The 60,948-nt window shown below is 33.6% G+C and overlaps 4 protein-coding genes and 1 pseudogene across 4 annotated transcripts; 4 read left to right on the forward strand and 1 right to left on the reverse strand.

The window, feature by feature from the left end:
• LOC121234527 overlaps positions 1 to 4,903 on the reverse strand; it is a 6,977-nt pseudogene extending 2,074 nt beyond the window's left edge.
• Positions 4,904 to 13,879: 8,976 nt separating this feature from the next.
• LOC121235800 (F-box protein At5g50450-like) lies at positions 13,880 to 15,407 on the forward strand. The gene is made up of 3 exons (XM_041132217.1): positions 13,880 to 14,164; positions 14,252 to 14,414; positions 14,521 to 15,407. Exons 1-3 carry the CDS (start codon positions 14,007 to 14,009, stop codon positions 15,253 to 15,255), a joined length of 1,056 nt encoding a protein of 351 aa, XP_040988151.1. The 5' UTR covers positions 13,880 to 14,006; the 3' UTR covers positions 15,256 to 15,407.
• A 15,531-nt stretch (positions 15,408 to 30,938) lies between these two features.
• LOC121234918 (ATP synthase subunit delta, chloroplastic-like) lies at positions 30,939 to 31,884 on the forward strand. The gene has a single exon (XM_041131060.1). The coding sequence runs from the start codon at positions 31,079 to 31,081 to the stop codon at positions 31,808 to 31,810; it is 732 nt and encodes a 243-aa protein (XP_040986994.1). The 5' UTR covers positions 30,939 to 31,078; the 3' UTR covers positions 31,811 to 31,884.
• A 1,568-nt stretch (positions 31,885 to 33,452) lies between these two features.
• Positions 33,453 to 59,085, forward strand: LOC121234916 (probable inactive purple acid phosphatase 27). Its single transcript, XM_041131059.1, has 13 exons — positions 33,453 to 33,778; positions 34,118 to 34,209; positions 34,499 to 34,568; positions 34,670 to 34,792; positions 35,000 to 35,092; positions 35,431 to 35,560; positions 36,177 to 36,258; positions 36,342 to 36,474; positions 37,288 to 37,493; positions 37,583 to 37,708; positions 38,145 to 38,448; positions 38,613 to 38,936; positions 59,035 to 59,085. Exons 1-12 carry the CDS (start codon positions 33,569 to 33,571, stop codon positions 38,913 to 38,915), a joined length of 1,872 nt encoding a protein of 623 aa, XP_040986993.1. The 5' UTR covers positions 33,453 to 33,568; the 3' UTR covers positions 38,916 to 38,936; positions 59,035 to 59,085.
• LOC121234919 (probable inactive purple acid phosphatase 27) lies at positions 42,294 to 47,116 on the forward strand. The gene is made up of 12 exons (XM_041131061.1): positions 42,294 to 42,505; positions 43,009 to 43,100; positions 43,359 to 43,428; positions 43,532 to 43,654; positions 43,804 to 43,899; positions 44,042 to 44,171; positions 44,759 to 44,840; positions 44,927 to 45,059; positions 45,343 to 45,548; positions 45,653 to 45,778; positions 45,993 to 46,302; positions 46,713 to 47,116. Exons 1-12 carry the CDS (start codon positions 42,308 to 42,310, stop codon positions 47,016 to 47,018), a joined length of 1,872 nt encoding a protein of 623 aa, XP_040986995.1. The 5' UTR covers positions 42,294 to 42,307; the 3' UTR covers positions 47,019 to 47,116.
• Positions 59,086 to 60,948: the final 1,863 nt, after the last annotated feature.

A 60,948-nucleotide genomic window follows, 5' to 3' on the forward strand; every position in this document is an offset into this window, starting at 1 on the left:
CGGAAACATTTCCAAACTTCAGCAAGAATTTAAGCGTATTCTGGACAAGAAGCCCAGCAACAACTCCCTGCGAAACCAACGAAACTTGCCAATTAAGTCAATATAGTTATAACAACAACAACAACAATATGCTATAACATGTACATAGCAAAAACACTTATAGATAACTTGTACCATGGTGGTAGGTAAAGATGCAGCTCAAACCCCTTCATGCTTCAGTGTACGCTCATCTATGCCCAATGCTACAACCTACACCAAAAAATGAACATATAACTTCCATACTGCCATTTATAGTAGATGTAATATTATTCAGATTGATAGGTAGACAAAGTAAGATATTTATAAAGAATAAAAAAATATAACCCATTGTTGTTGAAATTGTCAATTCTATTGAAAAATATTTCATAAAAATTTAAAGAATTGCACATTTTTACCCACGAACTACAACCTGTTTTTTCACTTTACACCCCAAGTTACCAAAACTTTCAATTTCCACCCTTAGGTAAAATCTGACCCTTGAGAAGAATTGGGTCACAAAGTGAAAAACATGTTGTCTTTGTGGTGAGAAGTGTAGTTCCACCTAAAATAGTTTTTACACATCCACATGGAAGTGTACATAACAACATCAGACATAGTAAGAACCCTGACCAGTCATCCAAAGTTGGATAATTGGAAGTTCATACTAGAGGAGGTGCACAAGCAAAACAGGCAGTTTCTCCAGGTATCAACAATTGAATATGACCTGGAACAGCATCCTCAGACACACCTGTGAAAATTTATTTTTTTTCAAGTAAAGCTCCTTGTAAAGTGCATCAACGTACATCCACATATAAAAAAAGGTCCAATCGTGCAGTAGCCAGCCCATATTTCTTGAATTGAAATTCATAACCCACCACACACCCCCCCCCCCCCCCCCCCCCCCCCCCCCCCCCCCCCCCCCCCCCCCCAAAAAAAAAAGTTGATAAGACCAAAGATGTAGACACAAAGTTTTCACATCTAATATATGTGGGTAGGCTTGTCTGTAAATTTTACTTGGATAATTTACAGCAGCAAGTATCTGAAATGGAAATGCCTTCTGGAGAGTATTGAGCATTAACACATCCCTACCAAACACTTTCAGATTATGATTTTCACAAATATTTATGCGTACTAATACAAAATTTTTTAAAGTTCTGATGACCATTACAGACAGCTAAAAATACAGGAATCTCATGCTTACCAGACTCCATCCATGTCTGATTGAGTTCATTGTAAGCCTGTATAAAATTAGATATGAGGGGAGACAGAGAGAGACAGCCTTTGTATTTCAAAAGCTTTATACTTCAAACAATAACAAGGCTCCACTGTTAAAGTCTCATTACCTGGTTAACGGCCATCCTTGCTTCATAATTATCCACACAGCTTAAGACCAGATCCACTCCGCTACCTTCCTTACTTGGGCAGAATGACTTATTTCTCAAACTTGACATAAAAGTTTCAAAACCTTGCACTGTGGTGATGTTCAGTGTATAGCTCTAAACAAAAGATGCACCAATAAGCAGGAGGGAAGCGCTCATAGAACATGGTCAATGAGATTTAACCGCATTAAACCACTACAGCAGCCATACAAATACACACACGCACATTTCCAGCTCTTCAATTTCTCCAAAATTTGATCTATTCTTCCCATGTAATTCTTGGTACCAACTCATCAAGCTCCAAATTCTTATCGAAGCCAAACTCATCATTTTGTTATGGCATACATTATATACTCAAAACAGACTAACAACATATGCAAAACAATACCACCCAAACTGAATTTGGATTTACAAGCATGCCAGTATAATATGAATGGAAAAAAAAGTTGAGCCTATATTTGCAGCATACTCAAAGGACATCAGATTGTATCAAAATAAAAGAAAGGAAAATATTGAGGTATACTAATAAAAAAGTAATTTAAGTCGGTAGGGGTAAAACTATTCTGATAAAGGCTTTCCTCATATGAGCAATTAAGGCCACAAAACAAGGAGGTGGGTTACTGTAGTGGAAGGATCTCAATACATCAGGGGATGATGATAGGATGATGGTTAAGAAAGGATGATAGATAGAGCCTCTCTCTGAAAAGAAATAGCAGTGAACAATTCCTCAAAATCACACATAGAATTGAAGATGATATAAACCTCAATATGTAATGAAGTTATAAAACAAAAAATTTCTGTAAAGCATTTACCTCCAAGACAACATCAGGATTTATGTCTGAAAGGGTCTGTACAGCAGCATCTGTCTTTGTCATACTAACCTGAAAAGGTAAATAAAATCGCATCCATTATTGGCGCAGTTATGTGTTCCTTCACTAAAATAACGTTCTTATGCTTGTGAAAGACAATCATAGTCGGTCTGGACAACAGATAGGGAGATTGAAAACAGCCAATAAAGAGAAAAAAAGTACATTTTATTATAAAAAAAATCAGTAACACTTGATTGAGGAAACCATATGATAAAATTTTTAAATACGAATCAAGAACGAGAATAATGTGGATACCTGTTCTGGTCGAAAGAATAACCTATTCATGTTTGCTAACTCCACTTTGTCATAATCATATAACAAAAGACGACCTATCCCACACCTTGTCAGCATCTCATGCAACACTTCCTACACCGCCTATGCCCTGTGACCGATAAAAGAAAATTAGAACAACCCCACTATATGTGTTGAATTCTGTACGTTTGGATGATAAATTCATCTCAACTCATCATTACAATTTTTTCAAATTCTAACACAAAATATAATAAACAATTAACTTTTTCAAATCTAAAAATAATAATAATATTAAAAAATAATATTCTAATAATATTTTATCATTTCAACTCAACTCAACTCAATTCAGTTCAACATCCAAACGTATTGTATCGTGCATGTTACAAAGAAATATATATAAGTTGGGAAAATGGTGGAAGAGGGCCAAAAATAACTCGACTGAACCAGAACTATTTTTCTATTGCTGCCCAAAATAACCCCAAATAATATCAACCAGCGAGCCATGCTTAAGCATTTGGGCACGCTAGCATTACTAGAAGAAGATAAATGAATCTACTAATTCATCTTTCTACTGAATCACAAGTGATGGGTGTTTTGCAGCAACAGTTTTGGGATTTGGTTTTAAACACCAACTGAACCATATTTTGATGCCATATATTGCTTTAGTTTCATGGACAAAGTAAATTAATGGATAAACAGAACAAATTAATTGGAAAAGGATAATACATCACTTGTAGCTTCCCATTCTTTTCAGCAAGTCTGTAAAATCAATCAAGAAAATCCAACACTATTGCATTAAAACCAAAACAGCAATTGCAAATTTTGGGGCCTTGGGGGAGAGGGTCCTAGTCCCAATCTCGGAATTACTTATCTGAAACACCAAATAATGACTCAGATTCTTCACTGGGAAATACGACCAACATATGTACTTATCAATTCACACACAGAACCGTATGTGCATTACAAAAATGTGTTCTTGTGCACCAGAGTTCCATTCTATAGCAACAAAGAAAATACTCAAAGAGGAGATAAATACAGAAAACTATGGCAACTGAGAACTCCCGTATTCTCTCCTAGTCCTCCACAATTCCCATCCTCTGAAGTGCCATTAGCCTGCCATAAGGATTGCTATCCACCACCTCTGCACTCATATCCTGCCACCACGGCAATTAGTTATGATTTACTAGTATTACCATTGAAGATTAACGCTACTCATAACACCACAGGGACAACACCCACACAACACCGCTAAAGTGGCAGGCAAGTAGTAGCCATTAAAAGAAAAAGGGAAGAAAGAAATTCTGAAATTGAACTATAACCTTGAAATCATGTCTAGTGTGTCAGCGGTATTACATGGGAATTATACTTGTGGTGTTAATAGCATTACTCCAGCATTGATTAATAGTATACAAAACAGATTAAAGAAGAAGAAAATAGTGAATTGCACAAGACAAATACCTGGACTTTCAAAATAAATTTACAGAAATTAAAAAAAAAAAAAAAAGTGTTATCTTTCAAAATGAAACATTCTTAGTAGTACAATCAGATAAAAACAAAACATAACGTGCCAAAACTAAAATTTTTCTATCTTATGAGACAAAGGAAATCCAAAATAGAAAGTTGCCAATTTCTTCCTCAGCAACACAGTAATATGCATAAAACATTAACTTGTACCCTACCACTGCCGAATATTATCAGCGACTAAACATAATTACACCAAAAACAGGACAAGAAAAAAGAATGCGGCTTCAGTTATACATCAAGCAATTATGGTAAATCATACTGTAAAATTGGACTAAATTTTTAAAAACTAAGCTACACAAAGAAAGGCAAGTTTCTATTTTGAAATGTTTTTCCATTTTAGAACCAAAAAGTATTAATATAGATCAGAACATAGATTTCTACGTCAACAGAGCTACACCATCAATATATATTAGAACATAGATTTCGTTCTGATTCCATCTTATTCAAGTATGAAGTATTTCGTCTGAATACGTAAAATCCAGAATTCAAGCTAAGATCCGCAAATTTTAAATTCATGAATTGTTATATAGCTACATACAAAAATGCATATATGTACATATATGCCGCATGTGAATTGGATATACCTTATCGATTGAAGCAGGATGAGAAGGATCAGAGAGAGATTGTCTGAGAGATTCGAGATCATGCAGCAACTCTTTGAATTCTACCTCCATTACCTCTCCCTTTTCCCTCCCTCCTTCCCTCCCCCTCTCTCTCTCTCTCTCTCTCTCTCTCTCTAAATATATATAAATATAATATATCTCAGAGAATGCGTCCCCTTTTAGATTCGTTTCCCTGCTTGCAATAATCGTCGTGGAGGCAGAGGTCACAGAGACAGAGCTTCGTTTTGGAGACTTGGGAGTATCAGAGGCAGAGGTTTCTGTGCGCGCTCACTGTGTGCAGAAGCAGAGGTCACTGTGTGCACTGCAGACTGCTGAGGATCTACGTTAGCGTTTGTTGTGTTGGGCCATTGAATGGCCCAATACATTGTTTGCTACGCCCAAAGCTTAGAGCTGTTGAATAAAGTTTGTAGGCTTGGGCCCACTGATAATTGGGCTCTACATACTGTTATAATTGTGTTTTTTTTTTTTTTTTTCGGTCAGAAGTCCCATTGTAAAACCTAGCCAAATCTCTGAAGATTTGGTCTAATATGTTTTAAGGGGTAATGATATCTTTAGATTTCTTACACCTCCTTCCTACTGCTTTGTTAGCGAACTACTTTTTTTTTTTTTTTGCTCTTTGAATATGGATTGAAAATCTTAGAACATGATCTTCTTGTATAATCTAAATGAAAATAAATTCAATCAATTAACGTAATCATGTAATTTAATTAAAAATAAATTTAATTTTATAGAAACTGACATTATTTTATTCTTTGAATCAATTTTTATAAAATTAAATTAATTTTTAATTAATTTACATAATTATATTAGTTGATTGGATTTATTTTCTTTTAGATTATACAAAAAGATTATATTCTTGAATTTTTAATCTAGATTCAAATTATAAAAACAAAAAAAATTAAATAATAAAATAATAATAAATGAGATGAATTGTTGATTGTTAAAACCCAAAAGCTAATGATGAAATGGATAGTTATTTTCCTTTCCATAACGTTGAATGATTAACTTATCCCAATATTTTTGCGCTTTCTACGTCATGAGCGGTCTATTCTCCAAAATTGGGTGGATCCAACAAAAATAAAGTTAGTTCAGATCCCAAAAGCAAATATAATCACGATTAAGTTACTTGACGTCCAGGATTCTTTGCAATATTGTTAAGAGATCACAAAAGAGTTTGATAGCCCACCTACCACCAGTCCTCGGGCGGTCAATGTTACTGCCCTCGCATACTTCAAATCTGTCACCTCTACACACCCATCTCAATGCCTCATATCAACCTCTCTTTAAATAATGGAATAGATCCAGTTGCAGATAACTGCGCGTGACACATCAAATATATATACATGCAATTAGATAGAACATCTCGTTTTAGTTGCGCATGGCATGAACGGAATGAGAAGGCCCTGATCATGTACGTACCAAAATTTGATTGAATATATATATATATATATATATATATATATATATATATATACACCTTTTAGCAGCAGACCAAGGAATTAATGGTTATTTTGAGCTTTTGATCTGTTTATTCGCGCGACATCTTTATGCAGTACTTCACTATTTTCAGAACAGTCAGATTTAGTGAACAGTCAGCTAGTAAAGTAGTACGTACTGACGATACATTGGCTGTGCATGCAGCTTTCAGCATGAGAAGCAAGTGCGGCATGTTAATCATTACGTATGATGTTTGTCTGCAGCGATTCTCATGCATGGGGTCTATCTCCTATACTTTGATCATTAGGATCAGACTCACCATTTGTTCATATAAAAAGTGTCCCATGTATAAGTGGTTTTAGAGCTACTCCTCAGCCTCGTCAACATTATTCTTAAATAGTCCTGGTCTCTAATATTCATCTCCATCGGCAGCCACGAAAAGGCAGTGCTGGCTGCTTGCAGCATCTGTTTTGTTTGGTAAGCGCTATAAAACAGTCTTGACCGAAGCTTTATCCATTGAAATAATTACTGGGGTGGATGCTCCCGCGCTAGCTAGCTAGCTATCCTTCGACTTTTTACCGCTCCGATCAAGTTTTGATATTCAAGCATGCATCATGATGTGTGTATGCAATTAGTGCTGTAATATTAATGCCTCTGAGGGGTAATCACATGTTTATATATTCTGTAATTCAGATGCCTCTCTCTCTCTCTCTCTCTCTCTCTCTCTCTCTCTCTCTCTCATGCGCATAGATTGGATATATAACGACGATGTGGGGTTCATCGATCGATATTGATCAGTGGATGTAAACAAAAACATGAGACGTGCATGCGAACGTTTCGTCAAGCACTAGCATTTACATCAGTCATTTTCATGCTTTTCTAAGCAACAAGTTTGTGGCCCCTTAATTTGTGCATTATTAATTTGCGTAAGGTACTGACTATGAAATCGAGGAGATCAAAAACAAAAGAGTTGCAATAAATCATGCGTGTATTTCTTCTGGACTAGTTAGGTACGTACCGAACAATCTTTAATTAATTTTTTATGTATTTAAAAAGAGAAAACATTTTTTGACAAGCTTGTTTATTGACACGCTAAATACATTATTATATTATAGTTTATCATATCAGCTAGCATAAAAATATTAAAACTAGCGTGGTTCATTAATAATAAACAGTGTACTGTTTACACACACACATATATATATATATATATATATATATTTATATATATCAATTTGTAAATAAAACAACCCCGTTAGAAAAATAAAAGCATCTTGTGATTAAAGTACTTCTTTTGATTACCGAGGAAAAATAATATTTTGATATATCGTGGCAAATTATGTGCTTAATTTCTGCCTCTTCAAGTCCAAAAATAAGCAACAATATTTTTAGGATCGTTGTTCGTTGTATATTGTAGAACTTAACATGCATGCATGGCCGGTTGCCCCATGAGGAAGCGAGCCTGAGGCCGAAAGCGAACCAAGAAGAAATTAGAAGAAAGACCTCATCTGTTCTAAGCTCCTAAAGAAATAAGGGACATAATATATATATATATATATATATATATATATATATATATATATAGTTCATGTTATTATATAGTTCTATCTTGATCTTCTTCTTCTTCTTTTTTTATTTTTTTATTATTACTTGTGGGCGAGATTTTCCCCCGTTAGCGAGTCCTATATGTTTTTAATATTTTGCATATATAGTTCTTATAATCAAGTGTACATGTGAATTATCACCAATGTTGGATTAAACAGTTGAGATAAAAAATTTCGAATTCTGTGTAATATTACTTGGCATAAAAGTCAAGAATCAAGATCAAAATGTTTGCATATTTGTAATAAAGGTATATAATGCTACGAACCGTGTGCAGCATGGCGTACTCTTTTAAAAAGAAAATATATTTTTTTTTATGTGTGTTTAAATTTTATGTGCAATTTAGACAGTGAGATGGGATTAACTAGTTTTAAATTAAAGTTGAATAAAATTTTGTTATAATATTATTTTTTAATATTATTATTATTTTGAAATTTAAAAAAGTTAAATTATTTATTATATTTTGTGTAAAAATTTGAAAAAATTATAATGATGAGATGAGATAAGATGAACCATTTTCACTATCCAAACAAGGCATTACCCACTCTTTTCAAAAAAAAAAATAAAATGTGAAGACTGTACACTTCAAGACTGCAAATATCATTTTCATGATATCGTAAGATACAAATTAAAAGCTGAATAGCAATATATAGGTACTGTTGCTTGGGATTTATGACGTTAATTCAAACCGAGAAATAAGTCTAGTTTGGTTTCACAAATTATTCAAATCATCTCATCTGATCATATTATCTCATCTCATCTCAACATCAAAATATCATTCAAATACAAATATTTTTTAATTTCAAATTTTCAAATTTTTTATTTAATTATTACCTAATCATTATAACTTTTTCAAACTTTTAAACAAAACACAAAAAATAATTTAATTTTTTTAAATCAAAAAACAAAAATTATATTCTAAACCTTTTATAACTTTATAATTTTTTAATTCAATTTTTCTCTTTCTTTTCTTAAAATTACATAAAAATTTTAACTTAAACTATTTTATTATTATTTATAAATTATCTTATTACTATTCACAAATGGCTTATCTCATATCATTTATGCAATTTTCCACGAGTTAGCTGCTAGGTTTTTTTCCTACAACATTCACTCCTTTGATTGAGGCATAATATATATAGAATAATTTTCCCTTTTACCACGGGTCAATTGATAGAACTATATATACTCTATTCACAAAGTTCAAACTTGAAAGATTTTAGATCAGACATATCCCTTTCACATTAAATGCTGGACTACTTATTATCATGAACCGAGAAAATATGCTTTTGACATCAAATATCATAATTAAAAACCAACGAGATTGTTGAGTTGTCAAATCATACATATATATATATAATATATGTATGTAATATCAAATTCGTTCGTCATCGATTCATTTGAATTTGACGCGTGAAACACTGTTAATGTCACACTACTGCTCACAAATCACAACTTGCGATTGAATTGTTGCAGCTAAGAATCTTCGATGCCAAGATTTTAATGGGCTTTGAAATTCTTTCCAAGTGCTGAGGGGCTTTCTTCTTATAATTATTAATTCTAGTTATTTTTCTCTCTTTTAATTATTTGATCTCAGGCTTTTTTTCTTTTTAGGAAATTATTGTCATCCGGGTACAATTAGAATTGTCAATGATCAAATTGTGTTCTATATGTGACGTATTAAATAAAAAAATTGAGATAGCCGCCCTAGTTTTAGAGAGACTTATCATTCTCTCTAGAAACTACCACCAAATCAAAACCTGGAAAGATGGGGAGGAGTTTCGGCACTTCCCTCCCTCGGCCTCCTTCATTCCTCCTTCATCTCTTTTCTAGTTTTCTTCTTTCATTTTCTTTTTTTGATTGTTCTTACAGAATTAAGTAAGGCAGAAGGCCGATCTGCTACTTTCAGGCGTCCAACTACCACCACGCGCTACCACACGTTTTCCAAGTCGCTAATACTTCAAACTGGCGAAGAATTTCGCCAAATGACGCTGCGCATGAGCTACACGCGCGGTCCAAAATGGGCACGTGAAATCCGCACACAACCGCTAAGGGTGCTCTTTTGCCGCCATGCGCGACTTTTCTGAGTTCAGGACCATTGGTTAATTCAGAGCTAACTAACCACCATACTCCCAGGGTGGCGCACCACCACAGTCATTTTGTTTGTCTTTTTTTCCTCCAAGATTAAAAACACGATTCTACGTCTTTCCAAGATGTAATTTATTTTTTCTCATGTATCTTTAATTTTCGTTATGCCTTTTGTTATAGAAAAATAAAAACAAAAAACACAGTCTCTTAGACTTTTGTCAATAGAGTGTGTCATCTACTCCGTCTTAGACAGAGTATGAGGTTTGTATAAAACTTTGTCTTTGACAGAATTGTGTTATTTCTCATAAGGTAGTCTGTAGAAGTTTATAGTATGGACTAGACTATGTAAGTCACAGTTGTGTACTGGGGAACTATTAATGTTGTAGTTTGCTTGTTATATATAATATTTCAGGTCAAAGTTGTAATGTCTATTATTAATTAATGCAATATGTTTTATAAAATATATATATATGTGACGTATTGCATATATATATATATATATATATATATATATAGAGGTGGGATGGATTGGTAAATTTCTCGCTTTAATAGGGAAAACTCCAACTTACCATTTGTTCAAAATTTGAACCCAGCCCGGTGATCAGCTAGGTCTTTGCCAATTAACTCGACCCTTAATTTGATCATGTTTGTCACGCATCATGAGGAGTGCAAAGATAGCTGATCTCAACAAGATAACAACTACCTAGTACCCAAACATGCATGCATGTTGCAATTGATGTATCGGTTAAAATTGTTTTCTAGTTATTTTAAATCTTTACATCACTGATAATTTGTGATTAATTAATGCTTTCTACAAATTTTTATTTTTTATAGAGTTTTTGATCTAACACAAAAGCATAAAGTGAGAGAGGGATACACAAAAATGTGGATTATATAATATTTATAAGAAATATTTTAATCACAAAAATATTACACAAAAGTAAATTTACAAACTGACATGACTTAATGTAAGACGTATGTTAGATTGTAAAATTATTTTTATTGTAAAATAAATATCTAATGTATCATATGAAGTTATATCAGTTTGTAGAATAATCTTCTTGTGGCAGTAACACTTCTCAATAATCAATAATAATTAAGAAACTCACTGCATACATGTATGATCTATCTCTCTCACTAAGTCTCAGAGTTAGATAAGAAATTTTAAGGCATCTATATATGTTCTAAAGTTCATAATTAGGGTGTGTTATAATTTAGTGATCAGAGAAGAAAAAAAGGAATAATAATAAAAAAAGGTGAAGATTAATGAAAAAGGTTTAAGATCAGATGGGCGCAGCATATGGCAGTATTGATGCCGCAATCGTTTCCTACCTAACCGAGCTAGAGATTCATTGATGTTTAGCTTTTCGGTGTGATCAGTGGGAAAAAGATCATTTGTAATATTGTTCCACCAACTCAATCCACACATATTCTAATCCAAACCTGATCCAAACCTACACGTACAACATAATAAATATCATGTAACTTAATTAATTAGCTTGATTTACGTACACAATTATCTCTCTCGATCAACTCTCAATTGATTTGCACTAGAACTTCAACATATATAAGGCCTTATCCCCTTGTTTAAACCATCTTTATACATACAAAGTATATATACTCAGGTCGATCATCACCGATCGGTGCAAGCAACAATATATATTATGATCAGATAATCAATTAAGTACTATTGATCGATAATATTAATGCTTATTTACGTTATAATTGCTTCGATCGTTTGTCTTAAATATGTGTTAATTCAATCTTCCTTAATTTAGCGTTTCCGTCACTCTTGGAGACGGCACAAGATTAATATATTGTAGTCAAAGAGCTAGCACGTTTATATATCGATCGAGCTTGCAGTTTTGTGGGGGTTAATATATATATATATATATATATATATATATATATATATATAGTTCTCATGAGTTTAATATATAAAGATATATACACAGATCATCGATCGAGTAGGATGCAGTTTTGGTGGCTTTTCTTTATCCAAAGTAGCTAGCTAGCTAGCTAGCAGGGCATGCACTTAGCTAGGGTTAAGACGTTGGTGTCTGATATCTGATCTTAAGTTAAAACCAATTATATATATGGTGATCATTACATGGTACTTATCAACAAAAGTCATTAATTGGTTACGTTAATGAAACCTCATACTTATTAGCGGCTGTTGTCACTATTTGCATTTTGAAGGTAAATTAGTAATTAAGCAGTTGATTTTTGGGCCGGAATAGGATTTTATTTTTTTATTTTTTAAGGAAGAGTCGGAGGTCACATGTCTAATAATAATTCTGTCTTAATTTTATTAAAAGTCCTCACTTATAATCGAGGAATAGTTATGGCCATCCATGCAATCTCTCTCTCTCTATAAATATATATATATATATATACACACACACTTAGGGTCAACGAAAAAGCTATCCATAATTCAACTAGTTTCATCATTAATATTATGAGTTCGGTAGCAAATTTCAAAATCTGATACATGATATATATACTAGCTAGTTTATATCAATAGATTTACATATATTTAATTGCTAATTATTCAAATGGTTTATTTTTAATAGGTTATTAATGGGGTTGATCAAATACTAATAAATTAATTATAAGGGTCTAATTTACTCCTATTATATATAAATAACCACCAAATTAATATTCTACTATCTCTTATTTTACCCCCCCGCCCCCCCTTTTTTAAACAAAAATAGAGACAAATCCCAAACTTTGGCATGCATAGCATCATTTTTAATTTGTCCAACTACAACAATTAGCAATGTAGTCACTACATATAAATAGTAAAAAAAATTATATTCATCATTCTTATACTATACATATATTTTTTTTTCTTAACAGATGTGTGATGTAAGAATGATGAGTAGAAAAACTCTAAATATTATGAGTTCGCTTCGAGTCATTGACCAATCACTTGCTGTGATGCACACCACAAAGATTGATGAAATTAAACCAAACCAAAGTTGTTACCCGTTTCAATATTTATTCACTTTGTTAAATGAATACCAAACCAAAGCATTTGATTACAACTTCAAAGTTGTCAACAAATTGGCTGCGACAACAAACTTTTTCTTTATCTACAACAAAATTTCAACGAAAGATTAATGGGCACCGAACATTCGAGTACTTTTTTTTTTTTGGATTTAATATTCATTAGATTTTCAAAAGTTAATTAAATAAGTATTTTGATATGTTGAGTTTGGGTATTTATGATTCTATATATCTCTGAACACCCCCCCCCCCCCCCAACACACACACATAACTTAATAATAAGACGTATTTAATTACTTACCAGCTTCTTTTTCATTGTAATTAAATATGCATATAATTAACATATGCACATTTAATTACTAACCTAATTACTATTCCCCTCCCAACCCACAGATTTTTTATATTTTATGTTTTGAATTAGAGTTATTCTATTCTTAAATTGGTATGTAAAACAAGTCATTTACATCACTTAAATGATAAGATTTAATTTATAATATTCATATTTTAAAATTTATTTTTATAATTAAATAATATTATATAAATATTTTATTAAATATGCTATACATACTGACTTATAATAAAATTTTTATTTGAATTATGTTTTAGGATTGTATCTTTAGGCATGTTTTCAAAAAAAAAAAAATTAGAATTATTTTTTTTTTCTCGGCTACAAATAATATATGAGGAATGCTACAGTCACAAAAGAATTACACAAAAATAATTTTATAAACTGACGTGTCTTCATGTGATCTATCAGATCTGCTTTACAATAAAAATAACTTTACAATCTAATAAATTATATTAATTTGTAAGATTATTTTTATATAATCACTTTATAATTAGACTATTTTCCATAACATATGTATACGAATTTACTTGTGATACATAGAAAGAAGGCACAAAACTTGCAAAATGGGAAACTGAAATGGAAGGGAGCACTCGTGGTGAGGTTCGTGGAGTAATTAGGTTAAATAATTAATTAAGTCACACGTGGACCCAACCCACGTTACCTGTTGCAGACGTTGCTGACGCGGAGGTTCCACTCTCCATTTCCTCTCTGCCATATATAGCCACGATGCCCTTTACTCAGATACACTCCGCCCGAATATTTGAGATCAGGAACCCCACTCCGCCATTCCAATTTCTACCACTTCCTACGCTTGCAACATGCAGTATAGAGGCTAGAAACCAAGCCCGCCTCAGCCATGTTGTTCAGGAAGAAGCCAAGAACTCCAACCACGACCTCGCTCCCCGAGAATCTTGATCTCTTCGACGGCTTGCCGGACGATCTCGTCGTCTTCATCCTCTGCAAGCTCAGCTCCTCTGCTTCTTCCCCCTCTGATCTCATCAACATTCTCTTCACGTACGTACGCCTATGCATCATGCTCCTTTTCTTTTTCTTCTTCTTATTCTGTGTAAACTCTTTTCATGGGGCTAATTTCTGTAACAGATGCAAAAGACTGAACCGCTTAGGTCTTCATCCTCTGGTTTTATCCGAAGCGGGGCCAAAGGCTTTTGCAATCAAAGCCAAAAACTGGTCCGAATCCGTTCATCGTTTTCTCAAACTGTGTGCTAACGCCGGCAACGTCGAAGCCTCCTATACTCTAGGAATGGTCAGTAGTTTTATTTCTGAAAATTGTTAATTTATTATAGGTTAAATTTCGGTATTTCAGTATGTTGTTTTATTTTTCACTGATTCTTCGTTTTCTTCTGTTGTAGATCCGATTTTATTGTTTCCAAAAACGAGGAAGCGGCGCTTCGCTTATGGCTAAGGCGGCGATGAAGTCCCACGCGCCGGCTCTGTACTCGCTCGCAGTGATACAGTTCAACGGTAGCGGAGGATCCAAGAGCGATAAGAACCTTCAAGCTGGCGTGGCTCTTTGTGCCCGAGCCGGCTTCCTCGGTCACGTGGATGCGCTTCGCGAGCTTGGACATTGCCTCCAGGACGGCTACGGAGCCCGCCAAAACGTCGCCCAGGGACGCCGGCTCCTCGTCCAAGCCAACGCGCGCGAGCTCGCGTCCGTCGTACGCTCCCGCTCGTTGCTGACGTGGCAACGGCCCCACCAAAACGACAGCTTCCCGTGCTCAACCGATCCGTGTTGCGGAGGGCTGTTGAGCGACTTCGGGTGCAACGTGCCGGCGCCGGAGCCGCACCCCGTGAACCGGTTTTTAAAGGAGTGGTTCGAGTCGAGCCGGGGACGGCTAGATCAGGGACTGAGACTGTGCTCACACGGAGGGTGTGGTCGGGTTGAGACGCGGTCGCACGAGTTTCGGCGGTGCTCGGTCTGTGGCAAGGTGAACTACTGCTCGCGTGGGTGTCAAGCGCTTGATTGGAAGCTGCGGCACAAGCTGGAATGCATGCCGATGGAGCGGTGGTTGGACGAGGTAGGTGCAGCGGACAATGGCGCCGATGGTGTTGGAGGAATGGTTGAGGTTGAAGATGATACTGAATGATACAGAATTAAATGCTAAATGTTAATTAAAATCCCGTATTATATTAATGGGTGAGATCCAACTTTTCCCCTTTCCTTGACTTTATGTTTTTCTGTACATAGGTAGAAAAAATCATATATTTTTATTTAATTATTATTATGGTTTTCTTTCTACACCAGGTGAAGAAATTTATGATAGAACTTTATATTATCAATTATTGCCATTTAGTAATTACAAGATAGAAAAAAAAAGGGACGAGAGATTATCAATAATTGATGTTTCCTATAACATTTTGGAGAAATATTCGATTTATAGTATATTACAAAATAAATCTTAGATAAGATATAGCGGAAAGCTATGCTCCCTATTTATTTTTATACTTCACACCTATAGTTTTTCATAAGATGTAAGGGTATTTTTCATAAGATGTGGAGTGATGAATAGTTACTGATAATAAAATTTTTTTATAAAAAATATTAGATTGCAAACTTATTTTTATTATAAAATCAATTTGATATATAGTCAATTTGTAGATCTCTTCTTCTATACAATCTCTGTGTACATTTCTCAACATTTTATAGCTGTTTTAGTAAATGTTCAATAAATAAATATTTATTATGTTTTACTTTTACCTTAAATTTAAAAGCTTAGACAAAAAAAATTAAAGGATCTAAGAAAGGTGGGTAGGAAGATCCAGCGGAGTAAATGGACGTACAAAGGCTGGATTTGTGTACAAATTAAGCATGGACAAAGAAAGATCCACAAGGAAAGGGACATAAAGTGATTAATGATGCGTGTTTTGCTGGAGAGGATCGATATGACTATGAGAGCAGTAAAAACTTTGTACTGCTTCTATTCCCCCCTTCTCTCTTTTATGGAAAGAGTCGGGTTACGCCGCTCGGTTTGACCGCACTTTTTGAGATTTTATTTATTTTATTTATATTTTTTTAATATATTTAAATATGTTTAAAAAATAAAAAAATATATTAATATATTTAAAATCACTTGCTTAACTATTATATAAAAAAATAAAAAGTAAAAATTTTTCCAAACGGTACACTTAAGTGGTAATATAGAGACAATAAAGTAGGCTTTCTCTTATAAAAACATCAAATCGAATACCGATACTGATATTTAAGATATTTATTTAATAAAATAATACGAATTGAATAAAAATAATTTTTTTGAAATAGAAGATTTTTCTTTTTAATTTTTGTTTTTAATAAAAAAAATCTTGTCAATATGGTACATGATTAGTGTGCCAAACAGATTGTAAGTAAGATTCCTCTTTTATTGTTAACGTACGAGCATTGAACTCATCGAGGAGCAACTATTTCAAACCAAAGAAAAACCTTATCGTGGGTCGTGGTAAAGCTTCAACGCTTATGGTCCATTTCGTCTTTATCAATGTACCCTCGCAAGACTATGTTTTCAATGCTTTGGGTGGATGGATATCTGCTGGTCGTGAATTCTATCTTTTCATGACTTCCGCAATAATATTAATAACTATTCATTCTCAACAAAAAAATAAAAAATATTATGGTGTCAAAAAAAGAGATATAACTAAAACAAAAAATTCATAAAGTAAACTCACAATTTAATAAAGTTTAATACGATACGTTAGATTATAAAATAAATCTAACATATCATATAAAAACATGTCAGTCTATAAATTTATTTTTAAAAAATTTTATTGTGATTGTAATATTTATCTATTAAAATTGTATATGCATTTTATTTTTGTAGTTCAAGTTCCAAGGGAGAGTTTTTGGTGCTAATTCCAATTCATTATCAAGTTTGGAGAATGATGTTGTAACCTATATATAAAACATGATGATCCGAAAATCAATGAAGCCAGCCCAATACTTTTTGCATATTTGGCCGAGAAGAAGCCAATTTTGGTCCTTTCCTTTCGTTGCTCGGGCATAAGAGTTGTATTTGGGAAACTTCGATGAACTTTCACTTGGATTTAAGAACGTTTTCTAGACAAAGATCGACCTCTTCTCCCAGATTCAGCAGTACAACAACACAGTGAGTGGGGGCGGAAAAATCGACCACTCCAGGCACAAATCCCTCTATTAGATAAGTTCTAAGAGAGAAAAGAACAATTTTTCAAAAAAAAAAAAAAGAAAAGAACAAAACAAAGACTTGGATATGCGGCCCCATCAAATATTTTTTTAAGCAAATCATTAATAAAATAAGAGTGGTGCTAGCACCCCTCCATTTGACTGCTAGGTTATTTTAATCATTTTTTTAATATATTTAAATATTTTTAAAAAATAAAAAAATATATCAATACATTAAAAATTATTTTCTTAATCATTAAGTAAAAAAAATTAAATAAAGAAGCGGTTAAAATAAGTAGACAAAGTGAGAGGATAAACTAGCATTTTTCATAAAATAAAGTAATAATACTTGGCCTAATTTAAATGATAGTTTTTAGCATTCACAATGATTTTTTTAAAATATAAAGAAAGTTGCTCAAAAATTCATTTCAATAGATTTTGTATTTCATTTTCATTATACACTTTGCTACAATAATCTCACAAAATATAGAAGATACTGTTTACAATTTTAAGGTCTTGTTTGTTTTCAGAAAACATCTCATCTCATCGAGTCATCTCATCTCATCTTATCTAATCATTACAATTTTTCCAACTTCCAATACAAAATAAAATAAACAATTCAACTTTTTCAAATTCCAAAATAATAATATTAAAAAATATATTCTGACAATACTTTATTCAACTTTTTAATTTTAATCTCAATTCATCTCATCTCATCTCTACAAACAAACGAGCCCTAAAATATTTTAAATTAATTCCTCTCTCCTCTAAGTTTCTTTTCCCACTACTCGAAAGTTATCATATTTTTATTCCAATATTTCTCTTTCATTTCATGGCATAATACTTAACATTTCATGGCATCATTGTAAATAAAATAAAATAAAATAAAATCCTGCACCTTCAAGTGGAGCTACATTCTATGACTAACATTTTTTTCTTATTCGGATGAGAGGGTGGGTATATAGTAGAAGGGTTGTTTTGTGTATTGTCTTTCCTGTTTTCATAATATACTTCGAGAATATTCTCATAAATATAATCTTTTTTTTAATCAATTTATATTTTGGTTTAGCTTATAAATTTGGATTGATTTAAAATATAATATAATTATATGACATTATATATAGAGAGATATTGTAAGTATCAAAAGATATGAAGATATCATTGATAGTTAGATAGAATATTTAAAATGAATAAAAAATATTAAAAAATATAACATTTAAATGATATAAAGAAAAAATAAATAAGTTTATATATAGTATATTATATAAGTCAATATGTAAAATAGAAAAAATAAGTTTTAGTGATGTATTTTAAAAGATGAAAAAATTTATTCATTCTTTTTCTTTATTATTTTCTCATTATTTTTTAATGTGATATTAAATAATAAATTTACAAATAAAATATAAAAAATTAGATAAAAAAGTCATTGAAAATACTCTAAAGCGGCATGAAGTGCTGAGTCACAAATTTATTAAGTTCTTTTTTTTATGTTTATTTTAACATTAAAAATATGTAAATTATATATTTTTTATATAGTGATGTCACATCAAAGATAACAGGCGCGCCTGCGTAATGACTTGTGAGTGAGCGCATGCATCGTACTGTGCATGGAGTCGTCTCTGCACACCTACAGCATTATAAGCTATGGATACGAACGGTACGCTTTGTCCATTTAAATTTTATTATATTGAGACGATCGGTCAACACTCAAATTACAGCAATTTCTATTGGTCTTAAATTATTTTTTTAAGATTTAGAGTGCGTTCGGATATTAAAATAAATTGAATTAAGTTGAGTTGAGTTGAGTTGAAATGATAAAATATTATTAAAATATTATTTTTTAATATTATTATTATTTTAAGATTTTAAAAAGTTGAATTGTTTATTATATTTTGTGTTAGAATTTGAAAAAATTATAATGATGAATTGAGATAAGTTGAGAGTAGTTGAAGATCTAAACAAAGCCTTAGATTACGTTTGGATATTGAACTGAGTTGAATTGAGATGATAAAATATTATTAGAATATTATTTTTTAATATTATTATTATTTTAAGATTTAAAAAAGTTAAATGATTTATTATATTTTAGATTAAAATTTAAAAAAATTATAATGATGAATTAAAATGAGTTGAAATGATTTTAAATTCCAAACATATCCTTATACGTAGATAATTTTACAACCTTAGATCGCAAATTACTCGTATTCTTTTTAAAAAATAGTTAATTTTAAAAATTACTTTAAAAAATTTATTTTTTAAAAGTAAAGCATATTCTTTTTCAAAAACAGATGCTCTCGCTCCCTATGCTTGCAAGTCACAGGACTAATATTTATGAGTTTGTTCCAACTTCCAGCTGCGCGCATGCCCATTCCATACGTTCAGACCAAGACTTGATCTGCCCCTTTACATATATCACACGAAAGCATGATCTTCTGGATCATTGACCCATCCCCATGCAGTCATCATTTAAAAAAAAAAAACAAAGACCCAAAAAATGGGATTTTCATATATATATTTGAGTCCATAATTCTACGGTCAGTATGTCAAAAACAAAACACAAAAGGAGAAAAAAAAAAAAAAAAAAAAAAAAAAAAACAAAAAACAAAACAAGACGAAGAAGAAGAAGTGGTTTTGTTAGGGTATATAATTGTTAAGTATATAAATTAAATAATAAAATCTATTTCATTTTATTAGTTTAATTTTTTGGGATATGAAGTTGTGATTTCACAATATGGTACTGGTATTAGAACAAAAGTTTTGAGTTAGAATCTCGACTCTATATTTTATCTCATCGAGTTAAATGTTCTACGTGTTAGACCACTATTGAGGAAGATCAATTCAAATTTTTAAGATAATGGATGATTTTGCAATATTATTAAGGTATTGATAGATCATTATATTCATTGTTTTCTCATTCGATATAAAATATATATAATCGAATCATACATATATATATATATATATACACACACACATACACTCTTTAATCATGGCTTTGTTTGATTAATATTAATCAAAACCAGTTCACATATTTGGAAGATGCACGAGGGATTCAAACATCCTTATAACGAATATCACAAAAGTTGATAAAAGAAAAGCCTAACAATCATGCAAATATTGATCAGCAATCCACAGCGCTCCTGATCTATTGAACTAATTAAGAAGTTATGCCCGAGTACTCCATTAATGTAGGAGGAAAAAAAAAAAAGTTATGCGTGGGAGAAGAAACATAACGAAAGGGAAAAAAAAAATAAAAATAAAAAATCTAAAGACGCATGCAATTATCTTTTTACACGTATGTCTGTCGGTCGCATGCAGCCCATGGTTTGCATGCATGTGCAGCATGTGATCTTCACATGATCTGATGATGATTTTGGTACATACACGTGGATGTTTTAAATTTTAATAATAAATTTTACTCTTTTTTAAAACGATTGGGTAACTTCACGATTAAATATGTTATTACTCATATAACTGACTTCTTAACCAAAATCAGCTTTTTATAAGCACCATGCATTTTCCCTGAGCCAGAGTTTAAACTCTATTATTGGTGTACGTGACAGACAAACATGCGCACCCGTATTTGTAATCAAATAAAGCTTTACTTTTTTGTTTTAACTGGTATATATGTCCTAAGCTTTTTATGCAAGTTACTATAAGTTTCTAATAGCAAAAGAGAGAGACAACTTTGTTTCCTTCTTGGAAATGCAGTACTACAAGGGAGAAATGCAACTTTCATTTTCCACCAACTGTCTAAGCACTCCTTCCAACGCGTTTTGGCCCTATTCAAATCTAGAACTTTAGGAACAAGATTCTCCAAGTCAAGGGAAAAGAAACAAATGCATAAAACGAGGCTCATAATCTTAAGATTACGTTTAGATGTTAAATTGAGTTGAGTTGAGTTGAATTGAGTTGAGTTGAGATGATAAAATATTATTAAAATATTATTTTTTAATATTATTATTATTTTGAAATTTGAAAAAGTTAAATTATTTATTATATTTTGTATTGAAATTTAAAAAAATTGTAATGATGAGTTGAGATAAGTTGAGATGAGTTTAGCTTCCAAACGAAGCCTAAGTATTGTGGAGCTTGGCTTAGTTTGCTCAAGCAGGGCATACATGTCGCTCGAGTGGAGACGTCAGACAAAGAGTCATTGCATGATCTGCTCAACAGGCAACTCGAGTGGATGCGATACAGAGAGTTCACTCGACACTTGCTCGACATATCGCTCAAGTGAAGTTCAAGTCAGAGAGTTTGCTCACGAGCCGCTCGACACATGACTTGAACAGTTGACGATAAACAGGTTCGCTCGATTCGCGCTCGACACACCTCTCGAACAAACATCGCTTTTGATTTAGGATTTCCGCTGTGTACCCTATATATTTGTGTTTTGCGTTACTGTGGCCGTACAATGTGTGCACAGTAGTCGCTCCACTATTGTATTGTGATTCCTCAAGTAATAAAAATCCTCTGCAGCTCCCACAGACGTAGTCAAGTTGTCGAACTATGTAAATCTTGTGTCGTGTAATTGTTTCATTGTTCTTTTTGCATTTACTTTCAATTATTGTCAACGTTTTTTCCAACAATTAGTATCAAGAGCCAAGGTTTAGGTTTAAGGGAAAACGATGGCCGGAGAAAAAGTGAAAGTATCCGAGCTCGAGAAGTTTGATAGCACAGATTACGGGTATTGAAGGATGCAGATAGAAGACTACCTCTATGGGAAGAGACTTCATCTTTCGTTGTTGGGGAAGAAGTCAGAGGGTATGAAAGAAGTTGATTGGAACCAGTTGGATCAACAAGTTCTGGGGTTATTCGGCTAATCCTATCAAGATCCATTGCACACAACGTCATCAAGGAGAAGATGAATGCGGATCTCATGGCAGTTTTGTTAGATATGTATAAAAATTTGTTAGAAAATAACAAGGTACACTTGATGAAAAAGTTATTTAATTTGAAGATGATAGAAGTTACATCTGTTGCACAACATTTGAATAATTTTAATGTTATCACAAATCAATTGTCGTCTATTGAAATTGAGTTTAATAATGAGATACGTGCGCTGATACTGTTGGCTTCACTGCCAAACAGTTGAGAAGACATGAGAATAGTTGTTAGTAACTCTGCAGGTAAAACAAAGTTGAAATATGATGATATACGTGATTTTATTTTGGTTGAGGAGGTGCAAATGAGGGATTCAGGCGAGACCTCGAGTTCAAGTTCAGCACTAAATGTTAATTCTCGGGAGAGATCACAAGACAAGAACTCAAACAGAGGTTTATCAAAATTAAAGAACAGGGACAAGAGCAAATCAAGGCCTGGGCAGCAGGCAACTTGATGGCAATGTTGGTCACATAAAGAAAAACTGTAAAAATTCGAAGAAGACGGAGAATGATAGTGCTAATGTGGTTACTGAAGAAGTACAGGATGCACTATTACTCATAGTTCATAGTCCGGTTGATTACTGGATACTGGATTCAAGGGTCTTATTTCACACATCTTCCCATCGAGAAATAATACAGAACTATGTTGCTGGTGATTTTGGGAAAGTGTACCTGGCTGATGGAGAGGCATTAAATGTGGTGGGAATGAGAGACATTGATATTACACTCTCTAACAAGAACAAGTAGACCTTGCAGAAGGTCAGACACATTCTTGAGTTAAAGAAGAACTTCATCTCTGTTGAGTAGCTCGATGATTATGGTCATTTAGTAGTGTTCTCAGATAGCACTTGTAAGGTTACCAAAGAGGCATTGGTACTAGCTCAGGTAAGAAAACTGGTATTCTGTATATGACTACTAGTTTGAATAACATTTTTACTACTACCGTTGTAGAGAACACAACACATTTGTGGCATTATAGGCTTGGCCATATGAGTCAGAATGGCATGGAAGAACTACTGTCTAAAGACAAGTTACCCAAACTGAAATTAATTGATTTCAGTATGTGTGAGAGTTGTATTTTGAGAAAGCAGAAAAATGTTAGTTTCTTGAAGAGTGGCATAACACTGAAAACAGGAAAGCTGGATCTTGAGCACACATACGTGTGGGGACCTTCTCCAGTGGCATTTCTTAAAGGTTCTCGATACTACGTCACATTCATTGACGACCACAGTAGGAAGGTATGGGTTTATTTTTTGAAGCATAAATCTGATGTATTTAATGTGTTCAAAAATTGGAAAGCCTTGGTTGAGACAAAGACAGACTTAAAGCTGAAATGCATGAAGTTTGACAATGGTGGTTAGTACATTGATGGAGGGTTCAAAGAGTACTGTGCAGCTCATGGTATTAGAACATAGAAGACCATTCCTGAAACACAACAGCAAAATGAAGTTACTAAACGTATGAACAGAACCATTAATGAGCGTGCTAGAAGCATGAGGTTGCATGCTAAATTTTCACCTACATTCTGGGCAGATGCAGTCAGCACTGTCATCTACCTAAAAAACAAAGGGCCATCAGTTTCGTTGGAGTGTGGACTGTCTAAAGAGGCTTGAAAAGGGAAAGAGGTCAAATTTTCTAGTCTTAAAACTTTTGGTTGTCTTTCTTATGTTCATGTTGATTCTGGTGCTATTAGTAAACTTGAGGCCAAGTCAAAAAAATATTATTTCATTGGCTATGGAGATGAGGCATTTGGCTATTATTTCTGGGATGAGTAGGGTCGGAAGATCATAAGAAGCAGGAATCTAATATTCAATCAGAAGATTATGTACAAGGATAAATCTAGTACAGTTGTTGAAACAGTTCCTCAGGAGTATGAGTTTGTGAGACCAAAGGTCGCAGTGCAATGCAGAGATGTGAGTGACAGAGAGAGTGAGCCCAGTGCACCCATTCCTATTATTCCACAGTTAGATTCAGAGTCGTCCACTCATGCAGCTGCAGTTTGCAGGTCAGTTAGGATTATTCATCCCCTACAACATTTCTCACTTACTTTTAATTACATTCTGTTGATAGATGGTGGAGAACTGCAGAGCTATGAGAAAATTTTGCAGGATGAAAATTCAAGCAAGTGGGAGCTAGCTATGAAGAATGAGATAGATTTCTTGTTAGGGAATCAGAAATGAGAGTTGACAGAACTTTCATTAGGGAATAAGGCATTGCACAACAAGTGAGTGTACCGTGTAAAGACTGAGTATGATGGCATTAAGAGGTACAATACCAGACTTGTTGTAAAACGGTTTTAGCAGAAAAATGGTATTGACTACTTTGAGATCTTTTCTCCTGTGATAAAGATCACAACCATCAGGTTAGTGTTGGCTATCGTTGCCACTGAGGATTTATTTCTTGAGCAGTTAGATGTCAAAACAATTTTCCTTCTTGGGGACTTAAAAGAAGATATATGCATCAACCTGAGGGGTTCGTAGTACAGGGAAATGAAGATTCAATTTGCAGATTGAAGAAGAGCTTGTATGGCCTGAAGTAAGTTCACATACAGTGGTACAATAAGTTTGATAGTTTTATGTGCAATTCAGGGTACCTCAAATGTCTGGCAGATCACTGTTGCTATGCCTGGCATTTTGATAATTCTTACATTATTTTATTGTTGTATGTGGATGACATGCTTATTGCAGGTGCTAGTATTGATGAGATCAATGATCTGAAAAAGTAGATGTTGGAGCACTTTGCAATGAAGAATTTGAGAGCTACAAAACAAATCCTTGGCATGAGAATTGTAGAGAGAGTCAAAGGCACGTTGAGACTCTCACAGATTGAGTATGTGAAAAAGGTACTCAGTAGGTTTAATATGGACTAGGCCAAATCAGTTGGCACACCCTTAGGCAGTCACTTCAGACTCAGCAAGAATCAGTCACCAAAGTCAAAGGAGGAACAAGACTACATGAGTAAGGTTCCTTATGCCTCAGCTATTAGTTCACTTATGTATGATATGGTTTGCACAAGACCATATATTGCCCATGTAGTGAGAGTTGTGAGCAGATACATGAGTAACCTAGAAAAACAACATTGGGAAGCTGTGAAGTGGATTCTGAGGTACCTTAAAAGCTTTTTAGAAACGTGCTTGTGTTTTTCAGGAGAGAGCTTAGAGGTGCAGGACTATGTTAATGCTGATTTAGTTGGAGATACCGATAGTAGAAAGAGTACCACAAGCTTTGTTTACACTCTGAGTGGTACTGCTGTTTCATGGGGTTCTAATTTTCATAAAACAGTTTCTTTATCTACTACAGAAGTTGAATATATTGAAGCGTCAGAAGTGTCAAATGAGATGATTTGGTTACAAGGCTTCTTGGAGGAATTTGGTAAAAAGAATCAAAATGGTACTCTTTACAGTGACTGTCAGAATGCCATATTCTTTGCCAAGAGTCTAATATTTCATTCCAGGACCTAGCACATTCAAATCATGTATCACTTTATTCGATCATTGCTACATGATGGGCAATTGTTATTTGAAAAAATTTGTGGAAGTAAGAACCCTACTGATATGTTGACAAATGGTGTTACACTTGAGAAATTGAAGTTATGCGCAACTTCAGTTGGTCTTCTAACATGAAGAAGAGAAGAGGTAGAGGAGATCATATTTTGAGGCAGAGGGTGATACAGTGGTTGTGCCAGTCTTCAAGTGGGAGAATTGTTGAGTATTATGGAGTCTGGCTCAGTCGTCAGACAGAGAGTTCGCGTGTGATCCGCTCGACAAGCAGCTCAAGCAGATGCGATACAGAGAGTTCACTCGACACTCGCTCGACATATCGTTCGAGTCAGAGAGTTCACTCATGAGCTGCTCGACACATGGCTCGAGCAGTTAACGGGAAACAAGTTCGCTCGATACTCGCTCGACACGTCGCTTGAGCGAACATTGCTTTTGATGAAATTTTAGGGTTTCCGCCATGTACCCTATATATTTGTGTTTTGCGTTACTGTGGCCGTACAGTGTGTGCACAGTAATCGCCCCACTATTGTATTGTGATTCCTCAACTAATAAAAATCATCTGTAGCTCCCGTTGACATAGATAAGTTGCCGAACCACATAAATGTTGTGTTATGTGATTGTTTGATTGTTCTTTTGGTGTTTACTTTCAATTATTGTTATCGTTTTTTACAACACATAATGTTTAGACAATAATAAGTACTACTGTTTTGAAAACAATAACAAAAAGAAGTAAAAGGCAGACAAGAATAATCAATTAATTACGCGATACAAAATTAACGTGGTTAAGCAACGTACCTACTCTTACAGAGTTGTAAAAGATTTTATTATTATGAGAAATGATAAAATACACTTTGAGATGAAATTCATTATTCAGAACCAGTTATACTATTCATTAAGTACATATTTATAGTATCATATGACGGAAATCCTAATTTTCACTTTTCTACATTATTCCCTTTAGTGGACTTTCTATCCGATATTTGCTTGAGTGACTTGTCAAGCAATCCTCAAACGAACTCTCTGCCTGAGTTTTGTTCGAGTGAATTTTCACACAAACTTCGACTGAATTCTCTACTTGGCGCTTCCCGAGTGAAAAAACAATGCCAAAATTTTTCCCAGAAGCTGCCCAAGCTAAAGTGGACATAGACAAACCTCATTGAAACTCCACCAAAAAAACTCTGATGAAATCTTGACGGGTCTGTTGGAGTGTATGTGGAGACTGATTTTGGAGCTGAAAATTGAGAAACCAACGTTATTTGTAGTTTTTGCCATATTAGGGTTTCTAGCATTGTTTGCTATATATGTCATATTTGATTTATTTTATACAACTTTCATCATTTTTTGAGAGAGAACAATTGTCAAGTGAGTGCATATTATGTGAGAGAGCAAAAAGCCCTAAAGAGTGTAGGTTGAAATTGAGTGATTGTAATTTCTTCTAGTTAATAAGATTTTTGCAACTCTATAGACGTAGACAATTTACCTAACCATGTATATTGTGTGTTGTGTGCTTAATCATACTTACTTTTATTTTATTTGTCATCGTTTATATGTGTATTTTGTACAATATTACATAACAAAGTCGGGTCATTCGACCACCACAACAACAAACCAGAATTCACAAAACCCAACAATACTATAGGACCTAGTTTATGTATTTATTTATTTTCACTCGAGGTCCAAAATCCTATTTCTTTTCATTCAGATACACTTAATATAACCCTCTCTTTTTTTATTGGAGAAGATATTTTTCCACAATTTCATATCACAAACATATAAAGGGAAGTCGGAAATGACATGCTCTTAAGTACTTGTGCTATCTTTTAAGGTGACTGAAGGCCATATTACCAACAGCCGCAGAGATATACGACAAGTTGGGTAACTTTAGATATAAGTTTTAAATAAATAAGTTTTATACAAATTTTTTATAAAAAAGATAAATTTTATTAATAAATAATAGTGTTTTTTTATATTTTTTTTAAATAGGATTTATATTTTTATGAGAGCATGTATGTAACTGGTCCATTTAAAATCTGTAAAAATTATTTGAGAAAGTATAAAAAAGACGGGTCATGAGCTGCACATCATCTGTCACATCCCATTATGGTTTACACGATACATGTGTCTAAGTTAGCCATTGCTAAGCTAGACCTTTTACCAAGTCTTGATTGCAATATTATTTTGGATCAACTTACCTGGTGATTATTGAACTTTTGACATTCACTAAAGTTGACACGTTTGATGTTAATTTGTAGGAAAATGCTACTCTTCTTGACAGTGGGGGCTCGATTGGGTCCGATAATTTTTTTTTTTTTTTTTAACTTTATAATTAAGAAAATATTTTTTAATGATGTTGTAAATTTTTTAAAAAATATTTAAGAGAATAAAAAAATAAAAAATAAAATCTCTTTTATCCTTATGAAGATCCTTCTCGTGCTAGCACTGCTCCAATTTGACCTTACTATTATTTATTATTTTATTATTATTTTAACCTACTTTTTACTATCATTCACTACTATTTAATATTTTTTCATTATTTTTTTTACTATTATTCATAAAATACTTGAGAATATCTCATTATACAAACGTGGGTGGGCCCATTTTCTAGTCCCATAGTCCATTATTTTCTTATCAAGTGTTTTGAGCCCAACTTCCAATCAACTACCCCATTCCCATGTCGGACTATCGTTTGATTGCATCCGGTACTAGAGAATTTTATTTTTGTGGTATTAACTATTATGATTTGATTGCATAAAATATTTTATGCTTTTAAGATTACTTAAAAGTTTCATTTTTAAAGCACTCAACTACTATTTATTATTTTTGTTGAGGTCATGTTTCATAGCTTGAGTAGTGCTACCATCACCAATCCTACACCACCTGCAACGAGAAGGGAGAATGGACTCTAGTGACTCCCGAGGTTATTCTGATGTCAAAGTTAGTGAAAAATATAAGTGTTACAGGAAAAGCTTAAAGAACTAAAAGGAATGGTAAAAAAATTCAGGGAGCCTTCCCGTGAGAGGGATGGTTGCTATTTGTATCTAATTTAAACTCCTCTGACAAGGGAGATCGTGGGGTGTTAGGTCGTACTTGACCTGCCACCACTCCTTCCGGCTGTGACAGTGTGTCAGTCTGTGGCTCAGACTGTCGCGAGAGGTTGTGGCGTGTCAAGTCGTGCTTGGTCAGACCTGCTACCACCATCCTGCTAAGTCAGGGTGTCTGGTCGTGCTCGAGTCGTCCTACTGACTCTAGCAATGCATTGTTGTGTGTCGGGTCTTCTAACACGCGCATCAATTGTGACGTGCCTTGGGTTCGACATGCCCACATTCGAACACGTCCTGCCGTCTACATATTGTAGGGTAGCTTGCATGGAACCTCAAAGTAGGGCTCAACCTTCCGAGACCCGAGTTGAGACTCTTGGCATGTTCGAGCCCAATGCCAAAGCTATCCAGATATGTTTACAGTTATGAGCTTGGTGCTGGGCCTTCCGGTCTGGGCTTCAAGCCCACATCAGGGTCTCGTTCGAGGGATTGGGATTCCCGTAGCTGTTTGGCTTTGGACTCTATTGAGATGGGGCCCCCTCACAATTTTATTATTATTTTTTACTTACTTTTCACTACTTTTTATTACTATCCACTACTACTCAATATTTTATCATTAATTTCTTTCTACTATTCACAGAATATCTGAGATCGCCTCACTACACAAACACAACTTTAAGATTGCTTTTTATTAGCATCATATATTACGGTAAGATTGGAGAATGGAGTACCTAATAATTATTCATTTCTTAAGATCTCTTTTCGCATCAAAATCTAAATTGGTTATATCGTTTTCCATGGATATCAGTATACACTCATAGAAAAAATATATTCATCATCTCAATTTCCATCATCCTGTGATGTGGCATTAGATGATAGGTTTACAAATAAAATATAATAAATAATTTCTAATCACCTAATGCTACATTATAAGATGATAAAAGGATAATAGAAGTTAGAAAGATGAGTAGCATTACTCACACTTATATATGGATGGATCCAACCAAACTGAAAATCATTTTTAGAGTGACTGACTTTTAATTATTGTTAGAACTCCGATAGTACAAAAAATTAAATAAAGTAAAAAAGCTAAGAAGCCCCTATAAAACTTACATTACACAAACACCTATCATTATAAATTTATAATGTAGAAAATCAAAATTCTTTTAGAAATGTTTTATCTAGAATTCAGAAACTTACATTATTTATTATCAATTATAAATTTATTTTTTTTATAAAATAATTTTAAATCCAATTAATTCATAAAATTATATTCACAAAATTTGTATTGCTTCTTAATTTTTTCTTTTTATTTTATTACAAATTGGCATAAAAGACAAGTGCTTTACATAAGCACGAAGTGATGCGAAAGTAGGGATGAGGAAAAATATAAAAATCTAACTTCGATTTCGAATCTGAGTCTGTTTCGAATTGGAATTTTTTTCTTCTTGAAAGTCAGAGTTAGAGTTGTTGATGGACCAACTCCAAGTCCGCTTCGATCCAAAATCAGTGGAGGGAGTATTTGAGGTTGTAAAGTAGAAGAACAAAAATAAATTAAATCAAAGAAAAATCTTACTTATTATTCTTACACCAAACACCAACATATGATTTGTTATTTTTGTCATTTTATTTAATTTATACATATATTGATATGTAAATATATATATGTAAATAAAATAATAAATCATATATTTATATACGATGTAGAGGATGAGTAGCATTTTTTTCTCTTGAATCTCTTTAATCAAAATCTCTGAAAAATCTTATTTATTATTCTTACACCACACACCAACATATGATTTATTATTTTTATCATTTTATTTAATATATACATATATTGATATGTAAATATATATATTTAAATAAAATAATAAATCACATATTTATATACATGTAGACGATGAGCATCATTTTTTTTTTCTCTTGAATCTCTTTAATCAAAATCTCTGAAAAATCTTATTTATTATTCTTACACTATACACTAACATATAATTTATTATTCTTATTATTTTATTTAATATATAAATATATTGATATGTAAATATATATATTTAAATAAAATAATAAATCACATATTTATATACGATGTAGGGGATGAGCAGCATTTTTTTTCTCTTGAATCTCTTTAATCAAAATCTCCGACACATTGAAATGCATACGCGTGTCAATTCCTTATCTTTTGTAGATAAGGGGCTACGCTGCTCCAAATAATTTAAGATACTAATCTCATATTTTAGCCACGTATGTCACCGAACTCCTTCCAATCCTCTCCGTCCGGTTCAAGACCAGACGTCCAAAACCCCCCAATACACTTCCTCCACCCACCGCCTCAGCCAAAGCATTCCGTCACCAACAGCCATGGCCGTCCTCCAACACGCCCCTATCTCCCTCCAATCCCCCAAATCTCCAGTGTCCGCTAGAATCTCAAGAACCCTAACCCACAGCCTCTCTTTCTCCACCGCATTCCCATCTCTCAGACTCAAACTGAGTCTCTTCGTTTCTAATGGTAAGGGCGGCGCCAGAATGTCTTCCGCAGCAGCCGGCAGCTACGCCTTGGCTCTCGCCGACGTCTCGAAGTCCAACAACACCCTCGACACGACCAGCGCAGACATCGAGAAGATCGAGAAGATTTTCTCGGACCCGCAGGTGTACGAATTCTTCGTCAACCCCACCATCGACGAGGAGAAGAAGCGCAAGGTGCTCGACGAAATATCGGCATCGTCGGGCCTCCAGCCCCACACGACCAACTTTCTCAACATCCTGGTAGACGGCAAGAGGATCGACCTGATCCAGGAGATCGTGAAGGAGTTCGAGGTGGTTTACAACAAGCTGACTGACACGGAGCTGGCGGTGGTGAGCTCGGTGGTGCAGCTGGAGTCGCAGCACTTGGCCCAGATCGCAAAGCAGGTGCAGAAGCTGACTGGGGCGAAGAACGTGAGGATCAAGACCCTGATTGACCCGAGCTTGGTGGCCGGGTTCACCGTCAGGTATGGGAATGCTGGCTCCAAGCTGATTGATATGAGCGTCAAGAAGCATTTGGAAGAAATTGCTGCTCAGCTTGATGTGGGTGACGTTAAAATTGGTATATGAATTTTTGTATTTTTGGGTTATTGGCTGTAAGTAATCTTAGTTCCAAATTAATCCATCCTGACATTTCTTTCTGACAAACAATATTTTCTGGACTAAATATATCACTTATCTATATATAATTTAGATCAGTTAAAGAGAACATTTACGATTCTTCTTCATTAACACTACTGAACATTAATATGGTATTTTCGATTCTTTTGTTTTTAATGAAGATCAATCAATTTTGGAGATTGTGCAAATAAAATATGTATTTTACACAACTATTATTAATCTAAAGTTTTCTTCTTTTCAAGGTTTTTCAGCTTGTTAAGGAATACTTGTGAAAACGGAGGTTCCCTGTTGAGACACTTAACTTTCTTTTATTTTCCTGAAAATGCCCTATTGCCATTCAGTTTGCATGCTAAATCATTTTGTGGACAAAGGAAAAACAAATCGTTTCGTTGAAAAGAATCATCGTAAAATTAGAAAGAGGTGTCATCTTTAAGAGATTACTCATACTAATTTGATTCAGCAAGAATATATTAAAAAAGGGGCTCATAATATATATATATATATATATATATATATATATATAAAACTTCAATAAAATATAGATAGATGTAGAGAGGATGAAGAGCTTTGTGATAAAAAAAATTCTATACACCATACTACGGTACTATTATCTTATATTCATCTCACTAAGTATGATGTAACACGTTTATTATTATTAAATAATTATTTATTGTATAGTTATTTATTATATAATAATGATGAATGTGTCATATACTATTTTGTATGATCAAAATAAAATGAATATGATGTATAACATTACTCTTATGAGAAATAAGACCAACATTATTGCTTACCCAACTATCCCCCGCCCACAATGACAAAAATGGTCCAAATTCGTATCGTCTCTCCATGTTAGAACGATGAAGGGTACGTACGTAGGGTCGTCTTGCAATTCCTTTGAGGCTTCTGCAGTGCTGATTATCTATTCTTGTACTAGTAATGCTAGATACAGAAGCATAAAATACATCTTATAATATCAGTTTAATAATATCAAAATAATTAAAAATAATAATAAAAAAAAAGAATAAGTTGACCGTGCCGTTTAACCAAATTAACGAGAAAGTCATATTGTTTTCTGAACGTGATCTTCAATGTAATTAGTTTAAGATTTGTATAAATCATTTCTCACCACGCACGTAGGTCTTGAACTTTCAGACAACAAAGCACGTGAACATGCACGCTCTCCTGAACCATGAAATTAATTAAGAAAAATGCTATTTTATCTATTTTATTTGTCTCTTTATTTTGATATCTTATATATTTTATTTTCTTTAATTTTTTTATTTAATAGTTAAAAAAATGACTACATTTTTTATATTTTTTAAAAAATATTTTAAAATGATAAAAAAATATGAATAAAAAAATTAAAGAAAAATAAAAAAGAGATTTAAAAAAAAGCGGTAAGATGGAGCGCTCATTAATTAATAAAGAAACGAAAGTTTCAATCATGAAATTACACATTTTTTTTCCCTTAATATTATTATCTCTTTTCTATCATAAAATAGTTTTTTTTTTCTTTTTTTTTTTTTCTTTCAAATCGTGAATGTACTTAATAAATAAATTCTCACTTGGAGTTGGCAGTTGGCACGAATAGTCAAAGGGACTTGCTAGGTATACCGCAGATTGACAAAAAATATAACGAGGTGGGGTCAGAGACGGCCATGGCCGGCTTCTTTATATACACAATGATTCAGTGTTGGATGAATCATGCTTTGGTCGTTTTATACAATGGAGAGACTGGTGTCGTTCCTGAGAGTTCCCTTGGTTTTGTTGTTGCTAGTGCGTTGTGTTGCAATTCATGTAGGAGGACATGGAGTTGGCGAGCAGCCGCTGTCCAAGATCGCCATCCATAGGGCCCTCTACGCCCTTCATGATAATGCCTCCATTAAAGGTGAACCGGTCCTTCTCGGCATCAAGGTAACAGAAACTATTACTACTTCTTCATCTTCTTCTTTTCATTTTTGGGTTTAAAGAGGTTTACTTTGTTGACTTCTGAAAGTCCTTGTTTGGTTCGTTTTGAAAGGATGGGAAATAAAGAGATTTTGAAAGCTGCTAAGTATGAAAGCGATTTATCTATAAATTCAATCGATTAATCACTAATGGGGTACTATCTCATGTTGGTATAGTGGCCATTCATTCGTCTGTAATTATTAATGGAGTTGAGACAAAGCTGAAGCAAGTCCCACGTACCTGTTTACTGTGCAAGACACCAACATCTATGTAGTAACCATTATCTGATTGATTTTTTACACACAGGGGGAAGATTCTCAGTGGATAACAGTGAAAATTGAGAGTCCTGGCCCTTCTGAAGATGATTGGGTCGCTGTCTTTTCTCCAGCAAAGTTCAAGTAATGTTTGCCTTTGTACCTCTTATGAATTTCCCTCATGATCTTTCTTACATAGTTTGACTGTTTGGAGTACTAGAATTCAAAAAATAATACTAAACTCGGAAAGTAGTTGTAACCCTTAATACTAGGTGTCGCTGCATCCATTAGCAATCATTTCTGAATGTTTTATAGGACCATAATCATGCTCGTTACAGTTCATATTTATAAGTTCTCATTTTAGGATTTTTGTTAATCCATATCTTGGAGCCTGTGGATTGAAAAATAAAATAAAATGATCCTATAATGACAGCTCATCTACCTGCCCATCCGATGATGAACCAAGACAGCAGACTCCATATATTTGCTCAGCTCCAATAAAGGTATTTGTTATTGCAATATATCCTATGCTAACTCGATCCAATTTTGAACCATTTAAAATTAACTTTTTCGCAGACTAATTAATGATGGTTTGAATTTTCAGTACAAGTTTGCCAACGATTCCACTGCCGATTATACAGAGACAGGGAAAGCATCTTTGAAATTTCGATTGATCAATCAGCGGTCAGATTTCTCATTTGCATTATTCTCAGGCGGTTTGTCAAATGTAATTCCTTATCTGTCTGCCGTTTTAGTGATTTGTAATCAATTCTATTCTTATTGTTCAAAGCTTCATTATACTACATATTTCTCACATGGAACTTGTGCTGTACTGGGCAAATTACTGACTTTCTTCTAATTCTCAAGCCTAAATTATTCAGCAAAGCCAAGAACACTTCCAAGTGTTGACTAAGTTTTTATTGCTGTATTGCAGCCAAAATTGTTGGCAGTATCAAATACTATAGCTTTTGTGAATCCAAAGGCACCTCTCTATCCTCGCCTCTCCCAAGGGAAGTCTTGGAATGAGGTAAGCTCATTATGTCTTTTCTGTTCATGGATATTAATTACTAAGCCTACCTAAATTATTGATAGAATATTATATATAATATGGATTATCACTAAGGGCCCGTTTGGATAGTGAGATGAGATAAGATCAATTAAGATGATTTGTAAATAGTAGTGATATTATCAGTTGAAATTAGATGAGATGAGACCTCTGTATCCAAACGGGCCCTAAGTGTTAGTTTTATTGTGGAAGCCAAAGTTGTCTGATGTAATGTAGCAATGTTTTGTGTACTTCATAGTTCTGGACTCAAGAATATGAGCACTCACATGTCCATAAAACATTGTTCTGCTATCATTCAGATGACAGTAACCTGGACCAGTGGCTATAACGTTATTGAGGCTGTACCGTTTGTTGAGTGGGGTCTAAACGGAGAACCTCAATCTCAATCGCCTGCTGGAACATTGACTTTTAGTCGAAATTCCATGTGTGGTATGAACCATGTTCTCCTCTAATTATGCTACTTTGACGAGGCTGTACCCTTTTATTTTTAAGTTGCTTGATCGGTTACTTTCAAATGAAAACACGTTCGGCTAGCAAGCTATTGTAAGCATATCATGTCGAAAATCCTGATGTGCTGTGCTTTTTATATGATACTACTATTCCTTAATCAGGCTCATCCCTCAGTGATTGATAAAAATTAAATATGAGAACAAGGAAACAAAAGAAAGCTAGCAAGGAAGGAAGGAAGGAAGAATATTATTGTGGATTAATACTCGAGCAATTTTCATAATATCTACATAGATGAAAACTTCTCACAGCATGGGCTGGGAATTGACTCTGTCAAGATTCTATTGTATATCCCTCCTGAAGACTACTGTTTGGCCAACCGTTCAGGAGAAATTTGGAAGGTCGCGGTAGAATGTGAAAGAAACACATAGAAAGTGCCAAATTTTACTTAAATACAGAAAACTTGAGAAACTATAGGAAGAAACTAGGAGAAGCATTTGAACTTCTTTGTGGACCTAAACAGGGAAAAAATTGACCCAAGAATATGAAAATGACACTAAATCAATGTAATAACGAATTTAGGCTCTCCATTCTGCAGCTCCACCGGCACGGACAGTTGGTTGGCGTGATCCTGGTTTCATCCATACAAGTTTCTTAAAAGAATTGTGGCCAAACTCACTGTAAGTACCCTAACCAATAAGCTTTATGTTGTGGAAGTGCTTAGATTATTGTTCTTAAGGCTCTTATGATGATGGTTATTCAGGTACACTTATAAGCTTGGCCATAGGTTATTTAATGGTTCCTATATCTGGAGCAAATCTTATTATTTCAAGTCATCGCCATATCCAGGGCAGGACTCATTACAGCGTGTTGTAATATTTGGCGACATGGGAAAGGTATTAGTATTATAAGTTATAGAAAGTATGATAAATGAGGAATGAGTACCTTCTCGTAGTAAACCTTTACTTCTTGAAAAATTCTAAACATAAGCCCCACACTCCTACACACCACTTAAAAACATGTAATTTTACCATTTTACCCTCATATTTCATGAAATAGGAAATATGAAATATGAGGATAAAAAAATAAAATCACATGTTTATAAATGGTGTGCAGAGTGTGGGGCTTTTGTATAGCACAACTCTTTTGGTTATCAAAATAATAATCGAGAAATTCTCTTTACATATGTTTCGAAAGTCAATGAATTGATCTTTTCTTTCCTACTGTAACGAACTAATACTGTATTATTGGTGGAAGAAATGCATCAAGCAATGTCTTCCTAAGCATGCCTAACCAATTTATTAGTGAAAGTAAAAAGAGCAATGATTAAAGAAACTATTCAGCGAGTTTATAACCTGTAATTGTGATTTAGTGCAACAATTCTTTCCTATGCAATTGGAGAAGATGAATTCCTAGCAACTGTTAAGCACGTATGTCCTATAGGCTATAGTTACTTCTCCAAATCTCTTCTTACCAGCGGTTCCTCTTCCTTTGGTGTCAATAGATCTTAGAAAGGTTCATTGTTTTTATTCCTTTGTTTTTCCCAGTTCTCATTGTAAAGTGTATTCCCTAGCAAGTATCAACTACCAAAAGAATGTTGAATGGACAATAAAAGTTGTCACCAGTAAATTTGTAGCTTTCTAGGTAGATATTATACATTTTCCCAAATTTAAAATAAGATATTTACACTTTGTTCCCATGTGTTGTAGGCTGAACGTGATGGTTCTAATGAGTACAGTAATTATCAGCCAGGGTCAATCAATACCACCGATCAACTTATCAAAGACTTGGATAACATCGACATAGTTTTTCACATTGGAGACATCACCTATGCAAATGGATACATATCGCAGTGGGACCAGTTCACATCACAGGTCGAGCACATTGCATCAACAGTACCATATATGATTGCAAGGTTCTGATGCTTGCTGCATTGCATGTATAGTTATGTTTGAAGCATATTTTGGTTATATAGGTTGGAACTCACATGTAGTACTCCTGCAGTGGCAATCATGAACGAGATGTACCAGGGACAGGATCCTTCTATGACTCTAATGATTCAGGTGGTGAATGCGGTGTCCTTGCCGAGACCATGTTTTATGTTCCTGCTGAGAACAGAGCCAAGTTTTGGTAAATAATATCGACTCTTCTTTGAGTTATTAATTTTTTATTAGTACTGTGAATTCCCTCTTAGAGTTATTAAAGGTGCCATTAGAAGAAAGAGTTCAGAAAGATAAACAGTAAATGTTAGTGATCAGGGGGGAGTTGAGATTCAGGCTTTGATAGCTCAATTTTACAAAGAGTAATTAGAGTATTGTCTACAAGGTTACTGTCTACAAGAATTTTTAAAGCATGCCAAAATGTGCCAGTATGTTGCTTAGTTAATAAAATCGTCTGCACTGGCTTATGATAATTCCCGGTTTTTGAACAAATAAAAAAGACGGTTATTTCTGCTTCTATTAAGGACCATTTTTACAAGTTTCATTTTGAATTGCTCTGCTTGCTAAATCCCACACTGACATGTCCAAACTTCCCTTTTGAAAATCTTGTTGATTGGTCGTTACAGGTATTCAACAGATTATGGCATGTTCCACTTCTGTATAGCCGACAGCGAACATGATTGGAGGGAGGGTACTGAACAGTACAGATTCATAGAGAACTGTCTCGCATCAGCCGATAGACAAAAACAGCCATGGTTGATCTTTGCTGCTCATCGTGTGCTTGGTTATTCCTCCACACAATGGCAGGATGGCTCATTTGGGGAGCCCATGGGAAGGGAAAGCTTGCAAAAGCTCTGGCAGAAGTACAAAGTAGACATTGCATTCTTTGGCCATATCCATAACTACGAGAGAACATGCCCCATTTACCAGGTTAGGAATAATAGAAATCATCCCATGTTTTGAATGAAAATTTATTTATTTTATTTATATTTCCAGTATTGCCAAATGCTTATTCAATCAAAGGGCAAGCCCTTTCTGTTAAGGATACTTCAGACAAAAGTTTTGATCACTTAAAAATTATGTGGGTGACGCAGAATCAGTGTGTGAATAAAGAAAGATCTCACTACTCAGGCACAGTAAATGGAACAATCCACATAGTTGTTGGAGGGGGAGGGAGCCACTTGTCAGAATTTGGGCCAGTTCAGCCCAATTGGAGTGTTTACAGAGATCCTGACTTTGGCTTTGTCAAACTGACTGCATTCAATCACTCATCCCTTCTGTTCGAGTACAAAAAGAGCAGTGATGGAAAGGTTTATGATTCCTTCACCATTTCCAGGGACTACAGGGATGTGTTGGCCTGTGTACACGATGGCTGTGAACCCACCACATTAGCTTAATGCGATTTATTGCTGTATGATTGACAAGAAAAATGTTCCAGTATTATTAATGCAATTGATGTCGCCATTACAAAATAAAAAAGAAAGTTATATGCACCTTCTCTTTCCTCCCTTTCCAATAGATTATGGTTAATAATATGGAAGATAATCATTCTGAGCCGCCCAGAGGAATCAAGTTCATATTTTTATCAGTACAGCTTTGTATGGACTTTGTATGGAATTCTCTGCTTTGATTCTTAAAGATAGACAAGGAGCTCGCTGTTAATTCTTAAAGAGAAGTGCTACGTTCCCAAACAAACCTCACAAAAAAAGGTCTCCTTTTTCTTTAATGGGTAAGTAACCAATAAGAAGGAGACCCGAAAAGTAGTTTAAAGTCGTATAATTCTGGGATTCTCAACGGCATCACATCCAAATTCAAAGATTAGCCAAACAGTGCAAATCTATTTTTTCCCACGGAAGGTGGCGGGGGGAAAGAGAACTACTCAACAAATGCAAGGGAATTGGTTTAGTTTCGGTTTCAGAGACCTCTGTTGGAGCAACCACTGTTGACAGAATCACGATTGCATTGGAAAAGAACATGAAAGCTACAAAAATCGTGTTGCTTTTCGTTGCCATTGTGTCAAAAATAACCCTTGCTAACTTGGGCTAGCATTTAACGAGACTCTCTCTCTCTCTCTCTAATGAAATTGATAAGTGTATAGTTTTTTTACAATTTTATTTTAAATGAGGATTCCTTTTATAAAACAAGTCACATATATTTGTTCAGATATAAAATAAATAATAAAATCTTACTCTTTTCATTAGTTTAAATTTTTAAGATAAGTGATAATTTCACATAATATCATAATAGAGATTTGATTTCTTCTGAATTCGAATTCTAATTATATACTCTATACTTTATTCCGTTTAATTAAATATTTAATATTCAGTCCAAGCTACTTTATAGTGTACTATCAAGAAAGTGATGCGAGTAAAATGAGACACCGTGTGCGCACTAGCATTGGATTATATATATGCATATGCATCTACATATATTTGTATAATATGATCTTAAATTGAGCTGTATTGGATTATGCATATCAAAAATTCGTATAATTATGAACAATGTTTTTACAAATTTAAAGATGTATTGTTCACTCTCCAAATCTCATTTCATTACTTTTATCTCTCTCCTCCCCCTCTCTCTCTCTCCCCACCAATGGTTTAGGAAAATAATTCTAGTGGATGCTAAAAGATAGAATTTGCAGTAGTGCTAATTGTAAAAAAGAAAAGAAAAAAAAAAAGAAAAAAAGGAAATAATAATAAATATTTTATTATTATTTAACTCGAAAATATATAATTCAATATGAGCTTTTCTTGATATAAAAATGCACGTAGAAAAATCAATACTAGTGCTCTTTACCAATGTACTCGGTCGAATGAATTTGGTTGCGAGTCTCTCGAAGTCAAAACAGAAAGCGATGCTTTATTTTCATTTATTTTTAACTTCTATCTCTCTAGAATCATGAAATGAAAGGTGGTCTTGCATTTTCTCGGGGACTTTCGGTACTCTTATGTTTAGTTGCTATAAGAAGGCCGAAGGAAAAGTGGATTAATATCTTTTGTATGAACACATCTTATAATCTTGTTTATACATAAAATAGTTTAATTAATGCATTTACTTAATTATTTTCCTTTTCTTTTTCGAACTTTGATTACGAAGAAAAAAATAAATTCCCACCTGGCATGAGTAGTCAATATAAAGCGCTGCTTGACAAAAATATTGTAAGAGGACGTGAGATGATGGAAATTAGAATAAATAGAACTGCGAGGAAAATGAGAGTGAAGATCTTTGGGTAATATACTTTTAAGATAATTCTACTTATTCTATTGTGATAAGGTAATATCGTCCATCAATTTTTAAAATTTTCTTTTCAACAGATTGATTATCTAATAGTGATAAATATAACATGTACATTTTATATGATGGGATGAAAGTGGGAAATATGTAGTATTTAGCATTACTCACATTTATCACCCTTTGAATCATCTTTTATCTTTTAGAAAAAAAAAAATCTAAAAGTTAAGAGTACACACAACACATTATACAACATATTGCACAATAATGTTATAAAATGAGGATATTTTTATAAAATGATATCATTTGTATAAGATGTTTTACAAAAATATCCCTCATTTAAAACATAGTTGTGTAAAATATTGTAAAAAAATGTTGCATAAATCATTTTCCTTTTATTATTCTCAATGTTAGATTAATGTCAGATTGAATCAGAGTTTATATCTATTTATAAGGAAAGTATATAAAGATAAGATTAGATAAAATCTATAGATAATTATTATTAAAGTTCAAATCTTTAGATCAAACATCTTAATTGGAATGATAATTGAATCAACTTCAATGTAGAGAATTTTGATATCTCATGAGTATAGTCTTTATATTCGGTTGAATGATTGTAGATGAGATAATTCAAATGTTTGTATCAATGAAGTGATAATCGAGAATGGTGAGATAATGATTGTCAATTAGAACATCAAATTTGGAGATTTCGCTGGCAAGAATTTGATAATTGGCCAAAATCAACAAAAGGCTAATAATAGGTCAAGAGATTGAGTCAACGATGAGCTAAATGTGACCTTAGTAACTACACTAAAAATAACAAAATGCTAACAAAAATGAGTTTGAACTTCAAATCATGCTCACAAAAAAAAAAAAAAAAAAAAAAAAAAAAAAATAATAATTGAAATTGAAATAAAGGAAGGAGGATGTAGGAAAGAAAAGAAATCTCAATACTACATATTTATTATTTTCAATGATTAAATAAAAAGCATAGATGATAGCTCCCTATTTATAAGAAAATTATATATAAATGAGATAAAATAAATATGTTAATAATTATAAAAATCAAAACTCTAAATAGGTTAAACCTTTGATCAATCAAGTAGGCAAAATTTAAAAATAGAATAATGTGCCATAAAATAGACCTCTAAATCAAATGGTGGCTGCCAGCCATTGGATTCCGACGTCCGCCGAGTGGATCCGGTGATCGGCTGCCCGACTTTGGTCAATTCCAACAATTAGCATTAGAGTTTTTAAAGTTTAGAGCTTTGTATTTTAGAATTTTTTTAAGATTTTTTTTTTAAATCTTTTTAAAAAAAAAATGAAATTCGATTGGAGGACGTAAAACGTTACTTTGAGATTAGAATCAAATTTAAAGAGACGTAAATCAAAGAGACGTTCTTAGTTCAAAGATTGAGATAACAAAAAGATTTGATTGTTATGATCTCTATCACGTTATAAGGCTGGCTTAGTATATATATATGTATACGATGGGTTGCTGAGGCTTCAACCAAGTATTGAGTTTTAGATGAATGCTTGCTGGTCGCTTTAAACAATGGAGAGCTTGGTGTCGTCCCTGAGAGTTCCCTTGGTGGTGTTGTTGTTGTGGCTAGTGTGTTGTGTTGCAGTTCATGTTGGAGGACACGGAGTTGGCGAGCAGCCGCTGTCCAAGATCGCCATCCACAGGGCCCTATTCGCCCTTCATGTTAATGCTTCCATCAAAGCTGAAACGGTCCTTCTTGCAGGCTGCAAGGTGACGTAAACTTCGTCCTCTTCTTCTCTTTGATAATACCCGGACCTTTGGTGGTTTAAAGAGGTTTACGTTGTCGACTTCTGAGAAGCCATTTTTTGTAACAATTTCAAGCTTAATCTTCTCTCTCTCTCTCTCTCTAACTTTCTCTTTCTGATTCAAGATTCAAATTTGATGGTAAAATGTTGAAAGGTATTACTGGCCAAAAAGAAAAGTCTAAAGAGAACGGATTTATCTATAAATTCAATCGCTTAATGGCTAACGGGGCATTATTCTCGTGTTGGTATCGAGGCCATTCATCCATCTGTAATAATTTGATTGAGTAGAGAGTCAGAGACATAGCTGAAGCAAGTCCCACCTGTTTACGTACGGTGCAAGACACCCACATCTATGTAGTAACCATATGAACATGTGTATCTGGATTATATTGGTTAATCCTTAAAGCTATATATCTCTGTGTTGTTAGGTAATATGGGATTAGTAATGTCTGATTGATTTACGCACAGGGGGAAGATTCTCAGTGGATAAATGTGCAAGTTGAGAGCCCTGGCCCTTCTGAAGATGATTGGGTTGCTGTATTTTCTCCAGCAAAGTTCAAGTAATGTTTGTCTCCTTACCTCTTTTGAATTTTCTTACATAATAGAATTCACAAAATAATACTAAACTCGGGAAGCAATTGTAAGCCTTAATACTTGGTGTCGCTGCATCCATTAACAATCATTTCTGTATGTTTTATAGGACCATAATCATGCTCATTATAGTTGATATTGATAAGTACTCATTTTAGGATTTTTGTTATCTATATCTTAGAGCTTGTGGATTGAAAAATAAATAAAAAAAAATCCTATAATGACAGCTCATCTACCTGCCCACCTGATGATGAACCAAGAGAGCAGGCTCCATATATATGCTCAGCTCCAATAAAGGTATGTGTAATTGCAATATATCCCTATGCCTAACTCGATTCAATTTTGAACCATTTAAAGTTAACTTTTTCTCTAAGTAATTAATGGTGGCTTGAATTTTCAGTACAAGTTTGCCAAAGATTTCTCTGCCGAGTATACAAAGACGGGGAAAGCATCTTTAAAATTTCAATTGATCAATCAACGGTCAGATTTCTCATTTGCGTTATTCTCAGGAGGTTTGTCAAATGTAAGCCCTTGTCTGCCTGCCTTTTTAGTGATTTGTATTCAATTATATTCTTCTTGTTTAAAGGGGAAATTGCTTATTTTCTTTTAGTTCTCAAGCCTAAATCTTTCAGAAAATCACATTTGATTAATTTTGTTCTGCTATATTGCCAGCCAAAATTGTTGGCAGTCTCAAACACTATAGTAGCTTTTGCAAATCCAAAGGCACCTCTGTATCCTCGCCTCTCCCAAGGGAAGTCTTGGAATGAAGTAAGATCTCTTTTCTTTCGTGGATAATAGTTACCAAACCTACAACTAATGTAATGGAACAATGTTTTGTATGATTCATTGTACTGGGCTTAAGAATATGTGCACTCACATTTTCATCAAATGTTGTTGTGCTCTCATGCAGATGACAGTAACTTGGACCAGTGGCTATAGCGCTACGGAGGCTGTACCTTTTGTTGCGTGGGGTCTCAATGGAGAACCCCAATCTCAATCGCCTGCTGGAACATTGACTTTTAGTCGAAATTCCATGTGTGGTATGAACTATGTTTTCCTCTAATTGTAATACTTTGTTGAGGTTGTACCCTTTTATTTCTAACTTTGCTTGATTAGTTACTTTCAAATGAAAAACCTGTTCAACTAGCAAGCTATTGTAAGTCATATCATGTTGAAAACCCCACCATGCTATTATGTTATATGTTACAACCATTCCTTAATCAGGCTTATCCTCCCTAAGTGATTGATGAAAATTAAATAAGAGAACAAGGAAAGGAAGAAAGAATATTCTTGTGGATTGATACTTGAGCTTTTCTCATAATATGTAAATAAATGAGTATTTTTCACGGCATGACTTGGGAATTGACTCTATATCCCTATTGGAGACTACTGTTTGGCCAACTGTTCAGGAGAACAATTTGGAAGGTTGTGGTAGAATGTGAAAGAAACATAATACAAACCACCAAATTTCACTTGGTACAAAAAACTTGAGAAACGATAGGAAGAAATTAGGACTAGTATCTGAAATTCTCTGTGGACCTAAACAGGGAAAAAATTGATCCAAGAATATGAAAATGACACTAAGCGAAACCAATGTACTAATGAAGTTGGGCTCTCCATTCTGCAGCTCCACCTGCGCAGACAGTTGGTTGGCGTGATCCTGGTTTCATCCACACGAGTTTCTTAAAAGAATTGTGGCCAAACTCACTGTAAGTACCTTAATCAACAAGGTTTTATGTCGTGTAAGTGCTTAGATTATTATTCTTAAAGGCTCTGATGATGATTAGCTATTCAGGTACACTTACAAGCTTGGTCATAGGTTAATAAATGGTTCCTATATCTGGAGCAAGTCATATTATTTCAAGTCATCACCATATCCTGGGCAGGACTCATTACAGCGAGTTGTGATATTTGGTGACATGGGAAAGGTAGTATTATGATTTTTATAATCTTCCATTCATACCTCTGCTACCTCTCCAATCAGTATATGTCATGTTGCAAATCAGCATCCGTGGTTATGGAACTAAAACTTGCACCGGGTTAGGTTGGTTGAGATCATTGCTACGCATTCAAGGCTCCATTGCGAGCCTTTGCTTAACATTTTATGCCTGCTTTTGTGTTTTTTCTATAAGAAAAATTCAAGTCGATTGATTTTCTCATGTTTGATGATGCACACATAAAACTATCAACATTTGTGTTAACGTCTTTCAGGCAGAGCGCGATGGCTCAAATGAATATAGTAATTATCAGCCAGGTTCACTCAATACTACCGATCAACTCATCAAGGACTTGGAAAACATTGACATAGTTTTCCATATAGGAGATATAACATATGCAAATGGATACATCTCGCAATGGGACCAATTCACTTCACAGGTGGAGCCAATTGCATCCACGGTCCCATATATGATTGCAAGGTTTTGTGCAATTATTCACTCTATACTTGTCTGTATATTGATTTGGGTTTTAATATTACTTTTATGACTCTGGTTGATTTTTTTATTTTTAAATTCCTCTGCAGTGGTAATCACGAGCGTGATTGGCCAAATACTGGCTCCTTCTATAACAAAACGGATTCAGGTGGAGAATGTGGTGTGCTTGCCAGCACCATGTTTTACGTTCCTGCTGAGAACAGAGCCAAGCTTTGGTAACTGCATGTCTTCATTACACCTATTTTAAGCATTTATAGGTTGCTAGTATAATGAATGGTGTTCAAAGATACACAAACAATTAACAGTGGTGCTCCTAAAAGGCAGTTTAGTACGTTATTTTGATTTGCTTTCTTTGCTGTAGATTAGTGGCTTGTATTCAAGCTTTTCTTTCTAACTTCTTAAATAAAAAAACTCTGAATATGCATGCAGGTACTCCACGGATTATGGGATGTTCCGCTTCTGTATAGCCGATAGTGAGCAAGACTGGAGGGAGGGATCAGAACAGTACAGGTTCATAAAGCGTTGCCTTGCGTCGGTGGACAGACAGAAACAACCTTGGTTGATCTTTGCTGCCCATCGTGTCCTTGGGTACTCCTCTGACTATTATTACGCCTTGGAAGGCTCATTTGCAGAGCCCATGGGAAGGGAAAGCTTGCAAAAGCTTTGGCAGAAGTACAAGGTGGACATTGCCTTTTATGGCCACGTCCATAACTATGAAAGGACATGCCCCGTTTACGAGGTAAAGTCAATAGCTTATCCAACTTCTATAAAGTTCATTCAAGTAAGCTTGATTATCTATGAATCCACACATGTACAGAGTTTCATGATGCATACATCAGCCTACAAACATGTCATATCTGTATTTAATCAAGCCTGCCTTTCAATATGCCGTATCTGTAGTTAATTAAGTTTCAGCAGTTAGTATTCAATGCGTTCATGTAGTTTAGCGAGTTCTGTATATAAGTATTAGGTAAGTGGGTTCGATTATCAACTCTATTAGTTGTGACTCAATGAAATAGTAGTAGTATTCAATGCCTGTTAGGTAGCACTACATCTTAATCATTTTGAATTCCAAATAGCTCAATCACTGGGTTTTAGATCACTTCAATGCAATGTCTTTAATGGTATGTTAATTTGTTGGTGGTGCAGAATCAGTGCGTGAATACAGAAAGATCTCATTATTCAGGAACTGTAGAGGGAACAATCCATGTTGTTGTTGGAGGGGCAGGGTGCCACTTATCAAAGTTCAGCCAAGAGACACCCAAATGGAGTCTTTACAGAGATTATGACCATGGATTTGTCAAACTGACAGCGTTCAATCACTCCTCCCTCCTCTTCGAGTACAAGAAAAGCCGAGATGGAAACGTATCTGATTACTTCACCATAACAAGAGAGTACAAAGATGTCCTGGCTTGTGTGCATGATGGTTGTGAAGCCACCACTTCGGCATCTTAAACTTTACCTTGAAATTCAAATTCTTTCAAGGTTACTTGCACCTGAGATTTGTTGACAGCAAGTATCTCTTAGACTCTTTGCACAGATGGCGACCGTGAAATTTACTTCTCCTCTCCTGCTAGTTGTGCTATATTCTCACTTCTTTCCTATTTTTTTTTGTTCATATATTCGTTGATTATTTCAGCTAAAAGGAAGGGGACCTTGAAACTTGAAAGGAAGTTATTTTTGGGACTTTCCAAGGATGAAAGAAACATGAAAAATATAGGCATATGAGAAGCTTATCTATCACTACACTCCACACACACACAAGCGTGTATGTTTACACTGACACTGTTCAGAAAACAAAACCAATAGCTCCGAAAATTGATAAAAATGCACAAATAGATGTGAACAATAATGCAATTGTCTTCAAGCTGCCGGATCATTACCAGTGCTGCTTTAGCCCTTGTTTGGAACATCAACCATCTCATTTCATATTAAATTTTTTCATAATTTTTTTCCTAAAACATCACTCATACATAAACACTTTCAAATTTCAAATCTTCAACTTTTTCATCTAATTATTACTTAATTATTACAACTTTGTCAAACTTCTAAACAAAATACAAAAAACAATAATACTTAATTCCTCTGTGAATTGGATTGGTTGCCAAATTAAATTATTTTGCGATGGATCTTCAATTTTTATTTTTTAATGTTTAGTCCTTTTTTTTTAAATATCTCATCTCATCTCAACATCTAAATATCACAAATAAAAATATATTTCAATTTCAAATTTTTAAATTTTTTTATCTAATTATTACAACTTCTTCACAAACTTCTAAATAAAACATTAAAAAAAATTCAAAATTTTCAAATTCTAAAACAAAAATAGTACATGATGGTTATATTATAACATTTTTTTAACTTTATAATCTTATCTAAAATTTTTTATCTCATTTTTCAAAATCTAATAAAATATTTTAATTCAAATTATTTTATTATTATTTACAAATTATTTCATTATTACTCATCAATTTTTTATACTCATGTATATAACCAAAAGAGCGTTTAGTTTTGCTGCATCAAGTAACCAGTCAGAAAAAATCTTGGTAGAAAAATCAAATACTCGAGAGATTAGCAGAGGAAGAAGAAAAGAATAAACACGGAATTTGAGATGTTTCCGTCCAAGAGGTCCACGTTCACAAGAGACGAAAACCCTATAGAATATGCGTATATTCCACACGTGAGCCTCATGCGATGATACTGTTTTTTGTGTTTATTTTCCCAAGACAGAAGTCTTACAGTTATAAAAAAGAGCCTATAAAAATATCCGTAATTTCATATCTTTATTTTATAATAAAAATAATTTTATAATTTAATAAATCACATTAAAACACATTAATGATTATTTTTGTATAACTCATTTAATGTAAATTGAATTCCTCCAACGATTATGTTAAAAAAAAAAAAAAAAAAGGTGAATAGGGACAAATAAATCTTAATCATTACTCTATTTTTATGCTGGTCCGGCAGGTGTAAACCAGATCGAGATAAAAGATTTCTGATGTGGCCCATGTCGGGTGGATTTATTTAATTGGGCCCGATAGGACCACAAAATTAATAAAGTCAGATAATATGAAGGACAATGCTACAGAGTGTAGTATTGTTTTACATGTATTTTTTTTAAAAATTATTTTTTATATAAAATTTTTAATATTTTTAAATATTTAAAAAAATAAAATAAATTTAGAATATTATTAAAAATACACTTTCTTAATCAGAAAGTAAAAAAAAAAATTATTAAAAAATACTTCTTTAATCACAAAGTAAAATAAAAAATCATAAAAATGATTTTTTATTTTACTTCATGATTAAGAAAATATTTTTTAATAATATTATGATTTTTTTTTATTTTTTTGAAATATATAAAATTGTTAAAAAAATTTATATAAAAAAAAACACATAAAAATACACTACTAGACCCTAGCGGGAGATAAAGCATTTTCCTGATATGAAACGCGTGTTGCACGAGCAAATAAGATAAAAAGGAAAATAATAGACATATAACTCTTTTTATGACTTTTTATATAATTATGTTTTAAATTAGGGATATTTTTGTAAATTAACTTATAAAAATAACATCATTTTACCTTACATAAATACCTTCATTTTAAAATATAGTTATATAAAAAGTTATAAAAATGATTGCAAATGTATCATTACTCAATGCTATATATACATACAATTTTATGCACAATATTATAATTATTAAGTAGCAATCCCATTTTATCAACGTTTTTTTTTCTTCAATTTGAATCTCAAATTATGAATTTTAAAATCTTCACCATTTTTAATAGCTGACTCATCAACACGTATGATTATGTATGTAAAATTACAAATATAGATAACATTTTTTATAAAATAATGCTAGGTATAAGTCTTAAGATATACAAATCTCGCCCACTCTATATGAAAAAGAACAAGCTCCACTATTAAAAAATAATTTTTATATAGGTCTTAAGTTTACCCACTTTTTTTTTTTAAAAGTTTACTAAACTTGCACACTGACGACAAATATCATTTTTTTATAAAATAATTAATTAAATAAATTTCTAAAAAAGAAAAAAATCAAAATAATTAAATGAACAAATAAGATAAAGAATAATTCTATAGGAAAATGATAGACATATAACTCTTTTTACTACTTTTTATATAACTATGTTTTAAATTAGGGATGTTTTTGTAAATTAACTTATAAAAATAACATCATTTTACCTTACATAAATATCCTCATTTTATAATATGGTTGTACAAAGAGTTGTAAAAAAAGGTTGTAAAAATGGTTGCAACTGTATCATTACTCAATGCTATATATACATACAATTTCATGCACAATATTATAATTATTAAGTAGCAATCCCATTTTATCACATTTTTTTTCTTCAATTTGAATATCAAATTTTGAATTTTAAAATCTTCACCATTTTTAATAGCTGACCCATCAGGACGTATGATTATGTATGTAAAATTACAAATATAGATAATATTTTTTATAAAATAATGGTAGATATAATTTTAAGATGTATAAATCTCGCATACTTCTTTTAAAAAAAATAAATTCTACTATAAAAAAATAATTTTTATATAGGTCTTAAGTTTAACCATTTCTTTAAAAAAAGCTCATGTGAGGAACCCCATTTAAGCCACTTTGGCATCTTGGCAATTTCTAAAATTAGACTATTTGTTTTATAAAAATGTCCTTTGTGTTGGTAACTTTGTGAGGTTAAGAGAGAGAAAAGAAAAGTAAAAAGAGCGAGTTGCAGCCGTACGAGAATTTTTCTTTTTCTTGCACTTTTATAAGAGTTTTGAGGGGTTATTTGTGATTCAATTTTGACGAAGAGTAATGATATTTACAGTTATGAGTATAGAAGTATCGTGTAATTACTTTGAAAAAAATAAATAAATATGAGATCTATATAAAAAGAAATTAATTTTTTAATAGTGGACTTCATTTTTTTTAAAGTGACTGCACGGTATTTACATATTCTACAACTGTATGTAGCATTACTCTTTGACGAAATATCAATATGTTATTTTTGTTATTGTTTAGATTATATCTATTTATGTGGTGATGATTATACGTTGAATTAAAAATATAGATGTTTTTAATGCACTAATAGCCTCTATAAATTGCTCTATAAAAGATAATAGGTAAGCAAGATTTAAGTCATGTAGTTATTAGAGGGTTTTCTATGTAAAAAATTTTGGTATCTTACTTAATTTAATTTAAGTAAAAAATATTCTACTATTTATTTATATTCAGCTTATCAAATATGTAGTGTATGAATGATGATCAGTAAGACAACTCAATTAGTTTAATAAAAATAAAATAAAATAAAAATATATAAAATATTTTATATGAGATAATGAGTAGTATCTTTCAATAATTAATTATTACCTCGTGTACGTAGATAATAATTTGTATGCCAAAAGCTGCAAAAGCACTACTTTTTTTAAGGAAAACTCTAAAGTCAGGTGATTTTATGTACCGATTGTGCACCAAATGCTGATGTGGTTGTACCGTTTAATGAAACATGGAGCTTGATCCTTGCAGTTTTGCGTGAGTGGTCTCAACTACTCCACCACCTCTTCCGCCCACCTCAATCGCAGCCACCACCTCCTCCCTCCTCATTCTTTTCTCCTTTTCTCAGATTTAAACTCTTATTATGCTCAACAGCCTCCACCATAACCATTACAATCTCACTATCCAAATCCTCCCACCCCCAAATCCCACTCCACAGTACAACTCATTTCACTAATTTTCTTCCAACTAATCTATTCTCTCAATCTTTTGCCACTCTCACTCCCTCCCCTCTTCATACTATCTGTCCATCTTCAATCTTACAAGAAGGAGAAACAATAGAAGAATATGACGATGAAGTTGAGAGTGGAAGTGAAGACCCGGAATTCGGAGGGACTGATGGAGAGACTTCTCAAGTGATGATTGTGAGTTCTTTGTCTTCCTCGCCTTTGAAATTACTGGGTCTTAGTGTGAAGAAGAAGAAGGAGCTAGCCTCGTATGCACACATCTTGGGGAAGAAGATCAAGACTCAATTGGTGGGCAAGTCCCAGTTGGTGGGCAAGTCTGGTGTTACTGCTAGTGTTACTAGGTCGTTCATTGAGACCCTTGAAGCCAACGAACTTCTAAAGTTACCCATTAATTAAAAAAAATTATTTTCTTTCTCTTGTGGATTGGATGGTAGTTTGGTTATCTAGGTGAAGATAACTTTGAGTTTTCTATTCGTCATGGTGATGGAAATGAAAATGAAAGAAGATTTCGTTTGTTTCAATCTTTCCATCTGAGTTTTTTTAAAATATCTGGTCTGCCCGTTAGCTGCCCAGAAAAATGAACAAAATTGAAGAATGTTTTGAATCTAATGGTTTCTCTGTTGTTTTCGTCTTTGAAAAATAATGTCTAAATAATCTTGATTGGGGTTTGGGATTCTATTTCTCTTATTTTCTCGACAAAAGTGAGGCCACCGCACACATTTTCATTTGGATAGTGATATAGCATCTGACAAAAATAATAAAATATCAATTGGGGTTGGCCCACCAACTCGCTTGTACCTAGAAGAAAGACAAGATCCAGACGGACGACGACGACGTAAGCGTACAACAGACGGATGGATTGTGATGGAGATGAGAGAGAGAGAGAGAGAGAGGTGAGAAGGGTTACTAGGTTAGGGAAGCAGGGGAGGGGGAGTCTCGCACCCCGCCACCCACCCCTAATTTCTGAGAATCTCAGGTGTGGCTGGATAGTGAGATGAGATAAGATAGTTTTAGATGAAAGATGAAAGTTGAATAAAATGTTATTAGAATATTATTTTTTAATATTATTATTGTTTTGAAATTTGAAAAAGTTGAATTATTTATTATATTTTGTGTGAGAATTTAGAAAAGTTGTAATGATGAGATAAGATAAAACACTTTTACTATCCAAACGGGGCCTTAGCTAGCTAGGTACCGATCGATTTTTCCACCCATGAACATGCATGCACAAACTTATATCATACGGAAACGACCTTGCTGCATGCATGCATGCATGATATCAGAATCAAAACATAGACAAATAAAAAACTTTGGAAGACAAAACTTTGAGTAGCCTTTCTTATCACGACTATAAATGCTAAAGTTGGCTGGGATTAGATGACTAAATGATAAGATTTATCTTATCATTATAAGTTTGAATTTGAATAAATGTAAAATAATTATTGACTTTATCTTGAATAATATTGAGTTTATCTAGAAGTCTTTAAGGTTGTTTAGAAAAGTCAGTAATATGAATTTCGAATTCAAAAAGATCTGAAATTATCCAGAACAGAAGCTGAACACAGATCAGTAACTACAGAGAAAAATTATCGCGAAGTGTTAGCAATCTGTCAGGAAACGTTCTCGTAACTGACTTTACGTGTCAACAGAATCCTACTTCAACTGGGACTCTTTCCAAATCTAATATTTAAAGGGATTCGGTTTTATAACTCATTCAAGGAGTTGGATTAAGGATTATTCAGATACATGTTCGTGTGCTTATGAAGGGAAAATTATCTTGATAATTTTCACTTTAATTTTTTCATCTCTCCTTAAGTGTGATCGTGCTTCAAGTGTAGAGGATCAAATGATTGAATTTCAGCCTCTAGAGTTCTAAGAGGAAAGGCAATATTTGAATATCGCCAGAGCTTTTGGCTGCTACTGCGGTAGAAGACAAACGGGTCGTTTGCCTTGGCAAGTAAGAGAATTAAGTTGTAAAGGTTTTGTAATTAATGAATACTTATAATTGATTTTCAAATAATAAAATTGATTTTCCTGGATTTGGCTGCCTCGTACCTTTAAAGAGTTCTTTAAATGGTTTCCCTTTGAAACAATCATTGTGCTGATCACAGTATTTGATTTATTTCAACATTTCTACTATTGAGATCTAACCAATTTGTTCAAGTAATTTGATAGGTGATTTATTGGAATAACAGGGGTACTTTGGGAATTCTAATTGGCATCAGAGCGTGGTTCATTCATTCAAGTATGATCCGTGCCCCTGCAATATGTCATCCTTGACTGCCCCACCGCACTTCAATGGTGAAAATTATGCATATTGGAAAGTATGTATGCGAACTTTTCTCAAATCATTGGATGAACGAGTGTGACATTTTGTTAAAAAATGATGGACTAAACCAACAACAAGTATTGACGTTTGGACAAAAGATGAAATCAACAACTGTAACTGGAATAGCAAGGGACTGAATGCTATATTCATGGCTATATCTCCTGAAGAATTTAAGAGGATATCCATGTGTGAGGTTGCTAAAATAGCATTGGATATTCTGGAGGTTAAGCATGAAGGAACAAAAACTGTGAAAAGTTCAAAACTACAATTATTAACCTCTAAGTTTGAAAAGATTAAGATGTTGGAAGATGAAAGTTTTTATGAGTTCTATGCTAAACTAAATGACATTGTTAATTCTAGGTTTAATCTCGGAGAAAAAGTTGAAGATTCTAGAATTGTAAGGAAGATTTTGAGGTCCTTATCTGAAAGATTTCGGCCTAAAGTCATTGCTATTGAAGAAAGTAAAGACTTGGATGTAATAAAGGTAGAAGAGCTAGTCGGGTCTTTACAAACATATGAGTTTACACTTTCTCAAGCAAGAAAATGTAAGTCTATTGCCTTAAAAACTATAAAAGAGAATCATGAGGATTCTTCAGGCGAAGAAAGTCTAAATAATGAGGAAATAACCCTTATTGCAAGGAAGTTCAGAAAATTCATGTTTAATAAAAAGGATAATAGTAAACTCAAACGAGGAAAAGAGTTTTCTGGTAAGAAAAATGAATCTGAAATTGGAATAAAAATAAAATTGAAAAAAAAAGATAAAGTGAAGTGTCATGAATGTTCGGGGTATGGTCATATAAAAATTGAATGCCCAAATTTCAGAAAAAGTAAAGAAAAAGCATTGAATGTCACACTAAGTGAAAGTTCTGAGTTTGAAAATTCATCATCTGATAATAAAAAATCTTTTATGGCTTTTTCCACTATTGTGAAGGATTTGACTGAGGTTGAACTAACAAAATCTGAAAGTGAAAGTGTGTTTAGTGATTCAGATGTAGCACTTGTCGAAGCTGATCAGGATTTGAGCATACAAGAAGCATATAATGATGTATGTGAAGAAGTAGTCAAACTAAAGAAACTCAACAAGAAGCTGTACAATAGACTTACTACTGTGGAGAATGAGAAAAACAATCTCTCAGAGGCATTAAAAATTGCTGATATTGAGATATCTCGATTAAATGATCAAAAGGATGCGCTGGAAAAAGAAGTTGAAAATTTCAAGAGAGCAAGCAAAAGTCAGCAACACAAAAATTAAAAGAGATGTTGAGTTGTCAGAAGGTAAGTAATGACAGAACTAGTCTAGGATATACTACTTCAAAAAGGAAAGAAAAACTAACATCATCATCCGCTGCCACTACCTCTAAAGGTATAGTTTTTGTTAAAGGAAGTCAAGATAAAAATAATCAAAATCATTATTTACCTAAACCATTATTTTCAGCAAATCTGCATGATAAATCAGCCACGAGAATGATGAAAGGTAAATATGATGATCAATTTATTCCTACTTGTCATAATTGTGGAGTTATTGGTCATATAAGATCACACTATTTTAACCTTTATCAAGTGCAGAAAATGAACAGTAAAAGGAATACAAAAGGGAGAGGGAAGAGTCTAGAAGATCAAGTTGATGGGATGAATCAACAGATAAACTTCTTAAGTATTAAATTCGGTGAATTAGCTGATTTTTGCTTAAAAAACAAGAGCAGTCAAAGTAATAAGAATGAAAAGAACAAGTCAGTACCAAAGTTAAAATGGATAATTAAAGAAAATGCTATGTGCCTTGTTGTTCACATAGCACTCAAATCAATGGAAGACTATCTATGGTACCTTGACAGTGCTTGTTCCAGACACATTCTGGAGACAAATCCTTATTCAAGAAAGTTGAACAAACTGCTGGAGGCACATTGACCTTTGGAGATGGGAGCAAAGCTGTTGTAGAAGGGAAATGAGGTATTGAAATATCTGGTTTACCTGTTCTACATTATGTCTTATTTGTTAATGGTCTCAAAGCAAATTTACTCAGCATTAGTCAGTTTTGTGATGATAATCTTTCTGTGCAGTTTTCAAAGGATGAGTGTAATGTATACAATCAAGCTGGAGAATGGATTTTGAAGGGTACTAGAAACTCAGATAATTGCTATGGAGTCTCTTCAAGTTCAAAGTTGAAGTGTCATAGAACCATACTTGATGAAACTGAATTATGGCATCAACGTCTTGGACACATTAATTTTAGAAATCTATCTAAAATTTCAAAAAGAGAAGCTGTAAATGGACTACCTACTTCTCGACCACTTGAGTTATTGCATATGGACTTGATGGGTCCAATACAAACGAGAGTCTTGGTGGAAAGAAATATATTATGGTGATTGTGGATGACTTCTCAAGATTTACATGGACAATTTTATTGAAAGAAAAATCTAAAATTTTTGATCTTGCCAAAAAGTTGTTCAAAAAACTACAAATTGAAAAGGAAGTTTCTATCTCTAGAATACGTAGTGATCATGGTAAAGAGTTTGAAAATACTAATTTCACTAATTTTTGTGATGAATAGGGTATACATCAAGAATTTTTTACACCCATTACTCCACAACAAAATGAAGTGGTGAAAAGGAAAAATAGAGTAATTCAACAGATGGCCCGAATCATGTTGAGCAACAAGAAGATGGCATTATATTTTTAGGGAGAAGCTGTAAATACAGCAAATCACATTTTGAATCGAGTGGTTCTAAGACCAGGCACCAAATATATACCTTATGGTTTGTGAAAAAATAAAAAGCCCATGGTAAAATATTTTAGGGTTTTTGGGAGCACATGTTATATCTTGAGAGATAGAGAAAACACTCATAAATTTGAAAGCAAAAGTGATGAAGTAGTGTTTCTAGGATATTCTTCAAATAGTAAGGCTTATAGAGTTTACAACTTACGGACAAAAACTGTTATGGAATCAATTAATGTTGTTGTGGATGATATTTCAGCTAAAACCACCATGCAGGAACTTGAAAATATGAAGGAAGTGATACGAGCTGTTGAAGAAGACTCTCAAGAGCAAGATGCAGAAGAAACACCACAAATTTCATCAGAAAAAGAACCTTCTTTCAGAATTACTCAAAATCATCCAAAGGAAAATATTCTTGGTGATCTAGATGAAGGTATGAGACTTAGAAAAAGAGTACTAAATCAAGTTTCTTTTATGTGTTATTTGTCAAAGGTTGAACCTAAGAAGGTTGAGGAAGTATTAAATGATGAAAGTTGGGTCAATGCAATGCATGAAAAACTTCATAATGATGTATGGGAGTTAGTTTCTAGACCAAAAAAATTGCAATATTATAGGGACTAAGTGGATTTTCAAGAAAAAATCTGATGAACATGGCACTATTGTGAGGAATAAAGCAAAGCTGGTTGCACAAGGTTACACACAAGTGGAAAAAATTGATTTTGATGAAACATTTGCTCCTGTGGCTCGTTTGGAATCTGTTCGCATTTTACTTGTACTTGCATGTCATCTAGACTTCAAATTATATCAAATGAATGTCAAAAGTTCATTTCTAAATGGACTTTTACAAGAAGATGTATATGTTGAACAACCTAAAGGGTTTACTAATCATCTTTATCCTGATTATGTGTACAAGTTAAAAAAGGCTCTCTATGGATTGAAACAAGCTCCTCGTGCTTGGTATGAAAGGTTAACAGTTTACTTACTTGAGAATAATTTCATTAGAGGACAAGCTGATAGGATTCTTTTCATAAGAAGATTAGGTAAACAACTCTTAATTGCTCAAATTTATGTTGATGATATTGTCTTTGGAGCAACACTAGAGTCTCTTGCACATGACTTTGCAAATGAAATGAAATCTGAATTTGAGATGAACACGATTGGTGAGTTGAATTTTTTCTTGGGCATTCAAGTAAAACAAAGTAAAGCAGGAATTTTTATCTCACAATCTAAATATGCAAGAGATCTTGTTAAGAAATTTGGAACGGAAGGAAAAAGTAATGCTCGCACGCCTATGAGTACTTCAATAAAAATCAGCAATGATTATACAAATAAAAACATTGATCCCACACTTTATAAAAGTATGATAGGAAGTCTTTTATATATCACAGCAAGTAGACCCGACATAGCTTTTAATGTTGGTGTGTGTTAGATTTCAGGCTAATCCGAAAGAATCTCATCTTGCAGCAGTGAAAAGAATCATAAAATATCTTAATGCTACTATTGATTATGAGATATGGTATTCAAAAGACACTAATCTAACACTTGTTGGTTATTCGGATGCTAATTGGGCTGAGAATGCTGATGATAGGAAGAGTATTATGGGTGGATGTTTTTATGTAGGTGGAAACCTTGTAGCTTGGATGAGTAAAAAATAAAATTCAAATTCTTTATCCACTGTTGAAGCCGAATATATAGCTGCAGGGAGTTGTTGTACACAAATTTTATGGATGAAAAAAATGTTTGATGACTATGGTTTTCCTTAAGATACCATGACAATCTATTGTGATAACTCTAGTGCTATAAATATTTCAAAAAATCCTTTCCAGCACTCTAGAATTAAGCACATGGATATTAGACATCATTTTATAAGAGACTTAGTTGAGTCCAAAATAGTATCCTTAGAACATGTTTCTACAGAACATCAATTGGCTGACTTATTTATTAAACCTTTAGATGGTCTAAGGTTTGAGTTCTTAAGGAAAGCCATTGGCGTATGTGATATCAAGTAAGTAACATCTTATCAGATTAGTTTAGGATTTAAAAAAAAACATTTTATTTTAAGATATTCTTATTTCTTAAGGAACATGATTGATAAACTTAAAGTCTGAACATGTGTGGTATTACTTGAAAAATTTCTGAACTCATGCACTTTCTTCTTTGTGCAGTACACTCCATAAATACTAATCCTATGGGTCATCTTGACAAAATTCACTTACAAAGCACTGTGAGAAACTTGTATGTATGCATATTATAATCAAAGTATACATTGGATATTGAGATGTTCATAAAAGAGGGAGTTCATGCCCTAAAAAAGCTCTCCTCTTGCCATACACTAAGAGTTGATCCATATAGAAAAAGTCAGTGATAAATCATTGCAGAAAAAGACAAACATCCTACACGGATCTTCCACCTTAAGTTCTTATAGAAAGAATCATTGTTCTAATCATTATGGAAAAAGATGAGCAATAAACATGAACACAAAAAAGGGATTGTACAAACTAATGTTTGGAGGGACTGCTCATGTATCTAGGCCCTAGCATAGAGTTTGAATTTTAAGGTGAGTAACAAACTCTTATGAGCATCTAAGTGAACATTGAAGAAAGAAGTTATAAAAGTGCTATGATATAAGGTTACTCACTCACACACTCACTTGAACTTTGAAATTGATGATCTTATGAGAAGTGAACATTCATAAGTGATTGTTGCAAATGAGTGTGTGCAAATGATCAGTTTTTATTTTGGACCACACTATGGTTAAACTATGAGTAATATTAAGCATGTTACTTATCTCATTATTCATTTTTTTACAATAAAAAAACCGTCATTTTGTTTATATATTATGTTTTTCTGTTTTCTGATTTTTTTTAAAAAAAAAAAACAAAAAATATAAAAAAAAAATAAAATAGTTTCTATTGGGTGAGTTTTGGGTGCTGGTCTGCTTCAGAGGACTTTGTGCTGGTTACTTGGAGTCTTAAGGTTTTTTCTTAAAAAGCACGTGCTCGGCATCAAATCTCTTAAAGTGAATAAGATATTTAGTCAAACAACCATATGCATATTCGCACACGACATAGTTCTCTTCGTCGAAACCATTCTCATTCACGACCTCTCCCTTACTTCTCTAACAAACCTAGAAGTTTGGCATCTCATCTTATCAGTTTAGTGCCTCTTGACCCAATCAATTCATTTTGTTATCAAGGTTAGATTTCTTTCTAAAATCAGAACTCTTTTATCTCTCTAAACCTATGGATTTTCTCGGGAGCACACCACATATTTGTGAAAATTTCTGAATCAACCTAGAGTTGCTATTTAGAGCTATATTTTTTACTTAGTTGATTTTATGCTTCAGATGAGATTCAAAGAACGTGCTAAGCGCCAAAAACTCACACCCCCAGTGCCAACTTAGAGCTCCACCTCCTCAAGTAAGGATGAACCTGTGGTAGATCCACATCAGTCAGGAGAAACCTCAACTCATTCTCTTCCACCCGTGCCTGCACCTACTGAAGCCACTACTGCTCGTTTTGCTTCAAGTGATGCTGAAAATGCCTATCGCACTACTTTTTCAAAAAGACCAGTGTTGGGTCAGAGCGAGGTAAGTATTAATGATTTTCCTTCAGATGATTTTCAACTCATCCAAATAATATTTACTGAAAGAGGCTGGGAGAACCTTACTCATGCATCTCTCACTCCTTGTGTTGAAGTTGTTTGCGAGTTCTATTCGAACATTGCTCACTTCAACCTGGATGAGCATAGCATTACGTCTATTGTTCGGGGAACTCAAATTGATGTTTCTCCTGCTGTTTTAAGAGACTTATTTGATCTACCTGAGGTGGAAAAACCTTTATATCCATATAAAGGCATGAGGGCTCCAACAAAGACTGCAATGCGCAATTTATTTGTTGGTCCCAATGGTTCAAAGTGGACAGCCAAGTCTCATAGATTGCCTCTTAACAATATGCTTTCTCAGTTTACACTCTTGGCAAAAATAGTGCTCACAAATCTCTGGCCCATAAGCCGTCACACAGAAATTACACTTGAGAGAGTCTACTTCATGTATGCTTTGGCAACTGGAGTCTCTATTGATTTTTCACGTCATGTTATTGATATTATAGATCGTTCTCATGTGGAAAAAGAGCAACATCTTCCTTTTGGCAGCTTAATTACCAAGTTAGCTATGAAAGCCAAAGTCCCCCTTCGGGCAAATGAGCCTACAATGAAGATGCCATGTTTTGTCTCAGCCTTAACTGTGGTCAAATCTACGGCTGTCCTCACTAAAAAGAGACCTCCAACTAATGAGTCAACTTCTTTACCTACAGAGCCTTCTAGTTGTATGACTCAAGTTCTTGAGCAAATCTCTCTTTTGTCTCAAAAGATTGATTTATTTTCTACAAAATGGGAAGAAGGCCAGTCCAAGTTAGAGCAACAATTAGTTGATGTGCGTTCTGATTGTGTACAAGCAAATGATCGATTGGTACAGCTCTCCTCGGATGTCCAGCAGATCATGGCAAATGTGGTTGACTCTGATGATGAGTTCTAGATCCCCTTGGCTGATTGCAGACGAATAAGGGGGAGAAAAAATT

The sequence above is a fragment of the Juglans microcarpa x Juglans regia genome, chromosome 6D, assembly GCF_004785595.1.
Source record: "Juglans microcarpa x Juglans regia isolate MS1-56 chromosome 6D, Jm3101_v1.0, whole genome shotgun sequence".
Taxonomy (NCBI): domain Eukaryota; kingdom Viridiplantae; phylum Streptophyta; class Magnoliopsida; order Fagales; family Juglandaceae; genus Juglans; species Juglans microcarpa x Juglans regia.

Bases quoted from the DNA above. Each gene is read 5' to 3' on its own strand.
- LOC121235800 (XM_041132217.1), top strand. From the start codon at position 14,007: ATGTTGTTCAGGAAGAAGCCAAGAACTCCAACCACGACCTCGCTCCCC. The intron at 14,165-14,251 runs GTACGTACGCCT...TTTCTGTAACAG, and splicing joins CTCATCAACATTCTCTTCAC to ATGCAAAAGACTGAACCGCT. The intron at 14,415-14,520 runs GTCAGTAGTTTT...CTTCTGTTGTAG, and splicing joins CCTCCTATACTCTAGGAATG to ATCCGATTTTATTGTTTCCA.
- LOC121234919 (XM_041131061.1), top strand. From the start codon at position 42,308: ATGGAGAGCTTGGTGTCGTCCCTGAGAGTTCCCTTGGTGGTGTTGTTG. The intron at 44,841-44,926 runs GTAAGTACCTTA...TTAGCTATTCAG, and splicing joins GAATTGTGGCCAAACTCACT to GTACACTTACAAGCTTGGTC. The intron at 45,060-45,342 runs GTAGTATTATGA...AACGTCTTTCAG, and splicing joins TATTTGGTGACATGGGAAAG to GCAGAGCGCGATGGCTCAAA.
- LOC121234918 (XM_041131060.1), top strand. From the start codon at position 31,079: ATGGCCGTCCTCCAACACGCCCCTATCTCCCTCCAATCCCCCAAATCT.
- LOC121234916 (XM_041131059.1), top strand. From the start codon at position 33,569: ATGCTTTGGTCGTTTTATACAATGGAGAGACTGGTGTCGTTCCTGAGA. The intron at 35,093-35,430 runs GTAAGCTCATTA...GCTATCATTCAG, and splicing joins AAGGGAAGTCTTGGAATGAG to ATGACAGTAACCTGGACCAG. The intron at 35,561-36,176 runs GTATGAACCATG...TCCATTCTGCAG, and splicing joins TAGTCGAAATTCCATGTGTG to CTCCACCGGCACGGACAGTT.